This window comes from Cucumis melo, chromosome 11, assembly GCF_025177605.1.
Source record: "Cucumis melo cultivar AY chromosome 11, USDA_Cmelo_AY_1.0, whole genome shotgun sequence".
In the NCBI taxonomy this organism is placed as follows: Eukaryota; Viridiplantae; Streptophyta; class Magnoliopsida; order Cucurbitales; family Cucurbitaceae; genus Cucumis; species Cucumis melo.
The window spans coordinates 13850474-13922562 of record NC_066867.1 but is presented as its reverse complement, the minus strand read 5'-3'; the positions used below and the strand labels follow the sequence as shown (position 1 = coordinate 13922562).

The 72089-nt window shown below is 33.9% G+C and overlaps 3 protein-coding genes across 4 annotated transcripts; 2 read left to right on the top strand and 1 right to left on the bottom strand.

The window, feature by feature from the left end:
• The first annotated feature begins 12187 nt into the window (after window positions 1–12187).
• Window positions 12188–14892, top strand: LOC103502115 (pentatricopeptide repeat-containing protein At4g26680, mitochondrial). Of its 2 annotated transcripts, XM_051091632.1 has the most exons (2): window positions 12188–12386; window positions 12540–14892. In XM_051091632.1, the coding sequence occupies exon 2, from the start codon at window positions 12745–12747 to the stop codon at window positions 14125–14127; it is 1383 nt and encodes a 460-aa protein (XP_050947589.1). In that variant the 5' UTR covers window positions 12188–12386; window positions 12540–12744; the 3' UTR covers window positions 14128–14892. The 2 variants fall into 2 exon arrangements, with proteins under 2 accessions (XP_050947589.1, XP_008464167.2); XM_008465945.3 differs by having other exon boundaries at window positions 12188–14892.
• Window positions 14893–15446: 554 nt separating this feature from the next.
• On the bottom strand, window positions 15447–19697 carry LOC103502116 (transcriptional regulator STERILE APETALA). The gene is made up of 2 exons (XM_008465946.3): window positions 19479–19697; window positions 15447–16894 (listed from the first exon to the last, which is right to left on the bottom strand). The coding sequence occupies exons 1-2, from the start codon at window positions 19686–19688 to the stop codon at window positions 15764–15766; spliced, it is 1341 nt and encodes a 446-aa protein (XP_008464168.1). The 5' UTR covers window positions 19689–19697; the 3' UTR covers window positions 15447–15763.
• A 25823-nt stretch (window positions 19698–45520) lies between these two features.
• On the top strand, window positions 45521–50367 carry LOC103502118 (vacuolar protein-sorting-associated protein 11 homolog). The gene is made up of 5 exons (XM_008465948.3): window positions 45521–45962; window positions 46215–46388; window positions 46549–46869; window positions 46972–48741; window positions 49328–50367. Exons 1-5 carry the CDS (start codon window positions 45738–45740, stop codon window positions 49712–49714), a joined length of 2877 nt encoding a protein of 958 aa, XP_008464170.2. The 5' UTR covers window positions 45521–45737; the 3' UTR covers window positions 49715–50367.
• Window positions 50368–72089: the final 21722 nt, after the last annotated feature.

The window sequence follows — 72089 nt, the reverse complement described above, 5'->3', positions numbered from 1 at the left end:
AAAGCGGTAAAATATTTACACTATATAGAACAATACCAAAAACAAAAAATGCTCATAGGCCCACAATGAAAAATAACAAAAATGTCTCGTCAACCATGCACGTAATATATTTGGTACACGATTGTTTAGATTTAGCTATTGTTTGATACACGATCGTTTAAATTTGGTCATTTAGATTTGGTTCCAAATCTAAACGATTTATTTTTTTCAATTCTATCATTTAATTTGGTTACACGATCGTTTAGATTTGGGTATACGATCGTTTAGATTTGATACATTAGATTTGGGTAGTCAAATGTAAATGATTTTGTTTTTCAAAATTTAATACATTATCGTTTAGATTTGGCTAAACGATTTTTTTAAAAATTATTTTGCTACAAGATTGTTTAGATTTGTCTACATGATCGTTTAGATTTGGTTACCCCAATCTAAATGATTTTTTTAAGATTCTTTATACACGATCGCCATTTTTTATACACGATCATTTAGATTTGACAAATCTAAATAACATTTTTTTCAAGTGTACACGATCTTGGACAACCAAATAAAAGTTTTAAAAAATAGATCTTTTATATTTGATACACGATCTCGAACCAAATAACAGTTTGGAAAAAAAAGAGAAAAGAAGAAAGACGATGGAAAGAAATCACAGCGAAGAGGAGAAGAAAGATGAAAGGGCAAACCCTGGAATATTTAGAAAATGGCTAACTTTAGGGGCTTTGTTACATGGGCCGTAAAGATTTTATTAGTTTGTTATATTTATGAAAATTTTCCTACATATCTATCTATATATATATCCAAACTAAATGAATAATAAATAGAGAAATTTTCATGGATATAACAAAATACAAAACTATTTACGGCCCGTATAACAAGCCCATTAAGACTAATTATTTTTTCAAAATTTCATATTTGCCCTTATTATTTATAACGATTTTTCAAATCTGATACTTCTTCTTCTTCCTAATTAAGCCTATTAAGACTAATTATTTTTTCAAAATTTCATATTTGCTCTTATTATTTTATAACGATTTTTCAAATCTGATACTTCTTCTTCCTAATTTTTTCACGATTGTTTCCAAGTTATTCAACTCGTCTTTTATATATAAAGATCTTGATCATTTTTTATCTTGTTCGTAATTTTTGACAACGTTTTTTCTCATATTCATCATTTTCAAAAACATCGTTTCTCTTCTTGTCATCTTAGACAATCAAGATCATTTATATTACTTTGTCAATATCGTCTTAGTGATTTTAGTTTCGATGAGTATTCTAGTATTGTTTTTGTCTGAACTTCTTAGTTGATTATAAAATTTTGTTCAAAATTATATATTTTCACATCAAGATAGAATGTTTAGAATATTTAGATATTAGTGTAAGACAATTTGTATTTCATTATGAAGATTGTTAGTTTGAAGATTTTGATGATCGTTTAAATCGAACTAAGAATTTATATTTCAGTATGAATATTGTTTTTGTTTTTTGTTGTTTGTAAGAATTTTAAAGTTTTTTTCGTTTCAAATGTTTAGAACTTTTAAGAATTATTGTAAAAACTCTATATTTCATTATGAAGATTGATAGTTTGAAGTTTTTCACGATAATTTTCATTAAATTACTTGATCGTTTACCTCTATCAACATGATCGCTTATCTATATATACACGATTATTTTCCTATATGAACACGACCATTTATCTATATGAACATGATCAATTTCAATATTTAATATGATCAGTGTGTTTAAACGATCGTGTACCTAAGTCAACACGATTATTTAATTTATTCTATATAATCGTTTACTTTATTTTATACGATGTTTATTGTTTCCAAATGATCGTTTCGTATTTATTATCTTTTTTGCATGATCGTCTATTTATTTTTTGCATTGTGTTTATTTTTATCGTTTTGTACATTTTACTCTCTTATTCTAAAATAGATATCTATTTATTTCTTTCTATCACCATTGAATACTTAATTACATTCTTTTTTACATATTACAATTTCTATTCCTATTGTTGTTTTTTATGGAGGTCAATGGAATGGTTGCAATGTTTATGAGAATTACTCAATGCTTGGAATTTTGGTAGATAAGTCAACTTTAATTCTTTGGTTGATTTGACATGTGAACAAATTGAATTAGATGAATCAGTAGAATTATTTGTTTTACTTGATTTTGGTAAAAGTAATGTTCAAATTGTGGTGCCAATAAAGAAAGACAATGATGTTGCTTGGCATTTAGCTTTTGCTAAAGATCCAACTAGTAGACATCTATTAGTTGTCCATTTAAGTGTTAATTGTTTAGGAATGTGTACTTCTTCTACTAGTGTACAGAAGAATGTTTATATGTCACTCAATATTGGTTCTTATTTTGTTTCAAATGATAAAGTTATAAGAGATATCTCTTATTATTCTGATTTGAAGGAAAAAATTTATTTAAAAAGTAAAGAAGTGCTTTCAAAGTGTCTTTGCATAATAGCAATGAAGAACAACTTTCAATTTAGGACTACAGTATCAAATTTGAGGTATCTTGAATATAGATGTCTGCAAGAAGGCTACATATGGTATGTTAGGGCATCTCGTTATAAGAAGAGTGATTTAGGTTTGAGTACTACCCAAAGTTCTTACATGCAAGCTTGTTCAACAGTAATTGGCAATTGTTTAACATATGATTTTATGTTCATGTCTACTGACTATTCCATTCCAAAAGAGATTGTCCATAAGGCTGTACAAATCTTGGAGTTAATATAAGTTACCAAAAAACTTGAAGGGCGAAAGAACATATGGTAAAGATATTAGAAGGTGATGCAGTTGAATCGTATGCATTGATATCAAGCTTCTTTAATAAATTGGTTGAATTTAACACAGGCATGATCAGTTTTGTATACCAAATTTAAATTCATTTGCAGATAGATGTAGATAGACTAATATCACAGTCTATCTAGATAGACGAATATTAGCATTTATCACATTCTTTCTGTTCTTTTTTGTCTGTGCTGATAGAAATGTTTTTATAATTATTATAGGTGCATGCACTGCTTTAGAAATGGATGATAGTGGTCATTTCAAGTTTTGCTTTATGGCTTTTGGTGCATCAATTGAGGGGTGAAAATATTGTAGACTTATTATTTCTATTGATGGGACATTTTTAAAGTGTAAGTTAGGTGACATCCTACTAACAACCTCATCACAAGATGGTAACAATCAAATCTTCCCTCTTGCTTTTATAGACTATGAAAATGATGTATCATGGACATGGTTTTTTTAGAAGATACGAGGTAGTTTTTCAGAGCAAGCTAATTTAGTTATTGTTTCTGATAGATACCTTAGCATCCCTAAAGGAGTTTTAAGAGTGTTCCTAATGTTGAGTACTGTGTGTACACAAAACATCTTTTCAGTAACTTGAAACTCCATTTTAAGGATCTACTACTTGATAAATATTTCTTTTGTTGTGCTTATGCCTACACCATCGATGAATTTGAGTACCACATGAGATGTATGGAGTCTGTTTATCCAAAAATCAGAGATTATCTTAGTAGCGTTGGTTTTGAGAACTAGTCTCGTGCATATTCACGTAGACGAAGGTACATAATGATGACATCAAATTGTGCAAAAAGTGTAAATTCATTGTTTAAAGATCTTAGAGAACTACCTGTGGCTATGATGCTTAGTTCAATTAGGGATGTATTGCAAAAGTGGTTTTATGAACGAAGTAAAGCTACTTCTACAATGAAGAGTCGTTTGACTTCTTGGGCTAAAAACATGCTGCATTTAGAACATGAAAAGTCGAGAAAATTATTGGTATGTATGATTTTTTTTCTTTTCTTTTTATGCTTGTATCTTGAATAGTTACAGATAGACTGCTATCTTTTCCTTTTTCTTCTTGATTTTATCGTTCTTTGCCCAAAATATCAACATCTTGAATCGCAACATTTAGACCCTTATTTTATCTGAATGAAGAAAAGTTTGAGACAAAAAGTTTAAAAACCCTAAATCTAATGGTTTATGATAAGGGTTTTAAAGGAAGATAAAAGAACAGAAAAGAAAGAGTTTTTATGAATTAATTATTTTCAACACGCTTATTGACCATTATCACCCATAAATCCTAAACTCAAACATGCTCGCCATGTGACACTAATCATTTCATTAATTACACGATGAGTGTAAACAATCCATTAAGATTATGCAATAATCTACACGGATACTGAAATCTACGTGATATCTGATTTAAATATAAACTATCATGTTGATACACCTACACAATCATGCTAGTAAATGTAAATGATACTATAATATATGTTTTATATGATGGTAATAAATGTTAAACGATCATGCAGTTACGTAATCGTACAACACGCGTATTTATCCTTTTCACTCACAAACCTAAACTTTTCACATGGTCGTCACGTGGAATTAATCCCTTAATTTTGTAACTGAAATCACTTTTATTCATATATGTCAGTGTGTTTCGTCAAACAATAAGTGTAAAGGTTGTGATTATTGCCCACAATCGATTACTCTAAACGATCATATTGCTAAAAGTAAACGACCGTTAGTTAAGTAAACCCAATAATTTCAAAACGATCATAGTAACTAATCTACATGATTGTTGATTTAAGTCAAAAAAGATCTTTGAATACACGAAAATGATAAACATTAGATCTTAAATCGTAAACAATATTATTGTTACCATAAACGATCATTTCGTATGTACGTGGACGATCTACTAATTTGATGTAAACGATCGTTTATAACATCAATTTGAGAACGATACTAACTTTAAATGATCGTATACAACATTTAAGCGGTAATGTTATACAAGTTAAACAATGTAGTAGTTAATCCAAAACGATTGAATTTAAATGTTCAACAAGTATAAAATAGAGAAGTTCTAGAAAGTTCTTATACATTGATTGTAATGGATACAACTTGCATTGAGTTTTTCCCCTTCTTCTTCAACCTTAGAACCCATAAAACTTCTTCTTCCACAGGTTCTCTCCAATTCCTCTTACAAAAAAAAAGTCTGAAAGTTTGGATGAGAATAGTGAAGAATTGGCTTTGGCGGTGGAGAGAAAACATGCACCAAATGATTGTGTTGTTTTTTTTCCTCTATTTCCTTTTCTCATCACTTCTTCTTAATTCAATTATGTAATATTTTCTTTTCTTTCTCTTTCTCTTTTTCTTTTTCTTTCTTTTATAAAAAAATAATTCAAAGAGAATCTCGGGTTTACCTAAAAAATTGATTAAAATCATGCAATAATCTAGACGGTATTGTACTCAAAACGATATTTGATTTAAATATAAACTATCATGTTGTTAAACCTACACGATCGTGTAGTCATGTTAAACGATCTTTGGGTATGTCTATACCTTTTTGTTATTACATGTAAACTATAAACGATTAGGTACAACGAAACTCTTTGCATGGTCTCCACGTGGTCTTAATATCTTCATACAGTCGCAACAATAGACGTAAAAAATCGTTGGTGTTTAACCAACACTATCGATCTTCTACAACTTTAACCAATCGTGTTGCTGATAATACTAAACGATGGCGTTGGTTGAAATGATTGTATACCTTCTCCTCTAGTTCAATTCAGACCACAAAAACAAATATACAGTCATATTAACCACGAATGGCGGCCTTGGTTAAAATGATTGTATACCTTATCCTCTGGTTCTATTCAGACCACACAAAAAAATATACAGTCATGTTGACCAAGAACGGTGGCCTTGGTTGAAATGATTGTATACCTTCTTCCACACGTTCCAAGCTTCCAAATAGAGATGGAAATTGATACTTGGTGGGTTCAAGATGACATAGGTAAGAGCTTATCATAGTCTTTTATACACATTTTCGGAATCAATATCACAGTTTCCTTTGTAAAATCTACCGTCCATTCCTTTCCATCTCTATCTTGCATGATTTTTTTCTCTTCCTTTCGATCTTGTTGTTCTTGGTTGAAAAAGCAGCATCTTGAAGCACATTTTAAGAGAGGAAAATGTTCGAGAGGAAAACTTTGGAAACCCTAAATCTAATGATTTGAGAGCACGGGTTTTAAAAGAAAATAAAGCATCTGAAAATCGGTGAAAGGCTATTAAAGGAAGATTAAAGATCGGAAAATCTGTGAGTGGCTAATAAATGGCGTTGATTATGTACAAAATGCAAAAACTGCAAAGTCTTTGCATGGTCTCCATGTGGCCTTAATCTCTTCATACGATCACCACGATAGATGTAAACAATCCTTGGTTTTTAACCAATACTATCGATCTTCTACATCTTTAAACGATCATGTTGCTAACAATGTTAAACGCTAATAAATGCGAATTAATTGATTATTTTCAACACGCAAACTTTCTGTGTGGACTCCACTTGGCTTTAAACGATCCTGCTACTAATAATTCATATTGTCGCCACGATAGACGTAAATGATTGGTTGTGTTTAACCAATACCATCGATCTTCTACCACTTTAAACGATCGTGCTGCTAATAATGTTAAACGATCATGTTATACGTTTACACGATCTTGTAGGATATTATTTAAACAATGTTTTTATATATTCTACATGTAAACGACGTTCTAATACAGTTTACACGATCGCATAGGATATAATGTTAAACGATCATGTTATACAGTTACACGATTGTGTAGGATATTATGTAAACGATGTTGTTATACATTTTAAATATAAACGATGCTGCTATACAAGATACGCGATCGTGAAGGATATTATTTAAACGATTGTGTAGTATGGTGTAGTTATACATTTAAACAATAGTGTTATTGAATCTAAACGATCATGATAATAAATGTAATTGACTCCATTATACATTTTACAGGATGGTGTAGGATATAAAGAATGGAATGGAATGCAAATTACTCAAGTATAAAACAATGAAATCTTCAAAAGGTAAATTTACAGATTTGAAGCTTTACAAACACTATAAATCGTCTCTAAAATATTGAGAAATTTTTAGGACAAAGGATGGAGCAGAATCAATGTATTCTTGAGTTGACATTCTTCTTTCGTTCTTCTTGCTATTTTCTTCATGTTTTGAGATTGGTTTTCTCTATATCATTTATTAAACTTTTGGCTTCTTTTGGTCACCACCATTATTTTCCTTTTACTTTTCTTTAATTTTTCTTTTGTTTCCTTTTGTTTTCAATTCTTCTGTTGTATCTTCTTCACTTCTATCAATGACAATCTCTTCTTCAGTTTCCTTATTATCAACATCATCATATTCATTCAACTTTTGTTTCCCTTTTGTTATATCTTTTTTATTTTCTTCACCTTTAACTTTTTCATCCTGTTTTTCTATTTTCTTTTCTCCAACGATTACAATATTTTCCAATTGAACCTGGCTTTGTTTTGTTTTGTTTTCGCACCTCCTACTTTCTTCTTCATCATTTTCATCTGATGTTTGATTATCTTCTTGTTCATTTTCAGCTTCTTCTTCTTTTACTCCATCTTGAACTTCATTTTTCTGAATGTAATAAGAGAATATGCTATAGAAATGGTTGTGCAAGAAAATGTAGACGACTGTACAATATAAAGATCGTTTAAATATGTATACACAATAGTGTAAAATATATAAACGATCGTGTAACATAAATGGACGATCGTGTAACATAAATAAACGATCATGAAACGAGTTGTATACCAAAGAAATTAAAGTGAGTGTAACCTAAATGAACGATTGTGTGAAATATATAAACAATCGTGTAAAATATATAAATGATCGTGTAACATAAAAAAACAATCGTGAAACCAGTTGTATAATAAACAAATTAAAACTTGTGTCAACACTTGTGTTTTTTTATTTTTCTAAATTTACGATTTCGTTGTTCTCTTCTTCTTCATCATTTATCTGCAAGTACGTAAAGTAAGAATGTTAAGAAAATATCATATAGAAAACTATCTCTTACTATCACAAATAGATAAAGATAGACCCTTATCTTTGTCTATACCATATAATGTATATTTATTATTTGGAAAAGAATTAAACCTATAGTAATATTTGTGTTTGGGGTGTTTCTAAATTCGTAGTTTCTATTGTTTCCAAACTACTTTGTGTTTCCAAAACCACAATTTCCTGCACAGAAAAAGAAATAACACTGTTGTCTTTTAATTGGAATTCAAGCAATATTAAATAACACAAAGGAGTAGATAATGAATAAAGTAGAGCAATATGTTGTTGCATACTTCACCATTGTATTAACTTCTTCATCTTCATCTTCATCAAGAAGGCCAAGGTTACAAGTAGGTGGTTTATTTTTCTCCACGACTTTTGCATATGCACTTTCTTTCTCTCTCTGTTATTGTTGAAGTTTGGCTAAGGGTGGCTGAACATTCAAGCTTGTCATAACCAGTGTCAACATGCTTTTTATTTCTTTTAGTCCTTCTCTTAATAAAATTTTTTTTGCTTCTATTTTTCCTTGATTTTTTCTGATTTCTCTTATTTCATTTAAGACTTTGTTTGTTTTATGTTTTTTTCCATTTTTTTCTTTCTTTTTTTTTTTTTTTGTTGCTCTGTCTTTTCTTTTATGTCCTACTCCTCAATATCTTTGAAATATTTGAAATTGTTTAAGACTCTTCTTCTGTTGAGTCTAATGGTGTGATAGAGAACTCCAAATAAAATGATATTTGATTATTAGTGAAAAAATAGCAAATGTAGTGATAAACAGTGATAGATTTATATCATCATCTATTCCAGATAGACATGGATAGAAATCTTTCTATCTAGATTGACATATATAGAGCATGCTCTAAATTTACTTGCATTCTCATATTCAAAAATATTGATGTTTAGAGTCCTCCAGCCACTTGTTTCCAAACATTCCCATGTCACAATTGATGACCCTTCAATTCCAAGCTTTCTTCCAAACCCAACATCTAAGTTGGAAAGTCTTTGTATTGTCTTAAAAGCCCAACAGACTAAAGTTAGGGGAAATCCTTGAAGGTATACAGCATTCTTGTCGCTGTATGATGTTTTTTTTCAAGAATTGATATGTTAGGATGTATGATAACCTTTTCCATGGATAGTCTTTGAAGGTTTCTTCATGATCCAATATGTCTAAATGTTGAAGATTTATGTGGTTGTGTTGTTGCTTAGGAATTATAAATGCTTCTAAGATATAAAGGTTAACTAGTTTTTCTTTCAACGAGTCTAACCCGTTGTGTAATGCTTTGAAAGTTCTTTCTATATCTTCTTCTTGTTATAAAGTCGTCATGACGGAAAATGGCACTTTTCAGACTATGGGAATTTGTGGTCTTTTAATCTAGTAACGAAATAAAATTCTTTGAGTCCAAATTTTGATATCTGTTCATTGAAGTTGAAAGCAAGGACATTGGTATTTTTTTTATATGACATTGCTTTCTTATTAGGAAGTTTACAAATTGTGTTGGTATTTTGGTCATTTTAATGTTAAGGAACTGGCCAAAAGGGTTGTTTATCAAAACTCAAGAAAGAATTCTTTGGTCTATTTTTAATTTGATCTGATTCAATGTTTCTAAACTATAGTATACAGTAATTCTAAGATTTTTTTTTTCATCTTCCATAATAATGTCATTTTGATAGTGTTCACCTATTCAAATACTTAATAAATAGTATGTTATAAACAAGAGTTAGTTTTAACAAATTTACAAATGCAGAGCGCTATTCAAACAAAGATACACAAATATAGAATACTATATAGATAGATATTCACATTCTAGTTTGTTACATTAATTTCTTTTTCTTTCTTAATTTTTCTGTCTTCTGTCTTTCCTTTAGATTTCGTTGATTTGCTACTTGATGTTTGTTGCTTCTTGCTCACCATCTATTTATTAAAAAAAATAGTGTTATGTTATAGAGAATAGTAATTATGATTATCTAATGAAATATATACAAAAATATAGATTCAGACCTCTTTGTATGCGAGATAGATCGTGATAGATAGAGATAGACGATGGGCATAGATCAAACTAGATGGAGATAGATTTGGTCATGGAAAAAAAATATAGATTAATGATGGAAACAAATTTTCGAACTACCGAAGGTAAAGAACGATTGACGAAGAAGAATTTCTGTAGTTCTATTGAAGTAATTACGAGGAAATAAATGATTGAAGAAGAAAATGAACGACGAAAATGTAAGGAAGAGGACGAAGGATTGTAAAGAAGATGCAAAGTCTGAGCAAGTGTCTTCTTCTTTTTATAGCACGTTCATTTTGATTGGAGCTAGTTTCTCTAAACAATCGTTTATATTTACATATAGGATCGTTGAAGCTACTCTACATGATCGTCTACATCTAAACTTTTTTGTCATCGTTTACTATTTATTACCTTATCATTTATATATATGGTAATCTACAAGATCGTGTATGAGTTCTTTATTTGTTGATACGATCGCATATGATGATCGTTGTTTATCGTTGATACTTACATACATGATCAGATGCACATATGCGATGATTGTTATAGACAATCTACACGATCGTTTGTATCTAAAGTCTTTTCGCTACCGTTTAACGTTTATCATTTGATCGTTTATATGTTTGGTAATTTACAAGATCGTGTATCAATTGTATCTTATTCTACATAATGGCATATAATAATTGTTTAATAGAACATTAATCATGCGAGCGTGGACGATTAATCGTACATTTATTGGGGTATTTTTGGTATTTCACATTGTGAGCCTTTAGGCTTTTTTTTTGTTTTTGAAATTGTTCTGTATGTCATTTTATTATATTATTGAAAAGACCCCTAATAAATAACCAAACGAAAACTATTTTCATTTTTTTTCATATTTGTATATTTGTGTCTTTACTAATTTTTTTTCTATGTTTTTTACTTTTTTAATAGGGAAATTTTCATGAAGGTAACAAAACACCAAACTATTTAACAAAGTCCATAAAATTAGCCATTTTTTAAATATTCCAAATTTTCCCTTCCGTCTTTCTTCTCCTCTTTGCTGCGATTTCTTTCATCGTCTTCCTCCTCGTTGCGATTTCTTTCGTCGTCTTTCTTCTTTTCTTCCTCTTTTTTTCTGCTACAATTTCTTTCCATCGTCTTTCTTCTTTTCTTTTTTTTTTATTGCGATTTCTTTCTATCGTCTTTCTTCTTTTCCTCTTCTTTTTATACGTAATTTAATTTTTTCATCGTCTTTCTTATTTTCCTCTTCTTTTCTTTCTTTTGTGATTTCTTTCCATCGTCTTTCTTCTTTTCTTCTTCTTCTTTTGTATGTCGTTCTTTTTCTTTTTTTTTTACGTCGTTTAAATTTGGGTAATCAAATCTAAACTATCATGTACAAAAAATAGCCGAATTTAAAAGATCGTGTATAAAGAATCTTGAAAAAAATTATTTAGATTGGAGTAGCCAAATGTAAACGTAAAAAAACAAATCATCATGTAGATAAATCTAAATGATCGCATACCAAAATAATTTTAAAAATCGTTTATCCAAATCTAAACGATCGTGTACTAAATAATCTTGAAAAAATAAATGATCGTATAGACAAATCTAAGTGATTGTGTAAAAAAAGTAAATGATCGCATATAAAAAAAATTAATTGTTTAGCCAAATCTAAACAATTGTGTACCAAGACAAAAACGATTTGCCTACCGAAATCTAAACGATAGTGTAACCAATTTTAGATTAGAGTAGTCAAATGTAAAGGATTGTATTAAAAAGACAAATCATCTTGTAGATAAATCTAAACAATCGCGTACCAAAATAATTAAAAAAATCATTTATCAAAATCTAAACGATCATATAAAAAAATAATCTAAACAATCGTGTAAAAAAACTAAATGATCACGTACAAAAAAAAATTTAAAAATCGTTTAACCAAATCTAAACAATTATGTAACAAAACAAAAACGATTTACCTAGTCCAGATCTAACCATCAAATTTAAACGATCATATAATCAATTTGAAGATAACCAAATTAAACGAGTTTGTAACCAAATTAAACAATAGAATTAAAAAAATAATTGACAAATTAAATGAACAAATCTAACTATATAGTCTAACAAATAATAGTTAAATCTAAATGACACTACCAAATATATTCAATGTTTTTTTACCTAGAGCTTTTTTTTCATTTTTAAAATTGTTAGTGTAAATATTTTGGGGTTCTATTCGGAAAAAGTCCACCTTTTAAATAATATTTTCACAACGATGGATAGTGTTGTTATCGGCGTTCGTAAATTTGAGACTCTTTATATACCCCCTTCGTTAAAAGAAAAATCAAAATGGAAGGCGCAGCTTCTATTGTTCAATTCAAGCTTCGCAGATGCCAGGATTTAAGGTTTCAATCGTTATTTTCCTTGCCCACTCTCTGAGAAACCTCCGCTACGATTTCTTGGGCGAACTAATTTGCAATCCTTCAACAATCAAATCGGTTAGATGATCTTTGAATCCCTGTTTTTCGATTTCGTTCGATTTGCATCTGAATTGGGCTGCAAATCAATTGAATAATAGGTTTCTTGAATTTATTTATCAATCACGTAACTCTGATTTGTACGAAAATTATGAGGTTTTTGCCATTTCGTAGATTTTCCACTCTGCTAGGCTCTGTACCCAGAACTTATGCTTCTATAAACCCTAAATTGGATGTGAGGTTAGGAAAAAGGAATCGGAATTCAATTCCAATACCTCATCGGTCAATTCCCGAACCCAGAGGGCAAGACCTTGATTTTGTTAACGTGGTACACAGCCATCTGATTCATTCGGATTGGAGTAAGCTTGATTGTTTGTCAATGGGTATGACAGCATTCAGAGTCAAACACATTCTACTGAAAACCCAGAAGGATTATGTACTTTCGCTCGAGTTCTTCAATTGGGTTGCGACTCAGAATCCTTCTTCTCATACCCTTGAGACCCATTGCATTATACTTCATATACTTACTAAAAGTAGAAAATTTAAATCTGCAGAATCAATTTTGAGGAGTATCATAGAATCGTGCTCTATTGATTTTCCTTCTAAATTGTTTGAATCCTTATTGTACTCCTACAGACTGTGTGATTCTTCGCCGCATGTTTTTGATCTGCTTTTCAAGACTTTTGCTCATTTAAAAAAGTTTAGAAATGCCTCTGATACATTTTGTAAGATGAAGGATTATGGATTTTTACCAACTGTGGAGTCCTGTAATGCATTTCTCAGCTCCTTGCTTAATTTCAGTAGGGGAGATATTGTGTTGTCGTTTTATCGGGAAATGCGGCGTCGTCGAATTTACCCAAATTCATATACACTCAACTTGGTTATTTGTGCTTTCTGTAAATTGGGAAGATTAGATAAGGCTAATATGGTGTTTGAGGAAATGGGAACCATGGGGTTTTCTCCAAATGTTGCATCTTATAATACACTCATTGCCGGCTACTGCAATAAAGGTCTTCTGAGTTCAGCCATGAAGCTTAGAAGTGCAATGGAAAAAAACGGAGTTCCTCCAGATGTTGTTACATTTAATACACTTATCAATGGGTTCTGCAATGTTGGGAAGCTGCAAGAAGCAAGTAAACTATTTGGTGAGATGAAAGGGATGAGTTTATCTCCTACCACAATCACCTACAACATTTTGATAAATGGCTACAGCAAAGCGGGCAATTGTGAGATGGGCAATAGACTTTTTGAGGAGATGTCAAGATTTCAAGTTAAAACTGATATTCTTACTTACAATGCCCTGATCTTGGGACTTTGCAAAGAGGGAAAGACAAAGAAAGCAGCATATCTGGTTAGAGAGCTTGATGAGAAGGGTCTTGTTCCGAATGCTTCAACCTTTTCTGCTCTAATTTACGGCCAATGCGTACGGAAACAGTCAGAGCGAGCATTTCAAATATATAAAAGCATGATAAAAAGTAGTTTTATTCCTTGCAATCAGACCTTTAGGATGTTGCTGTCCACTTTCTGTGAGAACGAGGATTATGATGGAGCAGTCCAATTATTGGGGGAAATGTTGAGTAGACGTAAGGCACCTGATGTGAATAACTTATATGAGCTTTGTGCTGGACTTGGTCAGGGTGGAAAGGTTAAAACAGCTATAATGTTATGCAGTGAGTTGGAAGCTCAACGTCTATTGCCAGAAGGTTTTGACAAACTCAAAGCATTCGGTTTGTTGCACGATAACAAAGATGCATTTGGATAGTTAACCATTTTATGTTGTATCATTTTGATAAGAGTTATCCTCGTGGGATTTACAAGAAATCCTTTCTGGTTCCACATTCCAAAAGGATAAAAAACTGCCCTAAGGTCCAACTGCAGCAACTCACCTGAGCTTCTTGTGCTTGTGCAGCATACAAGACAGCTACATTTTGGACTTGGAGATAACGGTGAAACTCAAAGATGAACTAAAAGCCAACTCAAAATCTCCAATTGATAAAGCCTTGATGGTGCCTCATACGACTTGAAACATACTGTCATATTGACTTTGTTTTGCAGATGATTTGCAGTTTTCTGTCAACAGCTCTGTCAGATGATTCAATCCAAGTTGATTACCAATGTGAAGGAACTATGTAACTTATGTTATGCTCCAAACAGGTATCCTTGCCTTGCCCGTCATCGCTTCCTTGAAATTTTCATGGGCTCTCACTCTGTCAATAATGTCCGATAGTGGAGGATTTAGTTGTCACTAATGTTGGTTCTGGGATGCATGGTCTTTTTCGACACTGTGGACAATGACTACTGGGCATCTCAAAAACGTCTCTACTCCAACATCAATGGAATTCAAACTGTTCAAATCGAAATCAACTTTCAAGTTAGATTGGTCTAGTTATCGATCTTTAAAAACCAATGTAGTTAGTTGGTTCATCAGTTCACTGAAAAATCATTCCTTCGTACTGCTGGAAGTGGATCATTTTTAATAATGATGAAAAACGGCAGCTAAATTGTTGCTGGTTGGAGTTGATATTTACCATTTGGTTCCGTTTATTATTATTTTTTTTCCCTTATAATATAATTATAATACTAAGTTTCAATTTCTTTACTCTCGAAAGACTTCATCATCAACTATTTAATGACATGATAAGAAAATTTGGCATCACTAGTTTAAGATTTCATGTCCCCTATACGTATTTAAGTTAGAAGAGATTGTACACACTTTTGTGAAGACAGAAAAAGATTTGGGAACGTTTATTCGTTATTATCATCTATTATATTAGTTGGTTGGTAGGTCCCACATTATAAGTATAATAATTAAAAATCTCCTCCGTAACAGGAAAACCAAAAATCAAAAAAAATCATTGTCTGATTGTAATTAATAATATTGCCAAAAAATTGACCAAATAACACCTGCAGAGAAAGTATTGAATTTATGAAAATATAAATTGGCCGTTTATGAGAACCAAACCAATGGAGGATTCTCCCGGCGAAAGAAAGTACCTAAGAAGTCAAGAAAAGACATTTAATAATGATGAGGATGATGATTAAGAATAATGAATTAATTAAGGCATGAGATTCCAATAATCATTCCTAAACTCCTTCAATTAATAATTTCATTCCCCCTGGAATTTAAATGAAAATACGTTCTTCAAAACAATGAATCAGATTACTATTTCCTTCTCCCCCGACAGAAAATGGCAAAGAAAAAAAAACATAATTTAAATCTCCTATTAAACCTAATCCCCCTTCTACACTCCAACCCTTTCCTGTCAAGTACCCAATAAAATGGAATAACTATCAATGGAACCCTCATCCACTCCCACAAAAACCAACCTTTTCCAAACTGTACAACACATCCCCCCCCCCCCCCCCCAACCAATCTTCTTTCTTCTACATTGTTTTAGTTATGCACCAAAATCCCACAAATGTAATGTTGTGTCAAACGCGGAGGCAGCCACATATCGATCATTGGCAACAATGGCATTGGCAGCCCCAATCCTCTCTCTAAACCTGCACAGATATTGGCCATGTTCTATGTCCCAAACTCTAATCGTTCCACCAGAACTCATCACAGCAAAACCCATGTTGATGCATCCCACAACCCCTCTGTGAGCTGCCCCTCTTACTGTGAACGTGCACACTTCTTCCATTGTGTCCACTCGTCGTACAATGGCCATCCCATGTCCGTCCACCACTATGTAAGTCTCATTGCTTACATCCATTGATGTTACTATCCGTACCACCCCATTTTCCTCCTCGTTTAATACCACCTCTTGATTTCTTAAGTCCAAAACCATGAGTTGAAGGCTAGTGCATGCTACTGCCGATTCTTGATTCGACACTCGTACCCTACCAACCTGCTCTGTTAGCTCCGCCAACATGTGCCACCCTGTTACAGATTCTGGGTCAGTCAACGACCCCCCTACGAACACGAGTTCTTCACTGTTTCCGTCCCATATGTGGATTGCACGACCAGGTACACCTGCATACAGTCCAACCCACCATCTATCACACCCGGCAAAGTCAACCAACACGCCGTCATTCATCACATTACCCTCGTGGACTCGACGAGTGGGGGAAATAGCAGCAGGGTTGGGGGCAATGATCCCAACGTGGATATCACCATCAATGCTTGCAAAAACGAGACGAGCATCCGCAATGATAACAATACCAGAGACAGCACGCGAGAACTGGCCAAGACGATCACGGTGGTGAGGGCGGAACGTCGTGATATGCAACCGCGTAGCAAGGTCGAATAGGCGGACAGTACCATCAGCAAATCCGCATGCCAAGTGGCGTAAGGAGATGGCAAGGCAACGACACATCAAACCATCAGGTTCATCTACGTCTGATTGGTCGTATCGGAGGACAGTATGGAGAGATCTACCTGTGCGAAAATTGCGAGCAATGTTGTGCCAGTATACGTATTCATCTCGCCACGTGTCGAGTAGACGATAGGTCCGACCCCATATACGAGTAGTCAAACGATGCCACAGTAGCTCAGAGCGAGACACCGCTCGCCACGTGGAACATACCTTCACAAGCAAATTAAAAAGAAAGAGGTTAATATGGTAAGTCAAAGAGGCAGGGAAGCAGTCAATCATGACAAGAAATGTCAAAGTAGAAAGAGAAGAAAAGAAGAAAGAAATATAGTATGATTACAGGAAGAGGGGAACGTATCTCAAAGCATGTGAAGGCAAAAGGGGAGAGACCCCACATGAATCACGAGCAGGACACAATGGCAGAACTTGATTGGATACACAATTATATATCAAATCCAAAACTAAAAAAAAAAAAAAAAAAAAAAAAACAAATAATAGTAATAATAATAAAAGAGAGTGAACTGAATTTAAACGTTAAAATAAGAAGACTGAAATGGAAGAGACTAAACAGGAGATACAAACAGAGAGGGAATGGCATTCCATCCCCCAAAACACAATCTATTATTATTTGTTCTTAGTTAAGAAACACTGTATTTCAGTTTTTATCACACACAATTAATAAACACAATAAGTGGCCCAGGGAACACTGTAGACATATCTCTTCTTTTATCATTGTTGAATTGAATCCATATGAAAAAGACCAAAAAAAAAACAAAAGCGGAGTACACAAAAGTACATAAAAATTTCACATATGTACATTTTGTGACAGAGGGTCAAAGATATGCACTTTTTCACCAAATGAACAATGGCAAAATGCTACCCACTTTTCTTTTCTTTTTCAAAAATTAAAATTTTAGAATAACTGTGGGAAGAAGATATCTGTCGTTTTGTCAGTCAGTAGTAGGAAGAAAAGAACAACCTAAAAAAATGTACCCCAAAAAAAAAAACACTTTTTCACTTGTGTGTTTTGTGGTCCATGATCATATAATAAAAATCTATTTCATTGTCTTATAATTTCTCATCCCCCTTTATAAGAGTTTTGAATTGGACTACTCTTAGTCTAGGCTTTGTAAGAACATCATCAAAAAGGACCGATATGAAATAAATTTTATTTATAAATTATAAATTAAATTTAAAAAAAAAAAAAAAAAAAAAAAAAAAAAAAAAAAAACATGGGAGATTCAAAAGCGTGCTTCCCCAAATATTTTCCATTTTCATTTCCAAGAAAGGTGTAGACATTGCCCCTTCTCGTTCAAACCACAGAATCTTTCTTCTTTTTCTCACTTTTTTTTTTTTTTTTTTTTTTGAAAATAAATAAATCTCATTCTAGCTTTGACCCGCTTGTCTATTCTATCAACTCCCTCTGGATTTTTAATTTTATAAGCTCCTAGGTTGGTTTGCTTCTCTTTCTATCAGAATAACCACTTTTATCAAATACTTTAAGTTTCTTTATATATTATATGCTTACTTTAGTACTACCCAACATCACGCATGAGATGTTGTTATACATAAAATGTCATTTATAACAAAACATAACTTCGCAACATTTTCCCCATATATATATATATATATATATATATATATTATGCTTTGCATGGTTTTGTTTGCTTCCTTTTGTTCCTTTTTTTTTTTTTTTTTTTTTGGTAGGGCAAAAAGGGGTGTTAGGCATGTATATAAAGAAAATGAATAATAAAGGGAAGTGAGTATACTTAAATTACTTAGGCATGGTTTTGTTTACTTAAATTACATGGTACATATATTCATTTACATGTGTGTATAGGTACTGTATGTGTTTTAAAGTGGTATCAAAAGTCATTATTTGCATTTTAGTGTTAGAACCCAAGAAAGGGGTTTTGAATAGATTTGGTGATAGTGAGACAGATAGAAAAATTTAAAAAGAAAAAAAGAAAGAAAGAGGGAAAAAAATTAAAGTGTATCTGTTATGTGTGTGTGTGTTTTTTTTTTTCAGTCAAAAAAGTAGAGAGGATTTTATAGAGCAGAAAGGAGATCCATGCCAATAAAGGTTATAAAAGGCAAATTCTACGCCAAAAGAGCCCTTTTCCATGAGATATGCAGAAGGGCCCCAAAAATAGACAATTCTAAAGCACTATAATAAATAAGGCAAACCAAATTTTCCCTCAAAAAAAAAAAAAAAAGAAACCCCCACTTTGAAAATGACCTACAATAACATGTCAAAATAAGGAAAACAAACAATAATTATAATATATCTATTTGATACCAATCCCTTTCATTACTAGATATACACTTCCACCATTTTCTAACTAAACCCTCTTCAACCTTTTCTTAAAATTCAAACAATTTGTATTTTTGTTCAAGTTCTAACAAGAAGATTATAACCTCCAAAACCTATTTGTCGAAAAAAAATATGTCTTCACTAGTTAATCTATGTGTATGTTAGACAAATTCAAAAAGACATCTTTCTTCAGTGAATATACAAAGACAGATAAAAATCTCAAACATCGTGATTGGAAAATGATTTGAGCGAGTTAGCAGAATTGGAAAAGGTCACAAATGACAAAAAAAAAAGTGAAAATTTTGCAATGTGTGAGCCATTTAGAAGACTTGGTAACATATAATTATACAAAACCAAGAGATGGATATCATTATTACTTTTGTTGTAGTAATCCATATTTTCCCACTAGAATGAACACTGATTTCGGATGAACAAAATGGAGAAAAGAAAAGGGGGGGAGGCACGTGAGAGAGATGGTGTCACCTGGAAAACATTAGAAAGAGCAGCAGCAGCATGGATACGACCAAGAGAGCGAGAAGCATCAATGGCGACTTGAGTGGCGAGTGCTTCAATAAATGGCTCAGGCCAAATCTCATTGGCCCCACGGCGGCGGGATGAAGATGGACCATCAAAATCACCACCACCTCTCCGCCGTCGTCCGCCACCGGAGGAAGAAGGGGCGGAGGAAGACATAACAAAAACAACAAAATGAGAAATGGCACACCCAAAATTTTGTTTTTTTTTTTTTCAAGGGAAATAAAAACAAAATTTAATTCTCAAAAAAGGAAAAAAGGGAGAAAAGATGGGAAGATAGAAGAAAGAAGATGGACAAAAAGGTGTGGATAAAGACACAAAATGAGGGTCCCAAAAGGTTGTCTGGGATTCTTGGATATATATGAACACAAAAAACATACCACCACTCTTGTAAGAAAGACTCAATTTTTATGGTATTTTTAATAAAAGAAAAAACTTTTGATTTTTAATTCTTTTAATATAAAAGAAAAAAATGGGGTTTTTATTCTTTTTATTTTGGGACTGCAAAGACGGCGGGGCTGTGAAGGGGAAAGGAGAGAACTGTTGTGTTATGTAAATTACCTTAGTTTTTTCAGGGGCTTTTCTATGCGGATTTTTCTCTGGAAAATTGCTTTCAAAAATATTGTTTGTCAGTTTTATTATTATCATCATTTCTAATAAATTACTTTTGTGGATGTGATTAGATTACCAAGGAGAAAAAAAAAAAAAAAGGCAGAGTCTATCTACATACAAGAGATGTGAAGGGTCTTTCCTCGATTAGGGTTTTAAAAAAAGAAAAGAAAGGAAGAAAGGAAGAAAAAACTGAAAAGATAGAAATTAATTGGAGGAAAGAGTAATTAATTAATGAATTAATTAAAGACGTCATAGAAGACTCAGATCCTGAATTGCCGTTTCTTTTTCGTTGGTAATCTAATGACTGTCAAACCTTCTTCTTTTTTCTTTTTTCTTTTTTTTTTTTTTCTTTTCTTTTCTTTTCTTTTTCTTTTTTCCATTGTTGGTAGCTACGATGGGAAAGTGTCACATGTTTTCTCCTTTTCTTATTTTAAATAAGACAATCCTTTTCTTTTTGCTTTCTATTTTCTCCATAACATTTCAATAACTGACATCTTCTTTCTCAACCTTTTGAGTTTTATCTTTTAATTCCTCCACCAATTTCTTTTCTATATTATCTTTTTAAGTTTAGTTTTGTTAGTTTTAGACATTTGTGGTGGATATTATTTGTTAAAGTATGTCAAGTACTACACATTTTTATTTTTTATTCTTTTCAGTAAAGTCTAATTACTTTTTTTAATTTTTTAAATCATCAAGACAAGACCTAAAACTAAGGGAGTTTTAAAGCAAGAATATGGGTCCATAAGGGAGTTTTAAAGCAAGAATATGGGTCCACGAGTTTCAAAAGAGAAAGTCAAGTTCTTTGAATTCTTCAATTGAGCTCCAAAAATGATCAAGCATTATTTGTCATTGGCACTTTATAACCTTGAGAGCCACATGTATTATGGCACTGTCAATATTTCAAGTGAAAGTTAGTAGATGAGGCCTTGTGAATAGCCACGTATATATCAACAACTTTAAGTGGTTAGCAATTTTATACCTACTTTGTTAAGTTAAATATTTTGTGCAAATGTACTTAGCTCCACACTACAAACATTAACTTTAGCAATGATTCCAATCGAGAAAAAAAGTTGGAGGAACTCTAGAGCATGTTTGGGTTCTCATGCCATACTCAAATGTTGGTTAAATTATAAATTTGATCATGTTTTAGAAATTAGAATTTCATCTTTTTTATTTGATAAAATCTTATGTAAGAGTTTTATCAAGTTATAATGACAATGGACACATGTTTTACCAAATCATTAGACTAAGTTTCGTTTGATAATTATTTTGTTTTTCTTTTTGTGTGTTTTTTCAAAATTAAGCTTATATACTTTCACTTCAAGTTTTCTTTCCTTGTTGTCCATATTTTACCTATGGTTTAAAAGCACTAAGCCAAACTTTGAAAACTAAAAAAAAAAAATCAAAAAGGTTGTTTTTCTTTTTAAAATTAAGCTAAAAATTCAACCATTATATTCGAAGAAAAATTGCACATGTAGATGAAATATGCTTATAAATTTTCAAAAACAAAAAATAAATAATGAAATGGTTATCAAACGGAACATAAGTTTTTCAAACAATATGAAGAAATTTTAACTTCAAATTATAGACTAAATTTTAACTTTCTTCAAACCATGATAATCTAATTTATAATTTAAACCATTTTCTCATAAAGTAAATCCATATATAATGTTTAAAATCTTGGGACCGTTTGGGGAAGTGTTGAGTTATGAAGGGTTATAATGTCATGATAAAACTAAGTTACGAAGGGTTAATTTTATCATAACATATGTTTGGGGAAAATGTTTAAAAAGGTAGTTTAATGATAAGAGGTGTTTGGGGTAAGTGTTATTTTGAAAGGTTTATGATAGTGTTGTGAATAATATGTGTTTAGAAGAAGGGTTATGTAGCTAATGTTATGAAATTTATTTTTTTATACATTTTTTAAAAATTCGTATTCTAAATCTAATACACAATTTTCGTATAGTTAATTTACCAAATTGTCCTATTTTCGTAAAACAATTCTAAATAATTTCTTTAAATGTGACATCCATTTTCCACATTTTTTACTTATTTTTAAAGTTGTATTCTAAATCCAATATACAAATTTCATATATTTAATTTTTCAAAATGTCCTATTTCTGTAGAACCTTTCTAGTAATTTCTTTAAATACAATGTACATTTTCAACATTTTCTACGTAATTGTTAGAGGCGAATAAATTATTATTTTTTTAAATTCATATTCTAACTCCAATAAACAAATTTTGTATATTTAATTTACGAAACCATCATAGTTTTCGTAACAATTTGCCAAATCTTTTTTAAGTAATCGTTATGTGAGAATTTCGTATTCTAAAAAAATTCATATTCTAAATACAGTACACGAATTTCATATATTTAATTTAACAAATCATCCTAATTTTTGTAAAATAATTTGTCTTAATTTCTTTAAATACGACCTGAAATTTTTAACCTTTTTAAGTAATCGTTTGGGTGAATTACTGTTTTTTCTTTTAAAATAAAAATTATAATGAATTAATGAAGATATAAAAATAAGGAAGAAGAAAGAGAAAAGACTACATGTAAAAAAGTATGAACATAATTTGGTAAAAAAATTTAGATTCAAAATTTAATCGAAATAAATCTTAAATCAAATCTCACCATTAAATTGAATTTTTTTTTAAAGAAAGGTCTTATACATTTAAAGTTTAAATAATTTTTAAAATATGTGTTATACATTTTGCTTTAGGTTATTTAATAATTCAAAAGTTATTTAATTTAATATTAAATTTTCTGATTTGATTTTGTTTTAATTTTTTATAAATTTAATAAAATTCCTTTTTTTTTTTTTAGAAATTTATTTAACTTAAATTTGTCGAAAATAGTTTAAATATAGATGGATTATTTTTAAAATTAAATATTTGAAAATGTGAAAAATAAATAACAAACCTGAAATAATAATTTTTCTTTTTTTAAAAAAGTTAATTACGAGAACTAAATGCGTAAACTAATCACAATTAATATTTATTTAAAATTAATTTCAAAAATAAAATAAATTAAAAAATAATATTCTTTTTAAGAGCATTAAATTAATTAAAAACAAATAACGTTTGATAAATAAAAAAGTAAAATTTGAAAAACAAATGAAATAGTAAAACTAGGAGGAGTTGAAAAGGTAAGAGTGCGAAGAAATGAAGAGGGCTTAAGAAGAATGAGAAAGAGGGAAGAGGGGTTATGATAACTCTAAAACAAAGGTTATGATAACCCTTTCCTAAACAAAGATTGGATTACCATAATTCAATCTAAAGCAAGGATCTTATATGATAAATTGTGATTTATGTATAGAAACATAAAAGATAAAAGAAAGTGTGTAATTTTAAAATGTCAATTAAATTTAAAAGTATTTACTACTTAAGCAATTACTGAAGTTTACGTTGAACTGTTTATATATACATATATAAAGGAAAGGTTTAAATAAAAAGTAACGTCTTCTATAAATATTTTATTTTAGTCAATCAAATGGGGCCCAAACATATCCAATTTATAAAGGAGAGTGTAAACCCAAATAAAATTTAGGTTAAATTTAGATATTTCAGCTATATTAAATTTCGATTAGAAAACCAAAACTGAAACATAGTATTCGAATATCAATAACAGTTCAGGACTTCTGGATTCATCCAACAAACTAAGAATATATGCATTAACATTATACAATTACTTTTAGCAATATATCATCAAAAAAAAAAAAAAAAAAATTGTTTCAAATACTAAAATTGTTATAAAAATAGTAAATATTTAAAATATACCAACAACGAATACTAAAATATTATCCATGTCTATATTTTTTTTTAAATATAGACATCGTTAGATATTAATAATGATGGATTCTAAAATTTTATTATGTTTTGATTCATTTTGTTATATTTAAAAAATATATCAAAAATTTTTTTTATTCAATACTTTTTTATTTGATCAAATGACTATTACAATCTAGGGTTTGTTTTCACGATAGTAATATTACTAAAAACATTTACAAATATAACAAAAACAAAATTCTATTATGAAAAATAAAGTTTTGCTATATTTGTAAATATTTTAGTAAATTTTTCATTTAAAATATTTTCTCTTGCAATTAACATTTGATTATCTGAGAGCTATTTGAAGCACTCAATTAAATACAATAGGTAGTAGGCTATAGTAATTTGTGTTTAGAGTGCATATTATTTTGATTTAGATCGTAATAGTTTATGTTTAGGTACATATTATTTTATTTTGGATATGAAATAATTTATTTTGGATAGAAAATAATAATTAATGTTGTAACACATTGTAAAACATCAAGACTTGAAATAGCTCTAATATTGTTAATCGTGACGCATGGAATAGTTGGAAATACTAACTATTAGTAATTAGAGTGTTCAACGTATGGTTGGCTATAACAATAATTCACTCCGTTCATTTGAGGTATGGTGCCCAAGCACCCACTAATTTTTAAAATGATGATCTTTGTTCCATAAATGACAATGGAAAATAGAATGTTTAGTTTATGGTTGGGAATGAAGTAGTTTATCTTATAGTGCGTGGAATGGAGTAGTGGAGCCCTGACTTCAAGGTTGACATTTCAAGCTTGAAGGAGTTAATTCTTTTTTTCAATTTAAATAAACCGGTAGCTTCTAACTTCTATTAATATTTATCCGTGACTATCTAAATCTATCATTGATATAATATAAAATTATGTTATATTTTATAAATATTTTAACTCATTTTGCTATATTTGAAAAGATCTCAATATTATATGTAAATATATTTTAAAATTTATAGTAAATGTGTCGGTAGCTAAAAAAAAAAAGTTAAAAAATCAACCACAAATTAGCATTAAATACTAAATTTAAAATTTATTAAAATATATGAACTAAAATTAAACCAACTTTAAAACTTAAATGAGCCCAAAATGATGTTTTTGGAGCAAATTATCCCTTTAATTTATATTGTGTAATGTACCCAATATCAAGGGTATTGTATTGTATTTATAGGATGTATTTGCTTTTTTTTAAAGAAAAATGGTTAAAAATGACAAATTTCATAATATAGCAAAATTTACAAAATATCTATAAATATAATAAAATATTTACAAAATATAGAAAATTTTCATATTCTATAAGTGGTATATATTGATAGATATTGATATGCTTCCATCATTGACATTGATAAACACTAATAAAAATTTAATTCAAAATTTTACTATATTTCATAAATATTTTAATTTAATTTATTTTCGTTTAAGAATCTCCTTCAATTTCGATTCATAAAAAGAATGAAAATGATTCCTTCATTTATAATTGATTTATTGTACAAATTAAATATATGATAATTAGTTTATTAATTTTATCAATTTATTATTACATGATTATGAGGTTCTTAGGGTGGAAACCTGAGAGTTATGATCAAATAATTATCATATATCAAAGTACGGTTTGGAACTTGTTATCGTACAAAATAATTCTATATATATTTTTTTAATTGAAATAACAGTAACTATATATGTTACAAATAAGCATCCATTTCCGAACAATAATACAATATAATATTTTATATATATATATATATGAAGTTTCTTTGAAAATATAACAAATCGGTAAAATATTTACACTCTACTAAATAATTTCGAAAACGGAAAAAGCCCACAAAACCAAAATGGGAAATACAAAAAATATCTCAGTCAACACTCGATTAATCGGCGACATGCGTCTGTGAGTAATCTTCTTCTAAACGATCATGTACTACAGTTTAAACAAATGATCTATGGTCGTTTAGGTCATGATACACGATCATGTAGTTCTTTTTAACAATGAGAAAAAGACTTCAATTTTAAACGACCATATAGTTCTTTTTAACGATAAGAAAAAGGCTTCAATTTTACATGATCATGTCGATCATGTTAAACGATTGTGTTGATTATGGTAAGGAATCGTATATATCATATCCACACGATTATGTAATTCCTTTTAAACGATAAAAAAGGTCTTTAAATCTAAATGATCGTGTTGACCATGATAAACGATCGAATTCACTATGCTAAGTGTTGAGCAATAAATTTTGGTCAATTAAATTCTGCCACGTCATCACAATAAATATTGTGATAATCATAATTTGATTGGGTTTGGATAATTAAGCTTTCTTGTACCTGATCTAATTAAGCCCTAAATATAAATTAGGGCAAGAAATAATGGACCAAGCCCGTCAAACAATTGGGCCCGGACACGAACCCAACAAGCAAATGGGCCCAAGCCCAGAGTGTCAGGTGGGCTCAAGCCTAAGCCCAATAAGCAAATGGGCCAAGCCTAAGTCCAACAGACAGATAGGCCCAAGCCTAACAAACAAACAGGCCTAAGCCCACTTAAAGCCCATAAAATTTCTCTATAAATAGAGACATCTACCATTCATTTGGAGGACCTTTGATTGAAGAGAAGAATCGAAGCTCTGAAGAATTGAAGACAAAAACTTCTGAAGACTCTCAAGACGTGCAAGTTATCATCAACCTCAAAAATCAACCTTCTGAAAGATCGAAGACTTGAGAGATCAAACTTTCCTTGAATTCCAGAAGATTGAAACTTGAATTGACTTGTAGTTACAACTTCTTGAAGATCAAAGACCACGAAGTTTTAAATTTTACTTTTTGTATCTGAGAGAAAGAATCAAAGGAGTAAATATTAGAGATTGTATCCGCAATACATAAATCAATACAAAGTTCGATTCCACGAATTAAATTTCTCCTGAAATCTCGTGTGAACAGTAAGCAATCGTTTATATCATATCCACACGATCATATAGTTCTTTATAAATAATGAATAAAGGGCTTCAAATCTAAACGATCGTATTGACTATGGTAAGCGATCGTTTAGATCGTATCCACACAATCCTGTATATTTTTTTAAACAATGGGAAAATGCCTTCAAATCTAAATGATCGTATAGACCATGCTGAACGATCGTGTTGTCTATGGTAAGTGATATTATTTAGATCATATCAACATGATCATGCAGTAAAAACACTCCAAGATTTTTCATTATCTCCAGAATTTTAGAATTACTCGTCAATGATGTGTGTTACCAAGATTCACCAAAGACCTCCATTTATAAGTAAAATGACAATTGGGTGGTGGATTAGATGTACACTAATGGTGTGTTATCTTGAGACACATGCACAACACAAATGGAATGGTCATAGTTTGACACTTGGTAGTAGACACTAAGGATGAGTATCTATTTAACACATAGATTTATAATATTCCCTCTTAGATATCCATTATGTATATGGAATATGTCTCGTTAAAATCTTACTAGGAAAAAATAACCAATGGAAAAAAATCCTAGTGAAGGAAAAAAAATACATATTTTATATCATTTTTACAAAAATACAATTTTTAAGTCGTCGCATTCCACTATTATGCACTAATAATGTTTCACAGGTTATAGTAGGTAATGATTTTCACAGGTTTCACAGGCAAGCAACCAGACATTTAGTTTAGGAGCCAGAGAAAGCAGTACCATGCGTTAGAGGCCTAAAATCTTTGTTTTAATTTTTATTTACGAAGAAGTTGTAATCTGTATTGTTTGCATGTTAAGTTAATAAAAAGAGTTGATCTATTACCTTGTCTTATGAAGTTCGCGGCCTACTAGTTAAGCTTTAAGATGTAAAGAAAGATTTAAGCATTAAGTTGAAGCGTTTGAGCGTTTCGCTTAGAGGCGCTAGGGCTACTCAAGTCGTGTTCGCATCTCGCTGAATGAAGGTAAGGGCGCATTGTGGGGCAGTGCGTGACAATTCACTACCTTAAGCAATTTCAAACATTCAAAATCCACAACGCTTGGTTCACAAAAATTCTATTTGGAAATTCATCTTTTCCTCTTTCAACATAAATCATAAGGTATAAATTCACAACGTGTCACAAATGTACCCGTCATCTCGATTAAGATGTCATTCATACATTCTTCTCACATTATTATGGTTGTGCGGAGTAATCTCAACACATCAGCAAGTATAACCACTTACCATACATGCATAGAGTGTTTTCCTATACTTGATCAAAAAGCAAGTATATGATAATCTTACACCAGATTGCGAAGCAAATATAAAATTCATCATACCAGATCACAAAGCAAGTATGAGTCATTCATTGCATAGGGTACCAAAACATTTCACAGAGCATAAGTCATAATTCATTTTCAAAACACACATTTATAAATCAAATGACAATATTAAATAAACATCAATAGTCAAGAGTTCAAATATAAGTCAAAAAACATTTTGGTTTTCAAAACATTTTAAAACCACTCACAGTTAGGATAAGGTTTCCTTCTAGCCTAAAGCACTTGGCCAAACTTCTCGTCAAACCTTGAACGCAAAACTAATATGAGGAAACCTCCTTAACACCTTGTAGTTCCTCTAGCTCTTACTTAGCTCAAAGTTCAGATTAAGCTATAAAACTTGTCTGAAACTCTCCTATTTATACACTTCTCTAGTAACACTTCTAGACCAGCATGATTACTTATGTCCAGCGGTGAGCTTCAACGAATTGCGTACTACCACATCGTCCCCACCGTCCAAATTATGATCATCAATGGATGGCTGGGTCAGAATGTCGTTACTGAGGATTGCTCTATAGATGTGGATGACGTTAAATACTTTCTTGTTAAGGAATCTCTAGCCAACCAACTAACTAGTACGCATAGGAACTTTCTCAATGCTTGTTCGAAATACATCAACGCGTCAAATCATGAGAAACACTTTTAGTCTTGATAACTCGTACTGCATATAGTCTTATCGCATAACTTAAGAGGCGATCAGGGTCTCACATCTCGTATCATTGGAGCTTATAATTATAGGTTCATTAGTTCTCTTTGTTAGCTTATAACAAGATTGAAGAAGGATTTACTTGTTGAATATTTGAAGTGTTCAAATTATTGTTTAAGGGAATTTATTGTATAGGATAAAATTTAATATAATGTGTATAGATATATTATAATATATATTTGTTTAAATTAGATTGAGATTTAAACTATTTACTATGAAAGAATAATATTTGAGATTCAAATATTAAATAATATAAATTGGTTCATAATAAATATATATAATAAATTTAATGCAAATGAGATTCATATTAAAATAGTTTGTTATAAGAGAAGTATATTTGAGTATAATTCAAATATTGAATTAATTAAATATTTGATAGGGACATTTTTAAATATAGTAAAATAAACTAAAATATTCACAACATATAACAAAAAATTGGATTATATCAATGATAGAACACTGATAGACTTTTGTTACTATCGATCAATATAATTGATAGAAGCATATTACTGTCTATCAATGCCTATCATCGATAGAATCTGAAATTTTGCAATATGTTATAAATATTTTGTCAAATTTACCATTTTTTACAATTCTCCTATTAACTAGATTAACTCTTTTATTTATTTAATCATTTAATTTATCTAAATTAAATTAGATTTAATTTAAGTTAATTTTTATAAATATAAAAAACTGGTAAAATATGTACGACTCGTATAACAAAATGAAAAGCCATGAAACTGGTTATTTTTTAAAAAAATATTCCAGGTTTGCCTTTCCTTTTCATCGTCTTTCTTCTCTTGCTCTTCTGCGATTTTTTCTTCTTTCCATCATCTTTCTTCTCTTTTTCTGCAATTTTTCTTTTATTTTTTTTTCAAAACTGTTATTTGATTCAAGATCGTATAACAAATATAAAATATCTATTTTTTTTTATTTTTTTCAAACTATTATTTGGTTATTCAAGATCGTATACAAATATAAATACTGTTAAATAAAAACGTCGTTTAGATTTTGTAGCTAAATCTATACAATCTTGTACAAAAAATATTCAAATCTAAACGATCATGTACAAATAATCTTGAAAGAAAATCGTTTAGTTAAATCTAAACGATCGTATAATCAAATCTAAACGACCGTGTAACCCAATCTAAACAATCGTATATAAAAGAATCTTGAAAAAAATCATTCGAATTCTGCTATCCAAATCTAAACGATCAAATATAAACTACCATATAGCCAATTTTAAACTATCGTGTACCAAGAAATCTTGAAAAAATTGTTTAAATTTGGCTACCCAAATCAAAACAATAGTGTATCAAATAATAATCAAATCTAAATGATTGTACCAAATATATTACACATTGTTGACAAGTAACTTTTTGTATTTTTTATTGCGGGTCTGTCGGCCTTTTTTTGATTTTGAAATTGTTGTACAGAGTGTAAATATTTTCCACTCTATTGTATTTTTTTAAAATACCACTTTAGTATAGTTTAAGTTTTAATTATATATTTGGTCAAACCCCTCGCATTCTAGAAGAACGGTTGATGGGGCGAGGGAAAATAAACCAAAAAGAAATTCTAGCTCTCTGCCTCTTTCATGTAAAACACTCGAGAGTTCTGTGTGTTTTTTCCTTCCCCCTCACCAAACAATCAAACCTCCAACAAGCTTTGTTGTTCCCAATAGAATAGTAGGTAACATCAATGGTTGTATCTTGCTCGTGATTCATTCGTTCGAGAGAGGGTTTAGTTGAGGATTCTACAAAGGTTGTATTTTTAATTCTCACTATTTAATTACATGCATAATTATTTTTCTTTTAAGTTATGTAATCTTTCTATAACAAAATTGAGGAAAAGCAATAAACTACTTATGGAATTGAGATTCATTCCCTTAAACAACCACCTTTGATAACAACTCCGATGATCAACTTCGATAACCACCTTCTCGCAACTAACTTCTACGACCAGCTTTCGTTTTTATTATTTTTGAACATGCAAATAAATCCTAATGACAACCCTACTTTTTTTGTCCGTTGAACTCATACGCTCTATAATTCTTAAGGTGTGTGTTGTTGGATTATTGATTGTATAGTTATATGATTGAATGAATTCACATGTCAAATGAGTGATGAAAAAAATTGAAAAAATATATATGTAGTATAATGATGGAAGAAACAGATGAGGAAAAAGAAAAGCTCAAACAAAAATACATAAAATATATATTTGTTTTTCTAGATCATTTTCCTAGCAAGAAAGAGTGAAAATGAAGTTTTCTTCTCTGATGATCTTTCAAATTTGGAGTACCTGAAAATGAAATTGCCAAAAAAATGTGTGACATGGTTGTTAAGATGAGAAGAATTCAATTAACAAAATTAATGAAAATTGAAAAATTCAGAGAAGAAGAAAAAGAAGAGAGATATGATGATAAAATTTGTGGGAAAGAATTTGAAATCAAAAGTTTTGATTTCTCTCGGTTTCCATTTTTATTTAACTATATTCATCCAAGAAATATAGTTAGTTATTTGCTGTTCATTATTAAAAAAAAAAAAAAAAAAAAAAAAAAAAAAAAACAAAACAAAAATTGAAAGAAAGAACGACTTTAAAGAAAATTAAAGAAAAATTGCAAACCACACTTTATTCCAACAAAGAAATAAAATAGTTTAGAAAAAAAAATAACCATAAAATAAATTAGTGGGGTTTAAAAACCTACCTTAGATACCGATGATATACAAACTCAACTTTGCACTTTAAAACAGACATATAACTTAGACAAAACAAACAACTCCAAACACAAATATGATATCATTAGTCATCTAAGCTCGCTTTTTATATCAACTTAAAAATTCTTGTTGACCGTGACTTTATAAGCGAGTAAAATAGAAAAAACATAAATATTGAAATTTGAATATAGGTCTAAAGGGAACTAAAACACACTTTTATCACTAGGCTAGTTGTTAATATTTGTATTATTTTAATTCTTGTTATATATTATATATAGAGCATAAAATAGAGGGAGCACCCCACTAACCCTATACTAAATCCTAAGTGATTATGTTCCATCACAAGCCTAAGACTAATGGATACATTAACAAACCACATTCTCTCTTTCTGTATTAGAGTACCCAACACAACTAATTTATGAGTCGTCTCCTATTATATGGTTTTTTGTAGGAATGATTCTGGGATGTGCAGTGATTTAAAGGGAAAAACGATAACTCTACATGGTGTTAAAGTAATTAAAATGTCACATTTCATTGATTTTAGAATATTGAGTCAAATTTCATTTGGACACCAAGAAAAGAAAAGGAGTAATCCGGCAAGAAAAAACCCTTCAATATAGGGCATTATACCCATGAGAAATGAAATTAAGGCTCAAATGTGAATGTGAATGTGAATCATCCACCCTCTAATATAACTCAAAAATGGGATTGTTCCATATATTTTTCATAAATAGCATTTACTAATGGAAACTAATTTTAGTCCAAACATTAGTAAGAGATCTATTTCACCAACCATTTGAAGCTCAAACAGAAAAGTCAAAGCTAAGCCTCCGCAACCAACCACAACTTCTACCGATAGTTCCACAAATTTCAAACTAGCAGCCACCACCCTTGCCTTTGGAATCGCACAATAGAAAGAGCTCCCAGCCCCTACTTGTCGATACTACCGAACCACCAAAGTTTAGTTTAAGCATCAAATTGGATGGAGGACTCCAATTACACAGCCCGCCGACCGCTTCTCCACCACTCGTCCCACCTCTCAACAAACGTATCCACACACTACTACAAATACTCTTGACATAGGCAAACCCATTCAGCATGCAACTCTACCTTCCCCCACCTGTAACCCCAGTTTTGAAGAGTTTGGATCCATCCAACAACTCTACCAACTGGAAAGTCTAGGAAGTTTTAAACTCTTGAATTTATTACAATCTAAGCATTAGCCAGTAAATCATAAAATTGATGTTCTTTTAGTTGCATGATCCACAAGCTTCTTAGATACTGGAGCTAACTTCACTTTTCCAAACCCTAGACCAAATACCCTCAAAAAAGTTACAAGATTAAGATGTAATTTAATAAAACTAAACCTAAATGACAAGAGTTGACCAATCTTACAAGGTACATGAACAAAAATGATTTTTTAATATATATAAGGAGTGGGAGGAAGGGGTTAGAGATTGAGATGTCAAAATCAGTCCTTTTAAAATGCAGCCTAAGCTAAGGCTAATAGGACTAAATTCAGTCCCCATGGCTGCCTGGGTGTAGTACCCTCTTTACCTCTCTACTGCTCAACTCTGTTAGGAATTAGCCCACACCTGACTGCTTACACCCTTAACATTAATTCATTCATTTTCCTTTTTCTTTCTTTCTTTCCTTCTTTCTTTCTTTCTAATCTGACTTACCTTAATCACTGTTTGCAATACAACACTCTAAAGGCAAGTTACATTGACATCCCTCCTCGCTCTAAAACTTATTTAAAATAAAAAATAAAGAACATTTTATGTATGATTTGAACAGAATTGGTTTAATAATTAATTAGAATTGCAAATCGGAATTGGAGAGAAGAGAACTGAAGTTAAAATTACACCTGCCCAGCCAACCAACCAAATGCCCATGCTTCATTAATTTCTCATATATTTAGTTTTTGACATTTTTTGGGTGTTTAGTTTAAATTGTTTATTTTTATGATAAAAACTCCTTCCCCTACTCTATTAGTCTATATCTATATTAGATAGAGGTTATATATGCCCATGCCCAACCCCCTGTATGCATTTACTCCCAATTTCACTTTCCAATATCCTTCTGTTCTCACCTTACTGCATTTATTTCCACCTTTCTTCTTTTATTTTGTTTTTTCTCTCCACTGCCACCATTTAAACCAATGTTCTCCATGTGATTCAAGATAGCATTTTGGTTTATCATTCTTAAGTTCAATTTCAATAGCTTTTTGAACCACAGACTTTATGAGCTCTATTTCAAAACTAAAGGTACACTTGGGATAGCTTAATATTTATAAATATTTTCTTTTGCATTTACAAACACTTGGGAAAGTCCAGACAAAGTAACTCAAGGTTTTGTTTTAAATATTTCTGAAGTCTCCTAAATTTTTCAATGAGATTTTCAACACACCTCTTGGGATGATGTCTTTTTTAGTTCATCGGTCTTAGGTATGATCTCAATTTTTCTTACAATCACCGAGACATCTTTCAAGACATCTTTCAAGTAGCTCATGATAGTGGGAGAAGTAGCATATATATATATATATATATATATATATATATATATATATATATATATATATATATATATATATATATCTAATTTTGAAGACTCTAAAAACTTTATCTCTGAATTGACTAAAGAAAAAAATTACTTTTTACAAAACTCATTTAGGTTTAGATTACATTTTGAGCCAGGGTAAAAAAGTTTAGCTTTTTCCAAAACGAAATATTTTTTAAATTAAACACTTAAAATATATTTCAAACATACTCATTCTCATTTTTTTTTAATTGTGAAAGTCTAATCAACTTGTGCTTAACTATACAACATTATTTTTTTCATTTTTATGCCGAGACGCATTAAGGGTATGTTTGGGGTGGGGTTTTAGGGGGAAAAGAATTAAGAAATTGTGTCAAACCGTGTTTGGCCCAATGAATACGATAAATAATCATAATCCATAAATAACCCTATCTTATTTTATTTTTACTTTCTTACAATCCTACATTACCCTACCCAAATAACCCAATCTAAATTCTATTATTATTTTTTAAATTACTACAATCATAATCGTTCCACAAACACATATTATTATAACACTACTATCGTAATTCCTCCTCCAAACACATACTATTATAATATTATTTTTTATATTATTTTCCCTAAATACATATTATCATAATGCTAGGATTATCATAATTCTTTTCTTCAATAACTCTTTCTTTCCCTTAAACGCATTCTAAAAGTGAAAGCCAATACGTTGAATGGGCCCATTTTAATATTGAAAACAAAAATGAACATTTTTCATAAATGCAAAAATATGTTCGGGAGTGATTCTAAAATGTTTTAAAATCTCTATAAAACATGTTTCTTATTATTCAAAATTAACCTTGATGATATGAAAAAATTTATTTAAAGGTGTAAAATTTCATATTAAATCAACTTTGAGAGATTAAAAGTGTTTTAGATTGATTCAAAATTGATTTCGTATATATAAAGTAAAACAAGAAAAATTGAACGTTCTAATTCTCTTTCCCCTTGCACACAGTTCTAGAGCTTTGTCCCCATTGATGTTGCTCTTTAAAATTAAAAGAAAATTATATTCTTTCTTCTTCCTTCCTCTTTTTCTTCTCCTTTTTGGCAAGTGATTGCAAACCAACGATATGATGAAGGGCAAAGCTTTCAATATCGGGCACGAGATGAAGATTTCAAGACCGTTCTTTTATTGGTCGTTCATTCGATCAACAACATGCGTTTCGGAAGAGATGGAGATGGGGAGAAGAAGAGAGGAATATAAAGACGGTTCTTGAGCACACAAACCAAGAGATAAATGAACATATGTATTTTCTGATATATGTTATTTTGTTTATATTATATAAATAACATGATGATTTTTCTATTTAGACCTCTTCTTTTTATGATATATACATTTATAAATATATAAATGTCATATGTTAACATAATTAAGTCCATATGTGATTTATATACGATTGTAGATATTTTGTATATTTTCGAATGCTTTGAATTTTTTATATAGGTTGTGATATAAAAAAGAAATGTATGGTAAATAATGTGATTAATTTATATTGTATTGTTAAATAAATACAATTATATTGAAACTTTCTAATGGTATCACAATTTATTTGAGTACATTTATATTTTATATATTGAGTAAAAAATTTTAGGAGCATCAAATACAATGTTTTATGGTATAATTGAATGGCATTGAATGTTTATGATGTCATTAAAATTAAAAGCTTTAGTTCACTACCACAAATTAAAAAAGAAAAAAACTTCCTAGGCCGTAAATTAACAACTTTAGCTCGAGTTTATGTATATATATTAGATTGCGGTTAGATGTACTCATGTACTACTCTACACCCTTCTCAACACTTCTTTTACGGTGATGAAGGATAAAAAATAGAAAAAGAAATATAAAACTATTTAAAAATTAGAATACTAGTAAACATAGATATATGATATACTTTTATCGATCTCTATTAATAATAGATTTGTTTTAGTTTTTATCTCTATCAATAGTAGACTTTTATCAAGTTCTATCGTTGATAGATACTAATATATTTATAGTTGCATCTATTTTTTAATATACCTTCGATTATAGTAAAAAAAAAAAAAAAAAAAAAGATTCAACCTAACTGAATAATTTCTACAATTAAGTCTTATAAATACCATTGAACTAATTCTTCGTTGGCTCAATGATGAGAATAGTTCATCTTCTTCGTAAATCTCTATAATAACATGAAACCACCGATCATGACAAAAAATAATATAATTGAAAACTTCAAGAGAAACTTTTATAATTTTTTTGTTAAATTATAAATTTGGTTTCTATAATTTTAAACCAAATTTATAATTTAAAACAATATTTTCTTTCTCCAAAATTTACATATCCGGAGACCAATCAAGGATTATAGTGTTTGCATATAGAAATTAAATACTAAAGATTCAAAGATTCGAAGTGCAAAATAGTTTTTTAGGAGTTATATGAGTCACAAACTATCTTAGATTATAATAATCATGTTTTACTATAATAAATAATTTATAAAAGTCATCAATTAGTTAGAGTAAACACTATTTTAAAATACTGTTTCAAAACCCTATTTCGTACCGTGTTTACTATTTGTTAGGGTTTTTACTATTTTACATTCATTATTATTTTATTCTTTGCTATCAAATTTATTATTTCCTCCTTAAACTACAATAGTTTACACCTTATACACATACTATTATAATCCAAACTAAAATAATATACACTCCAAACACAAACTATTGTACTCCGACAATAATAACTAAGGATTGTAATAACCAATTCCTTTCCTCAAATACCTGATAAACTCTAAAAAACAGGGCACATCTTAGACTCTAAAGTTTGAAAAAGGAATCAAGATGGTTCCTTAACTCACTTACCGGTTAGGCAACCTATGGAAGAGATGAAGTGATGGTTTGGATTGGTTAGATTCTCTCCTTTTTCAAATTTCCTTGTAATTAGGTGAAATGGATGCAAGAGAAAATTTTGAGGAATAAAACATGGTCATGCAAAATATTGTGGTTTTAGATAAAAAGAGCAAAAGGCAATGGCAAGGTACATTCCAATATTTCATCACCCTTCTGAAGTTGGTGCTTGTTTTGGGAGCATATGTAGAAGGCAAGGAAAGGAAAAAAAAGGAGGGAGGATATAAAATCCCAATCATAACATAATAACATAAATTTTAATATATGTTGCCACCTCATTTAAAATTTTCACTTTTGGATAGTTTCAATTAAAAAGTTAATTATCACGTAGTCATTTTTTGGTTAAGCCAAGCAGTCAACTAATAGAGCTTATAGACCAGTTTAGAATTAGTTCTCAAATTTCTATGAGCAAAGTGACTCTTTTAAAATTTTCTCAAACCCCAAACATGTATCTTTTATTTCAAAAAAAAAAAAAAGAATTAGGGAGAGAGAACTAAGAAAATGATTGTTGGAGTATTACGAACATAGAATAGAAAATATCAACCCTTAAACTATTTAATTGTATTAATTTAAATCTTGAATTTTTGTAATCATGTTTATTTTATACTCTTCATTTTGTTTATTTCGAAAACCATGTAAAAAACTTAACTTATAATTGTATCACTTAATCCTCTATCCTAAACTTTCATAAATGAATCAATTTAGGTTATTAGAAAAAAATTACTTTGAAAACTGTCCATTATTTACCCGAATCATCAATTTTGTAAATTTGAAATCTGAAAAAGCTACCGTGTAGTAATAACGAGCGGTTGATATACATTGATTAACTTAGAAATTGAGTTGACCTATAATGTTTCGAAATTGAGGGCGGATGCATATTGATATAATTATTAGTTAAAAAGGATTATAGCATACGCCATCAAATCCGGGTAAAGGTTAGATAGGTAATGTATATATTGAATGGAAATTAATATTTGTTCCAAACATAATATGGTAGTGTAAACTGTAAATAGAGGAAAGGAAAAAGAAAGTCGAATTAAGGTGGGGGTGATAAGAACGCGCGGACAGAGAGCACGTGAGAAAGAGATGGAAGAAGGTGGGGCCGGAAAAAGACAGCCGTCCTTTTTGACTAAAAGGCAGGACATGCTCATGTCTAATCAACCATTCTGTATGGATAGAAGAATATAACTGCAACATCTTTTCCTTCCTTCCTTCCTTCCTTCCTTCCTTATTATTATTTCCTTTTTTTCTTCTCATTTTTCCTTTCTATATATTTTCAATATAACATTCCCTTAATTTGAAATTAAATAAGCTAAAAATAAAATTACAATAACAATAATAAAATTACTTGTTAAACAAAAATCCACCCTAATAAAAACTAAATTTAAGATTTATGCAAACTACCTATTCAATATATTGTTTAACAATTGCAAATTACATAGTTTCAATTTCTTTGTCATATAAAACCCTATATAAAAATTATAACAATAAAACAATCTCTTTTTTTTTTTTTTTTTTTTTTTTTATTTTATTAAATAAGTAAATAAATGAAAAATATGTGTTTTAATTTGTTGTTGTCGTTGAAAGTACAAAGTTGAAGTGTTGGTGTGGTCAGACAATATTTCCTCTCTCAACGGTCCCCTACCACTGTAGCCTTCCTGCCCCTCTCTATCTCTCTGTCTTTCCTCCCAAGTCCTACCTTCTCTTTTAAATTCCCATTTTTAGCATTTTTCTTTTCGTTTATAAATTCTAAATCCCACTATTCCATTATTCTTATTGTTGTTGTTATTATTTACAATTTTGAACTCTAAATTACAAATCAGATGCGCCCTGTGGTTACAACATAAAAGTAAAAAAAAATGTATGTATCTTTACGATTTTGATCAAATCAAAAATACTAAATTTATGGCAAAATTATAAAAACAATCAATTGCAAAACCCACATCCACAATCTAAAAATCTTATCAAACCAATTCAAATTTTTAAAATTCTCAATTAAAAATTGAAATGACTCTAATACTAATTGAAGGGATAAGAGCCCTAGAGCAGAATAGTTAAACAAAACCATAAACTCTATTTAATTGAAAACTTAAAAATACAAGTGCATTGACAAAAGAATACAAAAACTAAATTATCGTAAGGTTAAATATGCTTCTAAAAAAGAATAAAGAGAAAGAAATAAGGAATACTAAAATTAGCCAAGGGGAATTTCTAGAGAGTACTTTCTTTTCTTTTTTAGAGGATTACAGAGTACCAAAGAATCACTCCCAGAGGAAAAAAAACTATTTTTTCTTGGTTGTTCTCTAACCTCCTGCTTCTTTAGGATAAAGAAGAGGGAGTTAGAAAGCTTTTTGGGTTACATAGGAGAATCACTCATGTTTTCTTTTTTAATTTAATTTAAAACAAACTAAATTGAATTAAATTAATATTAAAATAATTAATTAAATCATAAGGAAACTTTACTGCAAACTATTGAAATATTTACGGTCCGTGTAACAAAACTTATAAAGTTAATCATTTTTTAAATATTTCAAATTTGCTCTTCCATCTTTTTCTCCTTCTTGCTATTTTTTAATCATCTTGCTCTGTACTAATCGTTTTCTATCCTATTCTTTTTTAGTTGCGATTTCTTTTTCTTTTTTGTTTTTAAATTTGAGTAACCAAATCTATTTTTTTCTATCGTCTTTCTTGTTTTTCTCTCTTTTTAAGGTGCGTGCATATATATTTCTTCATCTTTCTTCTTTTTTCTTTTTTTTTTTCATTCACTGTTGCATTGTGTCGTCTTTCTTCTTTTCTTTTTTTACGTTTAGATTAGATAACAAAATCTGATGGTGTATAAGAATCTTGAAAAAATTGGTTATGCATTTAAATTAGAGTAACAAAAACTAAAACATTATGTATAAAGAATATTAAAAAAATTGTTTATAGCAATTTTTGAAAAAAATTTGTTTAGATTTGGCTACCCCAAATCTAAACAATCGTATACCAAATCTAAACGATTGTATACTAAATTTTGAAAAAAAAAAATCGTTTAGATTTGGACCCCCAAATCTAAACGATCGTGTAGCCAAATCTAAACGATCGTATACCAAAATTTGAAAAAAAAAAATCGTTTAGATTTGGAACCCCAAATCTAAACGATCGTGTAACCAAATCTAAACGATCGTGTAACAAAATCTAAACGATTGTGCAGTCAAATCTAAACGATCGTGTACCAAATCGCGTTACCAAATATATTATGCGCATTGCTGACATGACATTTTTGGTATTTTACATGTTGGGCCTATGAGCTTTTTCCATTTTCGGAATTATTTTATATAGTATAAATACTTTGCCGCTTTTTTATATTTTTTAGAAGACCCATAAATCATATTTAATTAATATTTTATTTAAATCATATTTAAATGAATATCTCTCATATAACCTATAGTTTCAATTTAATAAATTTAATTTAATAAATTTTAATTTAATTAAATTAAACCAAATTATTAAGGGGTGTTTACAAAAATAACAAAAAGTTATATGATAATGATCCCATGTCCCTACATTTTCTAAACTGCAAAAGTAGCAAAAGTAGCAATAAGAAATTTTATAAACAATCACAAATTGCAACATCATTTATCAAAATAATTGCATTTGAGATTAACTAAAAATTGACATGTGTCCCAAATTAAAATTAAAAACTCTAATGATGCCACCAGGGATGTAATTGGGTTGGGTTGGGTCGGTTTTCCTTAAAAATAGACCTGACCCAAAATGAACAATCCATATTCTAATAGAAACCGACCCAACCCAACTTGCATTTGGGTCGGGTTGAGCCATTCCCCCCCCCCTTTCTTTTTTTTTTCCCCTCCTTCCTTCTTCTTTATTGGGGTAGAAACAATGGTTTTAAATTATTGCAAACCTTCAATCATTGTCGGTGTTCCTTCTAGATTTTACTTAACCATGCGGTAATGGAGTGATTAAGTTTATATGCACTTTAAAATTTGAGTTCAAAGCATCATGGAGATGCAAATTATCTAGGACGAAGTTGGAAGAATGCCTTTGAATTTCTTTCCCTCTGAATTGAATAGGAATGTGGATGGATGAAAAAGGCATACTTGAAAGAAACAGATGGAAGAATTTTCAAAATATGCTCATGGTTCCGCCCATTTAGAAATTAAGGACAACATCGAAACATAATCAATTACAGAAGAACTATAAGTAATTATCATATCAATACTCCAAAATCCAAAAAATTAAGGAATGAACAACCCAAAAACAAAAAGATTAAATTAATATTTTTCAAAAATCAGCATCATAATAACCAAAAAATTATGGGATGAACAACCCAAAAAGGCAAAAACCACATGCAACAAAAATCCAGCCAATACTCTATACATGTTCTCCACGCCCCTATTAACAACAAAATGATAACATAATTAGAACCTCCCATTAAGGAAAAAAACCCCAAAAGAAAAATCACTTGCAAAGATACAAATGAAGAACCACGATTGATAATTCTAAAATGTTATAAGCTTGAAATTTCAAGGAGACCCACGTTGACGATTCCACGAAGTCACAAACAGCGAAATCCCAATTGGGAAAGAGATTTGCAAAGTGTGTTTATTCGACAAAATTTCAGTTGGCCACTCTCTAAAAAAAACTATTACCTGGGTTTGAACGACGATTGAAGAAGAAGATGAAGAACGACTTGTAAACTAATGGGTTTGAATGACTTGTAAAGGTAAACGATGACCTCTAGGAGATGAAGAAGATTTTGGGACATAAAGATGAAGAAGATTTTGGGAGATGAAGATAAACAACTTGTAAAGGTAAAGTTGTAAATGACAATTTTTTCTATAATTCTAACCTAATTGGTTGAATCGCCAATCGAATCAAACCGGACCGATCATGTTTGGTTCGATTCGGTACCATCATTCTTATAGACCAATCCAAATCGAACCAAGTCGGTCCAGTTCGGTCCGCCAATTCGATTCGATTTTTTGCACCCTTATATGTCATATGTCTTTATTATGACAATTGGATCAAATTAGTTATTTTAGTTCAATTAAATATTATTTACTTGGGTTAAAATTCAATTGAGCCAAAAAGATAAGCTTAATTTAGCTCAAAGATTAAATATAACCCAAACCCATGTGGTTGAGCCCATGGGTCTGGTCCATGGACCAACTAGGCCCATGTTCATAAAGGTCTACTAGAGAACTTTATAAATAAAGGAGTTCTCTTCATCTGTAAGGGTCGAAATTTTTTTTCTTTAGGAGGTTTAAAGAGAATTCTCCCAAGAACCAAAAGATTCCCTAACTCTTGAAGCCAGCTTCAAGAACATCACGTGCTCCACTTCCTCTAATCAAGTGTAAACATAATCAAGCGTAAACATCCAACCAAGAGAGAATCAGAGGATCAAATTCTATAGATCGAACTACATCGCATCAACTCAACAGAAGTACAACATCAACACAAGTTCGACTCCACGAACCAAGTTTCTCTGGAAATCTCGTATGAACAAATTGAAACGCCTAGTGAGACCTCTCTACCTCTCATCTCTCTCTCTCATCATCTAAATCTATAAGCAAACTAATGGCACTAAGGCTTCATTCAAAGCTATTGTGGCAAACCACTCTTACACTGAACTTGTCACCTAAAGTCACTCAAAGAGAAGTATACAAGAACATGAACAAAGTTCTATCCTCAAGAAAAAAAGTTGAGAACAACTAATAGAATCTCTTAAAGATGCGAGATCATCATCAGAGAGAATCATTTGTTCAACAACTTGAAGTAGTGTTAATCTATCAGAGAAAGAATCACACCTTGAAGTAGTGTTTGTCATGATAATAGATGTCACAGTTGAGGCAGCCATGACAGAGATGGAGATGAAGAAAGCTTGAAGGAAGAGGCAACCATGGCAGAGCTTTGTGTACACAGATCATCCTTGATTTTTATTTTGGTTTGAGCTACACAAGAATATTTAAAGGTGAGGTTTGATTTGTTAAGAAGGTTGCTCATTTTATAATAACTTTTGTGAAGAAAGCTTGAGGAAATTCTGATGCTGAGATAATGATTTTTGAAATGAAAGACATAGTATAAAATTTTTGCGTAAATCTAAGAAGCCCAAAGTGTACAAGTCGAGTTTGAAGCACTATTTGGTATGGTTTGAAGGCTTATTCAATTTTCAATAACTTTTATGAAGAACCCATGAGCAAAAAATTACTGGTATTAGGTTTAATTTCAAGAGCAAATCAAAGGTTAGTAGAAATTGTGAATTTAGATTACCTGCGTTTCGAGCGATTTCTTTAAACATCCATTGGGAATCCCATTTTTCTTCCTTCAAGTACGTTGTAGGGTGTTCCAAAACGAAGAGTTTTATATAAAGAAAATTGCATCAGATGACAAAAAAAATTAGAAAAAATAGCTCATAACACCTATTTTTTACATATTGCAAATATGACAAATATGACAAATATGCCAAGTAAATAGATATATCATAGGGCTATCAAAGGGCTATCAGAGGACTATCAGAAGGCTATCAACTTTTAAATTTTTTAAATTTGCTACTTTTAGAATTTAGAAAATATAGTGACATGGATCCTATTATCATCAAATTTTTTGTTAATTTTGCAGACGCCCCTTTATATAAAGTACATTAATGTTGGTTAAGTATTAAGGAAGTTATCAGTGTTTCAAGTAATGATGTTGAATCTAGAAAATGCTGGAAAAAATGTGAAATGTGATTTATTTCTTAAATCAAGAATTCATTAATGATATTGTTTGTACGTAATGTTAAGCTTTTCGTAGAAAGATAAAACTATTTAATGTTTTGATGATCAGATTTGGTTTGTTTGACAAATAAATTGTTTAAATAGTCAACATGTGTCGTAGTCCATAGTGGACTTAGGTACTGAGTGTTAGGGTAGAGTATGTAAGAGTTTGGTACTATTGAGTTGTATTTAAACAATTTTATTACACTACGTATGTAAGTTTTTTTGTTGTGTTAGTTTCAAGTAATTTATTTTTCAAGCATGCCAGCTAATTGTTTAAATAGTCAACATGTGTTGTAAGAGAGTAGGGCTCCACACATCTTCCTTTGAATAGAAAGGATGCTAGGGAGGGGATGTGACAAGTTGGTATTAGAATAGTAAGTTCTTTGGGAATGAAAGAGTAAAATCCTAAGTAAGAGTCAAGTATCATGTATGTCTCTTGTTAAATGGGCATATAACGTAGGCAAGAATAAAATAAGACAGGATCTTACCCAAAATCTAATACATATAAATAAACGATTAAAGGTTGAAACTAATATCACTTACACTAAGGTCAATACAGGAAATAAAGCATTTTTGTTGCTCAACAGGTAGTAGAATGGATATGTCGAATGAGTATGTGATACGAGGATTAGACGCTCTAAGTGCCACAATGTTTATGGGCATAGCAAATTTAGTGAAACAGATGCATGGATTAGTTCGATGGAAAGATGCCTATGCCCTATAAGGTGTCCGAAAGACCTGAAGATTGAGTTAGCTAAATCTATGCTTCAAAGAGACACAAGAAGTTGGTAGGAATAATGGAGAAATACCTAAAAAACAACACTAGACTTGGGACTACCTTGTGAGGTCCTCTATCTATCTTTCCTCTACTTTGACTAATATAAGATGAAAATGCAACTTCCAAACATAAACATAAAGTGGTAATGACATGTAATTAAGGAAAATTAACTTCAAATCATTTTTCTTTTGTTACATTTTTTTTATTCTCCCTTTTCTTTTGCTTTTGCGCTGATCCCAACAATCTTACCCTCATTTGGATTTTAAGTACAGATTTTGGACAAGATCTGTTCAAAACTCAACTTGTATTATGAGGGATTTCCCTTGTGCTAACATTAGAGTTCATTTATTTTATTTTATCTCTCTTTCTTCTTTTTTCTTTTCTTACCTTTCGTGTTTTCTCTTCTTCTTTTTCCAATTTTATTTGCTTCTGTTAAAGGAAAATGGGAAGATCAATGGGTTAACCCTAATACACATTTTCTTTTTTTGCCAATATGAGCTTAGCTCAACTGACACCTATATGTACTTGTGGACAAGAGGTCTCAGGTTCAAATCTCCATCCCGTTGTCGAGGTGACAACGAACTTCTAGACACCATAAACCCATCCTAAGCCCTAAAAACAAACGTCGGGTAGGAAATGTAGGGGAAGAAAAACTTTTGAAAAGGAGAGTCGGCCTTAACCCTAGTTTGAGGTGCTACAATCTCAAAGTGGCCCATAATGAAATGGGCCCATTTAGATTCCAGACCGGCCCATTCATTAACAGTCGGCCTAAAATGGAATCTACTGGGCTGGCTTGATTCGGCTCACAGAGAAAGAAAATTGCGCGAGGGAAAGGTGAGAGAAAAGCATTTTTCCAATTGGGGAGTCGCAAGGGGATGACAAGAACGGGGCAAATTCTAGGGGAGAAAATGAAATGAAATTCGATTCGGGATTCTTGTTTTATTATTGATCTCCAACTAAACCGTTGATGATTTTGTTCCATTGAATGTCTCACAGAACTTCATCGATCACCCCAATTCCAAGTGAAACAAGCTAGGGAAGATGTATCAATGGAGGAAATTCGAGTTCTTCGAAGAGAAACTAGCCGGAAGATGCACAATTCCTGAAGAGATAAGGGAAAAGAAGATCGAGTGTTGCTCCAGCGGCAGAGGGAAGGTGGTGATCGGTTGCGATGACGGTAGCGTTAATTTACTTGATCGTGGGCTTAAGTTCAGCTATGGATTTCAAGCTCATTCCTCCTCTGTATCCTTTTTGCAACAGCTCAAGGTATGTTATTTCCTTGGGGAAATTTGAATTTTGCGTTGCTTCATCATGCCAATTTGATGGATTAACCATACTAACCACTTTCCCTTTCAACTGTTATTTAAACTTTACCATTTTCTCTTTGATCAGCACCTCTAGTCTGTTGTTTTGTGAATTCTACTTATAGATTTGAATTCATAAAGTGTCCAGCAATAGAACTGAAGATGATATATCATTGACATAGATTACGTTTATTTTGCTTTGGTTGATATTCAGCAACGCAACTTTCTAGTTACTGTTGGAGAAGATGTGCAAGTAGCTCCGCAGCATACTGCTATGTGTCTGAAGGTTTTTGATCTCGATAAAATTGAGCCGGAGGGGTCAAGTGCGACTAGTCCCGAGTGCATTGGAATTCTGAGGATATTTACTAATCAATTTCCCGAGGCAAAGGTAGTTTTGTCTTCTCATTTTATTGAGATATTTTCCTATTTCATTCCCAGTTGCTTTGAAAGACCTGACACCTTAACCATGAATGCTAATACTTTACTGCATTGGAAGCACGCTTCCTGATTATGATGGAAGTGTAACATCTATGACCTTACTACTGCAGATCACATCATTTCTGGTTCTAGAGGAGGCACCCCCAATACTACTTATCGCTATTGGCCTGGATAATGGTTTCATATATTGCATCAAAGGAGACATTGCGCGCGAACGTATCAATCGTTTCAAGCTTCAAGTAGATATCTCAGACAAGAACCAATCATCTATTACGGGGTTAGGGTTCAGAGTTGATGGTCAAGCTCTTCAGTTATTTGCAGTAACTCCTGATTCAGTGAGTTTATTCAGCCTGCACAGTCAACCACCAAAGGGGCAAACTCTGGATCATATTGGATGTGGTGTGAATGGTGTTACGATGAGTGATCGCTTGGTATGCAGTAGCAGTTCTAATCTCTTGTATATCATTTGTCATGTCATTATGTTGACTAATGTTTGATCATAACGATAATAGTTACCTTGTTTATGTAATTAGGAGCTAATAATTGGTCGTCCTGAGGCAGTTTATTTTTATGAAGTTGATGGACGTGGTCCTTGCTGGGCTTTTGAAGGGGAAAAAAAACTCGTAGGATGGTTTCGTGGATACCTTCTCTGTGTGATTGCAGATCAGAGAAATAGCAAGAACACTTTCAACGTTTATGACCTGAAGAATCGTCTGATTGCTCATAGTCTTGTTGTTAAAGATGTTTCTCATATGCTCTGTGAGTGGGGCAGTATTATACTAATAATGGACGACCAATCTGCTCTATGTATTGGGGAAAAGGACATGGAAAGCAAATTAGATATGCTATTTAAAAAAAATTTGTACACTATAGCTATAAATCTCGTTCAAAGTCAACAAGCTGATGCTGCTGCAACTGCAGAAGTGCTTAGAAAGTATGGGGACCATCTATACAGCAAGCAAGACTATGATGAGGCTATGGCCCAATATATCCATACTATTGGACATCTTGAGCCTTCTTATGTTATACAGAAATTTCTTGATGCTCAGCGAATCTATAACCTCACTAATTACTTGGAAAATTTGCATGAGAAAGGGCTTGCTTCTAAAGATCACACCACACTTCTACTAAACTGCTATACCAAATTGAAAGATGTCAATAAGCTAAATGTATTTATTAAGAATGAGGATGGTGCTGGAGAGCATAAATTTGACGTCGAGACTGCAATAAGGGTTTGTCGTGCTGCCAATTACCATGAACATGCCATGTATGTTGCTAGAAGGGAGCGAAAGCACGAATGGTACCTTAAGATCTTACTTGAAGACCTTGGAAGATATGATGAAGCCTTGCAATATATTGCAAGCCTTGAGCCTAGTCAAGCTGGGGTGACAATTAAGGAGTATGGAAAGATTCTGATAGCACACAAGCCACGTGAGACAATTGATATTCTCATGAAGCTCTGCACGGAGGATGGTGAGTCATTGAAGGAAAGGGCCTCAAATGGCATATATTTATCTATGTTACCATCTCCTGTTGACTTTCTGAACATTTTCATTCATCACCCGCAGTCACTTATGGAATTCCTTGAAAAGTATACAAACAAGGTTAAGGACTCTCCTGCTCAAGTTGAAATTAACAATACACTGTTGGAGTTATACTTGTCAAACGATTTGAACTTTCCTTCAATGTCCCAAGTTAGCAATGGGCGAAACATTAGTCTTGTAGAAAGATCAGGAGCAACATTGATGTCAGCTGAGTCCAATAATAAAGTGAGCACTGGGAATACAGATCATATGAAGGATAAAGACTGGCTTGAAAGGAAAGAGAAGGGATTACGTCTGCTAAAGAGTGGATGGCCTTCAGAACTGGAAAATCCTCTCTATGATGTTGATCTTGTAATTATTCTGTGTGAAATGAATGCATTTAGGGAAGGACTTATGTATTTATATGAAAAGATGAAACTTTATAAAGAGGTTATAGCTTGCTATATGCAAACTCACGACCATGAGGGTTTGATTGCATGCTGTAAAAGATTGGGCGATTCAGGAAAGGGAGGCGACCCTTCCCTATGGGCAGATCTATTGAAGTACTTTGGCGAACTTGGAGAAGATTGTTCCAAAGAAGTAAAGGAAGTTTTGACCTATATTGAAAGGGATGATATTTTGCCACCTATTATAGTTATTCAAACACTGTCAAGAAATCCATGCCTCACGCTTTCTGTCATCAAGGACTATATTGCAAGAAAGCTTGAACAGGAATCCAAGATGATTGAAGAGGATAGACGTGCAATTGAAAAGTACCAGGTTAGTAGTTACTGGCTTACTACTATTTCTTGGAAAAGAAAAATATCCATGCAATTCATCTTAAAGCATTTCTTGAATTGTGGGTGAAGGTTGGCTGTTGAGTACTCAAAATGGTTGAATGAATGAAAAAAATGTGGAAATGGCTTTATTATAGTAAAATAAAATCAGAAATGAGGCTATTGGAATTAACAATTTTCATCTCTCTGACTGAAAATGATTAAAATTTATTTGATGTAACCGGATGATATTAATTATTGAATCATTTCAAACGAAAAAGTGTAATTGAAAGAGGATGATGATACAAGAAAGTTATAGCTTACACAATAGATGATTGCTGATCCTACTCGATCAGGGAACAAACTTTGAAATTGTGTGAATACATTTGACGAGTACCTGAAGCTTTCTCATTTCTTCTTCACAACACAGCTAGAGTATGAACTTGGGGACGTAGCAGCAGATATAGTTTCTTTTTTCCATCTATTTTCTTCTACCAATTAAAGCGTTTGATCAAATAGAATCCTACCTTCTGAAATGTTTGGCTTTGTTGTTTAAAAGAAAGTTTATCAACGACAATTGCTTTATACAGGAAGACACATTGGCAATGAGAAAAGAAATTGAAGATCTCAGGACAAATGCAAGAATTTTTCAGCTTAGCAAGTGCACTGCATGCACGTTCACTCTTGATCTCCCCGCTGTACACTTCATGTGTATGCATTCATTCCATCAGCGTTGTTTGGGGGATAATGAAAAAGAATGTCCAGAGTGTGCTCCAGAATACAGAAAAGTCGTAGAGATGAAGAGAAGCTTAGAGCAGAATAAGGATCAAGATCAATTCTTCCAGCAAGTGAAGAGTTCAAAAGATGGTTTTTCTGTGATTGCCCAGTACTTTGGTAAGGGAATCATTAGCAAAACCAGTAATGGAACTGTGAATGCTACAAACCCAGAGAATGCTTCTTCGACAAATGGCTTTTAGTTATGATGGTTAGAGAAGGTGCTTGTTTGTGGAACTCCAGTTCATTTCCCTCATGCTCTTGAGTTCCTATCTATATGAGGAGGGAGCTTATACAAAAACCCTATTGGACTCGCTCTCAATAGTGGGATGGAAGGAACTTCGTTACGTCAGTTTCTGCTTCATCGACATTGGTTGTGTGCTCCAATCCCCCCATGTTCGAATGTTGTAATAAAAAGACATTTTATGTGGTCTTCTTTTGCAAATGGGTTTGAGCGAATAGATTGTATTCGTTTGTCGAGATCATTTTTTGTGTTCATCCCACTCCCGCTCTGAAGCTGTTCAGTTAGCTTTTCTTCTTTGACATGTTGCTGTTAACTTTGTTGTGAGACTCGGCTCTGCAGACGCAAGAACGCTCTTCGATGGTCTACTCTTATTACTGGTTCTGTTTCGCTGGAGAGATTGATATATGTGTTCAGATGCTGGTGTTGAAGATATGGCATGGTTGGATGAGGATAATCTACTTAGGTATGTCTTCTTAAAATTTTCACTACCGAATTCATATAGTTTGACTATTTAACTTAATTGACATAGGTTGAATTGTATGATTGTCCAGACCCATTTCAGGTTATAACATGAAATTTCTTTTTGGAATGCATTACGCAATTGTGTTATAATAGTTGTCAATGATTTCTTCGCTATGGTATTTTTTCATTAATTGACATTCCATTATTGTTTTTATGATTATACTTCATAAGTATGGGTGTGTCCATGATTTGGGTTCGACACTTTTATACCTTGATTGGGTTGGAAATTGTTTAGGTCATTTACTCAAATTTTTTATTTTAAGAAAAATTAATATATAAAAGGGGTATTATAAAAAATATAACAAAGTGATAAAATATTTATATTGTACATGCTCTAACATTTGCTACTTGGTCGATTTCTAACATAAACGAACAAACGCATGAGCTAAAAATCAAATTGCAAAGACATGAGTTTCAATCCATTAAAGAAAATATATATAGATATGCATAAGTTCAAGAAATACATCATTCAATATCAAATCATAAGCTACAATGTCTCACAACTATACAAAGGGTTTTGCTCCTAAACTAGAACACTAATTTCAAGAATACCCAAGCCCAAAGAAAATTAAATCCTAAGCTGAAAAGAAAGGAAGAAAGTAAACCAGGATGGTGGGTAATTTTCCATCTCAGCGTCATAGGCGTCCTCTTCTCATTAACCAAGACCATAGAAGCTTCAATACATTGTAAATGCTCAACATGATCGACGTTCTCTTCTATCCTCTGCATGACCAAGCGATGACCAAGCGACCTTGAAAAGTATATACAAATTCTTTTGCTAATGGGTCTACCGAGATTCACTCTATCTTCATTACCCCCTATCTCAACTCCGAATCTGCAGTATAACTCTGTAATCAAGCAAGGACAACTGAACAACTGAAGCCGCAGACAATAGTTTACATGTTTCCACGTTAGATTTGGACATGGATGACCCTTCCAACGCTGATGAAACGTTCGAAGATGATACATCAGAGTAACTTAGCTCTCTCTTTGGTCACATCGACCAGAATGGTACACAACATGAAAAAAGCATAAATAAAGGCATGCCAAAGCTGATTAGAGATTAATAAACCTTGTCTTTTTAGACCAACTAGTTCATCATTGACCTGTTCCTGGTGGATCTCTAGGTCTATAGAAAGCCTTAATGACTTCCATATCATGAAATGTTTGCAATGTGTAAGAAATATACTCGTCGTTTATGCAAGTAAAATGATAGACACAGTTTATGTGGGAGGAGGAAAAAGAGACTGAAACCCTTCAAACAATTGACCCATCACTGAATGGATCCATGTTCGAATAAAATTTTCTCACTATAAAGACTAAGCCAAATTGGGCATCTCTAGCTGACTCATCTCATCTGCGATATCGTTTTAAGATGGTGATTTGGGGAAAGAAATCCTCGCCCACCTGGACACCACGCTTAGAAGTAAGGATTTTTATTGGCTATTTCATGAAATGTTCTTAAACTCCTTCAAAATGGTTCCTAAAGCTACTCGCTTTCCCTTTATCTTTCATATGCGTCATTGAAATAAAATGACTTTCTAACACAAGTATAGACCTTAAATTGGAAAGAAATACGCAAAACATCGTCTAAAAAACTCAACAATTACTCATAATCTACCCCAAACTATTCATGATGGGACGCTTCAACATGCTCGAAGGAATAACACTACAACTCAACTTCCTCCAATCTTCTTGCTAAGTTGATGATTTGAGCATGTTAATTGCTCAAATGATGCATCTTAGCACTAGTATGCTCACTAAAATAAAGATTATCTTGCTAGAAAAATTGGGCTTTCTGCTGCATATACAACTAGTGATGTCACGCACCCCACCCCAAAGGTTACTTCATGCAACCAGATGGGGTCATGCCGCTTAGACATCCATTGCGTATCTCACCGCGAGATAACACGCTGAACGCCTAGTGTGCAAAACAGCTCTTTCCCTTGTCTCTTTTCGCAAAACTCTATCATTGAGCCTTAGAAACCTTCACAACTCTCTATAGCGGTAAAAAACTCTTCAACTTTGCTTTGTTGCCTAGCTTTTATTACTTAATTCAACAATTTGTAGGCGATAAGCACAAGAATAAACACAGCAGAAAATAATTTACAACTTTTGAACTTTACTCCGTTGCCCAGTACCTTTACATAACACAACTTAACTTTAACTTCTAGGCGACATACTCAAAGAGATAACAACAAAACAGCCGAATGATTGAACTTCTTCTCTTTATTATCTTAACACTTATAGAGTTCATAAATTACAAATTACAACCCTTAAACTTTACTTTGCATAAAATAAAACAAAGTCAGATCTTCTTACGTCGTCCTTCTTCTTCCTACTAAGGTGTTTCTTTGTCCTTTGCCTCGGTCATCCAACCACCTTTCTTAACGGGTCGCATTTAGAGCTATCCTTTTCCCGACTCAGCTCTTTGACTCTCTGGCTCTCGGGGTTAGATCTCACCAACCTTGGTAATGCACTCGCTTGTTTCCTGAACGTAAACTGCTTGGAATGTAAACTGAAGACTTTGGAATTTAAATCCCTAAGATTGAAATGCTTATGAATAATACAAAACAGAGAAACTGTTGATGGAGCACTTTTGACCCCTTAAATAAAAATTGAGAGTGGGGCATTGTCGCTGGCGTTTTTTGGGACGAACACTAGGAGTTCTTTAACTTGGAAAATTTTCTTTGCTTGAAATGCATTTTCAGTTGTTTTTAACGCTCGACAAACATTCATCATTTTTTGGAAGTGTTGTCCATCTTTTCGACCATTCTGGGTTGCACCTTAGTCCTCTCCCAACGAAATCGTTTCACGATCTATACTTTAGGTAAATGTTTAAGGGACCATGTTAGGAATGTAGACTGAAGACTTTAGAATTTAAATCCCTAAGATTGAAATGCATATGACGAAGAAAAAATAGAGAAACCATCGACGGAGAACTTTTAACCCTTCAATTAAAAACTGAGAGTGGGGCATTGTCGTTGGCGTTTTTTGGGATGAACACTAAGAGTTCTTTAACTTGGCAAATTTTCTTTTCTTGAAATGCATTTCTAGTTGTTTTTAATGCTCGACAAACATTCGTCACTTTTGAAAGCATTATCCATCTTTTTGATCGTTTTGGGTTACACCTTAGTCCTCCCTCCAACGAGCTCGTTTCACGACCTATACTTTGGGTAAATGTCTAAGGGTCCATGCCAGAAACATAGACTGAAGTCTTTGGAGTTTAAATTCCTAAGCTAGAAATGTTTATGACCAAGACAAATTAGAGAAACCGTTGACAGACCACTTTTGACCCCTCAATAAAAAACTGACTTTGGCATTGTCGTTGGCATTTTTTGGGATGAACACCAGGAGTTTTTTAATTTGGCCCATTTTTTTTACTTTAAATGCATTTCTAGTTGTTTTTTACGCTCGACAAACGTTTGTCACTTTTTGGAAGCATTGTTTATCTTTTCGACCTTTTGGGTTGCACCTTAGTCCTCCCCTCAATGAGCTCGTTTCACGACCTATACTTTGGGTAAAGTTCTAAGGGACCATGTCAAGAACATAGATTAAAGTCTTTAGAGTTTAAATTCCTAAGCTAGTAATGCTTATGACGAAGATAAAACAAAGAAACCGTTGATGAACTACTTTTGACGCCTCAATAAAAACTTAATCTGAGGCATTAGCATTGGCCTTTTCTGGGACGAACACCAAGAGTTCTTCAACTAGTCCCCTTTTCTTTACGAGAAATGCATTTCCAGTTATTTTTGACGCTGGATAGATGTTCGCCACTTTTTGGAAGCATTGTCCATCTTTTCGATTGTTTTGGATTGCACCTTAGTCCTTCCCCCCAACGAGCTCGTTTCACGACCTATAGTTTGGGTAAATGTCTAAGGCACCATGCCTGGAACGTAGACTGAAGTCTTCAAGATTTAAATCCCTAAGCTACAAATTCTTATGATAAAGACAAAACAAAGAAACCGTTGATGGACCACTTTTAATCCCTCAATAAAAAACTAAGCTTGGGGCATTGTTGTTGGCCTTTTTTTGGGATGAAGACCAGAAGTTTTTTTTTTTACTTTTCCCATTTTCTTTCCTGTAAATGCATTTCTAGTTATTTTTGACGCTGGACAGACGTTCGTCACTTTTTGGAAGCATCATCCATCGTTTCGACTATTTTGGGTCGCACCTTATTTCTTCCTCCAACGAGCTTGTTTCATGACCTATACTTTGCGTAAATGTCTAAGGGACCATGCTAGGAACCGTAGACTGAAGTCTTTGAATTTTAAACCCTAAGCTAAAATGCTTATGATCAAGACAAAATAGAGGAATTGTTGACATGCCATTTTTGACCCCTCAATAAAAAAACTGAGTCTGAGGTATTGTCGTGGAGATTTTTTTTGGGATGAACACCAGGAGTGAAGGAAAGGAACTCTCAAAGTGGAAGTGTATAAATGGGCAAATGGAATTCAATTTGTAAAACAAAAAAATTCAGAGAAAAAAAAACTAAAGCCTAAGCATGCTTCTAAGGAGGAAAAGAGGTAAAGAAACTCACCTTTGCAGAACCTCCAAGAACTTTTTGAATTCTCCATACATCACGAAGTCTTCCTCGCTATTCTCAAAGTGGGAATCAATAGAGAGTTGTGGGCTTCTGTAATTTAGTGAGGGAAAAGTTTTGAGGGAGAATTCTTTTTCTTTTTAGAACAGAGAGATCGTCCAAAAAAATAAAGCAGAGAGAGTAGAGAGATACCACAATGAATCTTCTAAATATCTCAACTATTAAGAGAGATGGAGGGAAGTTATCAAATAACTTCCTCCATCTACGCGCGTAGAATAACTCCATTGAGAGTTATTTTACTAATTAAAAATATATTAGTTAAAATAAAACAAAATTAATATAAATTAAATCTATATTATATTATCATATATAATATAACCAATGGTTTAGATCTCTCATATTATCTATATGGTAGCTTGTTGAAGTGTACCTCTGGGATCTGAAAATGGTAGGGTCACACTTACTGGATGAATTAAGTTAGTTAATGAATACTTGACCGAACAATGGTAGCTAAGAACTATAGGAATAAGAGTTATTCCGGTATTAGTAATTAGCTAAGATTGTCTTAATTCAGAAGATGAGTAGTTGATCACCCCTCGGTGACTGTTGCTCTAAACTTCTAAAGTATCGTTGCAAAAACTAAATCATTTGTTTTATTATGGTTCTTTGATTTTTTTTGTTGAATTGATTGGATTATTTTGTGTAATGGGTTAAGACAAAAATAACTAATACGATCAATTATTTGCTATTTCAGCATGTCTTCATCAATTATTGCATTGCATAAAAAAGATCAATTAACCGCTGGACATGTTATTGCATAATTGAAACTGAATATGGTTTTAGTTATCGCTGATCTACGTTTTGTCTTAATGGAGGAATATCCTCCTTTCTCCACTCAAAATGCATCCAAAAGTGTTAGGGATGCATATGACCGCTGGACAAAGACCAATGACAAGGCCCGCCTCTACATCTTGGCTAGTATGTCTGGCATACTGAGCAAGAAACATGAGATCATGGTCACTGCATGTCAAATCATGGACTCTCTTAGAGAGATGTTTGGGTAATCGTCCATTCAGATCAAACAAGAGGCTATTAAATACGTTTATAATGCACGTATGAAAAAGGGCCAATCTGTTAGAGAGCATGTTCTCGACATAATAGTCAACTTCAACGTAGCAGAAATGAACGAAGAGATCTTTGATGAGAAGAGTCAAGTGTCTTATATCTTGAAATTTCTTCCGAAGAGCTTTCTTTAATTTTGCAGCAATGCGAAAATGAACAAGATAGAGTACAACATGACTACCCTCCTAAAAAAATTGCAAGCTTTTCAGTCTCTTAAGGAACAGAAAGAAGGAGAGGAAAATGTTGCCCATTCCAGGAGGTTTGCACCTTCATCTTCTGGATCTAAGAAAATTAAGAAGAAGAAAGGAGGGAAGGGGAAAGGTCCTACTGCTGCTGCTGAAGGCAAAAGGAAGACTAAGGTAGCTATCAAAGGGAAATGTTTCCCCTGCAATGTGGATGAACATTGGAAAAGAAACTGCCCCAAGTACCTTACTAAGAAGAAAGAAAAGGAAGGTAAATATGATTTACTTGTCTTAGAAACATGTTTAGTGGAAAATGACCACAATGCCTGGATACTTGATTCAGGGGCCACTAACCATATTTGTTCTTCTTTACAGAAAACTAGTTCCTTCAAGTAGCTTCAAAAGGGAGAGATGACACTCAAGGTTGGAACGGGAGATGTCATTTCAGCTCGTGCAGTGAGAAATGCTAAGTTGTTTTTCAAAAATAGATTCATGTTTTTAGAAAACTTGTACATAGTTCCTAAAATTAAAAGGAACTTAGTTTCCGTTTCTTGTCTTATTGAACATACGTACTTAATTAATTTTTCTATGAATGAAGCGTTCATTTCTAAGAATGGTTACATATTTGTTTGGCTAAGCTTGAAAACAACTTGTATGTATTAAGACCTAATGAAGCAAAAGCAGTTTTAAATTATGAGATGTTTAGAATTGCTAATACTCAAAATAAAAGGCAAAGAATTTCTCCAAATAACAATACCTATCTATGGCATTTAAGATTAGGTCACATAAATCTCGATCGGATCAGAAGATTAGTAAAGAATGGACTTCTAAACGAGTTAAAAGATCATTCATTACCTCCATGTGAATCTTGTCTTGAAGGAAAAATGACAAAAAGACCTTTTACTGGAAAAGGCTATAGAGCCAAAGAGCCTTTAGAACTTATACATTCAGACCTCTGTGATCCGATGAATGTAAAAACTAGATGAGGTTTTGAATACTTCATCTCTTTTATAGATGATTATTCAAGGTACGGTTATTTATACTTAGTGGAGCATAAGTCTGAAGCTCTTGAAAAGTTCAAGGAGTATAAGGCTGAAGTTGAAAATCTATTAAGTAAAAAGATTAAAATACTTCGATTTGATCGAGGTGGAGAGTACATGGATTTGAGATTTCAAGACTATATGATAGAACATGAAACCCGATTCCAACTCTCAGCACTTGGTACACCTTAACAAAATGGTGTATTAGAAAGGAGAAATAGAACCTTGTCAGACATGGTTCGTTCAAAGATGAGTTATGCTCAATTGTCTAGCTCGTTTTAGGGGTATGCAGTAGAGACTACAGTTCATATCTTGAACAATGTTCCCTCGAATAGTATTTCTGAAACACCTTTCGAGTTATGGAGAGGACGTACACCTAGTTTAAGTCACTTCAGAATCTGGGCTTGTCCAGCACAAGTGTTAGTGATAAATCCCAAGAAGTTGGAACCTCGTTCAAGGTTATGCCAATTTGTTGGTTACCCTAAAGAGACGAGAGGTGGTTTATTCTTCGATCCACAAGAAAACAGAGTGCTTGTATCGACAAATGCTACTTTCTTAGAAGAAGACCATACCACATAAGAGATCATAAACCACGAAGCAAATTAGTATTAAATGAAGCTACTGATGAATCAACAAGGGTTGTTGATGAAGTTGGTCCCTTATCAAGAGTTAATGAAACCACCACATCAGGTCAGTCTCATCCTTCTCAATCATTAAGAATGCCTCGATGCAGTAGGAGGGTTGTATCACAACCTAACCGTTACTTGGGTTTAACTGAAACTCAGATTGTCATATCAGATGATGGTGTTGAGGATCCATTGTCCTATAAATAGGCAATGAATGATGTAGACAAGGACCAATGGGTCAAATCCATGGACCTTGAGATCGAGTCTATGTACTTCAATTCAGTGTGGGAGCTTGTAGATCTACCTGAAGGGGTAAAACCTATAGGGTGCAAATGGATCTATAATAGAAAGAGAGATTCAGCTAGGAAGATATAGACCTTTAAAGCTAGACTTGTAGCAAAAGGGTATACCCAAAGGGAAGGGGTTGACTATGAGGAAACTTTTTCCCCTGTTGCTATGTTAAAGTCTATAAGGATTCTCTTGTCCATAGCCACATTTTATGATTATGAAATATGGCAAATGGATGTCAAAACTACTTTTCTAAATGATAATCCTGAAGAGAGTATCTTTATGTCTCAGCCCGAGGGGTTCATAACCCAAGATTAGGAGCAAAAAGATTGCAAGCTGAATCGATCCATTTATGGATTGAAACATTAGGTTTGATACTGCGATCAAATCTTACAGTTTTGATCAAAACGTTGATGAGCCTTGTGTATACAAGAAAATCAACAAAGGTAAAGTAGCTTTTTAGTACTTTGTGTGGATGATATCCTCCTTATTGGGAATGATGTGGGATACCTAATTGACGTTAAAACTTGGCTAGCAGCGCAATTCCAAATGAAAGATGTTATTGGGATCCAAATCATAAGGGATCGTAAGAACAGAACGCTAGCACTGTCTCAAGCAACCTATATCAATAAAATATTGGTTCGATATTCGATGCAGAACTCTAAGAAGGGTTTATTACCTTTCAAGCATAGGGTTCACTTGTCTCAGGAATAGTGTCTTAAGACACCTCAAGAAGTTGAGGATATGAGACGTATTCCTTATGCTTCAACTGTGGGCAGTTTAATGTATGCTATGCTCTACACTAGGCCAGACATTTGTTATGCAGTAGGAATAGTCAGTAGGTATTAGTCCAACCCAGGGTTAGACCACTGAATGATGGTTAAAATTATTCTCAAGTATCTTAGGAGAACAAGAGACTACATGCTTGTGTATGGAGCTAAGGATTTGATCCTTACTGTAACAACCCAACTTTTCGGACTAAGCTGAGGTCACTACTCAGTGCTAAGACTCGACCACAAAACACGCAACCTCATAAAGGACCGGTTACGATTCATTAAAAACGTTTTAAAATATTACAAAAAAAAGACAGTTTCGGGCCCTATTTTAAATCACATTCACGAGAGTTCCAAAATACAGTACTCAAATCATCAAACACAAAATCATAAACCAAATATTCTAACCGTGACTCGATCTGACAATGAAAATAACGAGTAACATAAATACATCAGTGGAAGCATAAAGAAAATCAGACGCGTCTATATGGCCTCCACGCATCCTTCTTGCCCCTCGTCGGTCTGCTCCTCGCTGTACCCTTACCTGAAAAGATAAAGAGGAAAAAGGGTGAGTATACGATATACCCAGTAAGGGACCCACTACTAGGCCCGTTAGGGAATAACAGTTAACTTCCTATTCAGGGGTACCCTACATAAACAGTCTAGTGGTTCCGTAGAACGCACACATCAGTCTCGTGATCCCGAAGGATGCACGTGTCAGTCTAGTGATCCCGAAGGATACACGTATCAGTCTGGTGATCTCGAAGGATACACCTATCAGTCTAGTGCTTCCGAAGGATGCACATATCAGTCTGGTGATCCCGAAGGATGCACATATCAGTCTGGTGATCCCGAAGGATGCACATATCAGTCTAGTGATCCCGAAGGATGCACATATCAGTCTAGTGATCCCGAAGGATACACATATCAGTAAGGTACACAACCCCATAGATGAAGCTAACCGTTACCCCTCAGTCTATACTAACCGTCTACAACAGTCACACTCCGACAACGTTCACACTAACAATTCCGTCATAGGCTTCGCCAGTCAGATAGTATAGGTTTAAACAACTATATCCTAAGTTGCTATATGCGTATCCAATTCACACATCATTGTGATATTCTTTAGATCTATTCAACTAGCCAAATCAGAATCGGACTCTTAGTTCTTCCACGATAAAATTCCATAACCAGTATCCGAATAATAGACTACCACATACCTAACATTAAGACTTTAAGGTCCACCGACATAAAATTCCAGCGCACAACATAGCCCACCAACACAACTACAATACACAGAACATCCGGGCATCGGTTTCTATCCGTAAACAACTCATTACACACGATGGCACACAAGCTACAACTAGCGGTCACGCTACCTTTAATCAGACAAGAGCATATAAGCGATATGTAATAGTCAAACATGCGTGAATTCATTCAGTACAGTTACTAACGTATAATCCCCTGTGGATTACTACGTTTCCAGCCTCGATCCGAGGTCCAGTAGTAAGAAATCCCTTACCTGAAACTTGGTTATGCCTCTTGATCGAGTCCACGCTCAACGAATCCACCTAAACGAAATCACAAAGGTTTAAACGATGACACTAGTAAAAGTCATTTTTAAATGGTCCCAAGCAACATCCGTTGACTTACCCGAGTAAAGGAGAGCTATCTCCAATCAAGCCTGCCGCGGAACCCGAGAACTTGAGCGTCAACTCCCTAATACCTTCAAGGAACGAAAGGTAGAACCATGTCTCACTCTAAAATCTAAACTTGAATCGGTTATAGCAACAATAGGAAACGCACCAAAATAATCCTTACCAAAGACTCACCGTGACCCAAAGTAAAGGAAGAAGGCTTAGGTGGTTCGGTGAACAGGGAACTCGGCTTGGCTTGGAGGTGATCGGCTCAGCTTGGCTCGCGGCTTGGGTTGGATCAGCTTGCGGCTCGGCTTAGATCGCTGCTCGGCTCGGCTTGCAGCTCGGCTCGGTCATCGACTCAGCTCGGCTCAGCTTGGCTCAGCTTAGCTCGCGGCTTGCGGCTCGGCTCAACTCGCGGCTCGTGGCTCGGCTAGGCTTAGCACGCGGCTCACGGCTTGCAGCTCGATTTGGTCTTCGGCTCGGCTTGGCTTAACTCGGCTCGGCCTCGCGTAAGGGCTTGCAAAAACTGGAGGTGCGCGAACGTTGGGGCTGGCCGACGGCTGCTCGGCCATGTAATGCGTCGAAGGGCGGCTGGGCGTCGATAGACAGGCCGGACGAAGGGCGCACGACGGCGACTGGTTGTGTGAGATCGAAAAGAGATCGAAAATGGGGTGGCCACGACGGTTAAACGTTGACGTTGTGAAACCAATGATGACAGAGACGGAGACGGGTGATCACCACAGAGACGGAGACAGAGGTGGAGACGGACTAGTGCGCGAACGGAGGAGAATGGATGAAGAGACGAGCGGCGGCGACTTAGTGAGGGTACTGGAGATGACGAAGAAGAAGAAGCAGGAGGAGGGGTGTGTGTACCGACGCGCGTTAGGGTTATAAAAAATAAACATTATTATATGTATATATATATATATTAAATAATAATAATAATAATAATAATAATAATAATAATAATAATAATATAATTAATAATAATAATAATAATAATAATAATAATATAATTAATAATAATAACATAATTATTAATAATAATAATATAATTTAAATTATAGTATTATTATATTAATTTACACCATAATAATAAGAAAAATATTTCATACACTTCGATTTCTTTTTTCTTCCCTCTTCAAAATCAACAAAAAGAATTAACACCAAAAATTTTAAATTCCCCAAAATTAACATAAAATGACAAAAATTTTACCTCGAAAATTTGGGGCGTTACATTCTTCCTTCCTAAAGGAACTTTCGTCCTCGAAAGTTTTATTCCTCGAACAATTCGGGATAACGAGACCTCATGTCGTCTTCTCGCTCCCATGTAGCCTCTTCAACCCTGTGATTCTGCCATAAGACTTTAACCAAAGGGATTTCTCTATTCCTCAACATTTTCACATCCCTAGCCAGCACCTCAACGGGTTGTTCTATATAGCTCAAGTTTTCATCAATCTCTAGTGGCTCGTAATCCACTACATGGGATGGATCCGGTACGTACTTCCTTAACATAGAAACATGGAACACATCATGAACTGCCGAGAGTGATGGTGGCAACGCCGAGCGATACGCTACAGGGCCAATCCGCTCCAGAATCTCAAACGGCCCAACAAAACGAGGACTTAGCTTCCCTCTCCTTTCAAATCGTAAGACACCTTTCATGGGTGCTACTTTCAAGAACACTTTGTCCCCCACATCAAACTCAAGATCCTTACGTCTCACATCCGCATAACTCTTCTGCCTACTCTGTGCGTTATGCATATGTGATCTAATTTTCTGTATCGCTTCGTTAGTAGACTGAACTAACTCAGAACCCATCAATCTCTGCTCACCTACCTCACCCCAGCATACAGGAGATCTACAACATTTGCCGTACAAGGCCTCAATTGGTGCCATGCCAATAGTAGCCTAAAAACTGTTATTATAAGCAAATTCCATCAAATGCAAGTGGGAGTCCCAGCTACCTGGAAATTCTAATGCACACGCTCGCAACATATCCTCTAAAACTTGGTTCAGACGCTCAGTCTGACCGTCAGTCTGTGGATGGAAAGCTGTACTAAAGTCTAACCTCGTGCCCATAGCAGTCTGCAAACCCTTCCAGAATTTGGAAGTGAAACGGGCATCTCTGTCAGGAATAATGGACACTGGCACTCCATGAAGCCTCACTATCTCAGACATGAACAGCTCTGCCCACTTACTAGTGGTATAGGTGGATTTACCCGGAACGAAGTGCGCTGATTTGGTAAGCCTGTCCACCACAACCCAAATCACTGTAAAACCCCTCAGAGTTCTTGGCAGTCCTGTAATGAAATCCATGGACACATTTTCCCACTTCCATTCCGGTACGCTCAAGGGTTGTAATAAACCCGCTGGTTTCTGCCTTGGTGCCTTAACCTGCTGACACACCAAGCATTTACTAACAAATTCTGCCACCTCTCTCTTCATATTACGCCACCAATAAACCCGCTTCAGGTCCTGATACATCTTCGTACTATCTGGGTGCATGGAAAATGGGGAACTGTAAGCCTTAGATAATAATTCTGTTTTAACCGCACTATCTGATGGCACACAGAGACGCCTCTCAAACAAAAGTCCACCATCAGAGGATATGGAGAACTCAACGCTTGCCTTGCCTCTGCTAGGCCACGCTTCTCAACCAAATAAGGATCGTTACTCTAAGCATCAATGATCCTTTGCCTCAAAGTTGGTTGTACCGTCAACTGGGCTAACTGTATAGTGATTGCCCCTACTGACACTGCAATCTCAGCCCTCTCAAGATCTCGATGTAATGGGGCCTGTCGGGTAATAAGTGCTGCTGAATGTGATACCTTTCTACTAAGAGCATCAGCTACCACATTTGCCTTGCCTGGATGATACAATATCTCACAATCATAATCCTTCACTAACTCAAGCCATCTTCGTTGTCTCGTATTCAATTCCTTCTGAGTAAAGAAGTATTTCAAGCTCTTATGATCCGTGAAGATCTGTATCTTTTCACCATATAAGTAATGCCTCTATATCTTCAATGCAAAAACCACTGCTGCCAACTCTAAATCGTGTGTAGGGTAATTCTGCTCATGACTCTTCAATTGACGAGAAGCATAAGCGACTAACTTACCTTGTTGCATCAATACACAACCCAAACCCTTCTTAGAAGCATCACTGTAAATCACAAAACTGCCTGAACCATCAGGTACAGTAAGAATCGGTGCAGTAACTAGCTTCTGTTTAAGGTTCTGGAAACTGTTCTCACATGCCTTGCTCCAAACAAAAGGAGCTCCCTTCCTGGTCAACTGAGTAAGAGGAGTAGCTATACGGGAAAAGTTCTCAACAAACCGTCGATAATAACCTGCTAAACCCAGAAAGCTACGAACCTCACTGACTGTGGAAGGTCTGGCCCAACTGGTGACTGCCTCTATCTTAGCTGGATCCACAGAAACTCCAGCCTTAGAAACCACATGGCCTAGAAAGGACACCCGCTTCAACCAAAACTCACATTTCGAGAACTTTGCATACAATTTATTATCCCGAAGGGTTTGCAGAACCATACGTAAATGCTCCTCATGCTCGGCCTCTGTCTTGGAATATATCAAGATATCATCAATAAACACGATCACAAAAGTGTCTAGGAACTCTCTAAACACTATGTTCATCAAGTCCATAAACACTGCCGGAGCATTCGTCAAACCAAAAGACATCACAATAAACTCATAGTGTCTGTATCTGGAACGAAAGGTTGTCTTCGGTACATCACCATCCTTAATCCTCAGCTGATGATATCCCGACTGAAGATCAATCTTAGAGAACACTGTAGCTCCCTGTAACTGGTCAAACAGGTCGTCGATCTTGGGCAAGGGATATCTGTTCTTAACGGTTACCTTATTCAACTCCCTGTAGTCAATGCATAGGCGCATCGATCCATCCTTCTTCTTAACAAATAGAACTGGCGCACCCAAAGGTGACACACTCGGTCGAATGAAGCCTTTATCAAGCAACTCTTGTAACTGCACTTTTAACTCTTTCAATTCTGCTGGGGCCATCTTGTATGAGGCTCTGGATATAGGAATCGTGCCCGGCTCCAGCTCTATGGCAAACTCAATCTCTCTGTGAGGAGGTAACCCTGGAAGTTCTTCAGGAAAGACATCCGGATAGTCCCTTACCACTGGTTCCGTTGACAGGGATACATCAACCTCTCTAGTATCCACCACACTCGCTAAGATACTCCAAGTACCCTGACTGAGCAGTTTGCTGGCCCTCATGGCTGAGATTACCTTAGGTAACGACCTTGACCCTTCTCCCTTAAATTTAAAACTGGTCAACGAGGGAGGGTTAAACGCTACCTCATTCCGGGAACAATCTATGCTAGCATGGTTCGCAGTTAGCCAATCCATACCCAAAATTACATCGAAGTCGAGCATGTCCAGGACTAACAACGTTACTTCAATCACATGACCTGTTATCTCAATCTGACATCCTTTCACCTTTTCTTTCGACAATATACACTCCCCAGAAGGAGTAGATACTGATAGCACATGGTGTAGGGGCTCTACCTCTAAGCGGGCATGCAACACAAATGCAGAAGAGATTAAGGAATGTGACGAACCCGAATCAAACAAAACTAGGGCATAATGCCCCAACACTGGAAGCGTACCTGTCACCACCGTGCCTGCTCTCTCAGCCTCGGTCTTGTTGGTAGCAAAGACTTTACCCTGATGTAGAGCACCTGCTTCCTGATTCTGTGCATTCTCGGTAAGTCTCATCGGGCATCTATCAGCTGTATGCCCCTCTTGCCTACACTTGAAGCAAATCCTGGTCCCAAATAAACAACGGCCCAGATGGTGCTTCCTGCAAGTGGTACACAACGGCTTCCCTCTGGCAGCTTCCCCTGCCTCAAAAGGTTTCTGCTGGAAGCGGCGAAACTCACCACCTGATCTGAAGTTCCGCTGTGGCACTGAAGTAGGCTGCTGCTCAGCCTTATTTTTTTGTCCTGAGGTCGAACCTCTATCTGCAACCTTGGACGAGTTAGCCCTCTCCTATAAACTGAGATCCACTGTCAGATGCAGTGCATCGGCATGAGTGGCGGGTCGGAAGGCTCGAACCAAATCCTGGATGTCAAGCCTGAGGCCTCTAACAAACTTATCAACTCTGGCCGCCTCAGTCACTATCATCTCGGGAGCGAAGCGGGATAACATGTCAAACTCCGCATCATACTGCTCTACTGTCATGTCGTCCTACTCTAAGTTTAGGAACTTCTGCCGCTTGGCATCTCTCAAACTAGCAGAGAAGAATTTTGCATAGAAACTCTCCTTGAACTGTTGCCAAGTGATCTGACCCACGTCACCCCCTAGCATTCTCTCTATCGTCTCCCACCAGGCAGTACCTCTGTCTGTCAACATGAAAACGGCACACTGAACTTTCTGATCCTTAGGGCACTTCATATACCGAAATATGGTCTCCAAAGAAGATAACCACAGCTGAGCCCTGGTGGGGTCTTCCAAAGACCCATCGAATGTCGTGGGGTTATACTTTCTGAAATCCTTAAAGTGTTTGGCCTCTGCCGGCAACTGATCCGACACGACCTGGGACACAACTGGAACTGGAGTAGGAGCTGGCGGGGCAGGCTGCTGCTGCTTCCGCATCTGCATAATCAAATCCCTGAACCTCTGCTCCATAGCAGCGAGGTCCGCATGAGTAACTGGCACAGTCGGGTAGGTGGTTTGGGTTACAGGCTGCACCTCAGGTTGAACACGTCCTGCTCCTCTTCCTCGACCTCCTCGGCCACCCCTACATGCACCTCTCCTTGGCGGCATTTCCCTAACAACCACCAATGATCCCTTTAGTCACATGTGATAATTAACTTCGCAGTTTAACTTAGGTAAGGTAATGCATATAGAGTTATACATATAATTTCATGAGAGCGTACCTGACGAGTGGCAAGGATCGTTTTAGCCATAAGGACACAAAAACACAGACTCACATCATAAGTCAGTCTACAGAACCTACAACTTAGGCTCTGATACCAACTGTAACGACCCAACTTTTCGGACTAAGCTGAGGTCACTACTCAGTGCTAAGACTCGACCACAAAACACGCAACCTCATAAAGGACCGGTTACGATTCTTTAAAAACGTTTTAAAATATTACAAAAAAAGGACAGTTTTGGGCCCTATTTTAAATCACATTCACGAGAGTTCCAAAATACAGTGCTCAAATCATCAAACACAAAATCATAAACCAAATATTCTAACTGTGACTCGATCTGAGAATGAAAATAACGAGTAACATAAATACACCAGCGGAAGCATAAAGAAAACCAGATGCGTCCATATGGCCTTCACGCATCCTTCTTGCCCCTCGTCGGTCTGCCCCTCGCTGTACTCTTACCTGAAAAAGATAAAGAGGAAAAAGGGTGAGTATACGATATACCCAGTAAAGGACCCACTACTAGGCCCGTTAAGGAATAACAATTAACTTCCTATTCAGGGGTACCCTACATAAACAGTCTAGTGGTTTCGTAGAACACACACATCAGTCTCGTGATCTCAAAGGATGAACGTGTCAGTCTAGTGATCCCGAAGGATACACATATCAATCTGGTGATCCCGAAGGATACACCTATCAGTCTAGTGCTTCCGAAGGATGCACATATCAGTCTGGTGATCTCGAAGGATGCACATATCAGTCTAGTGACCCCGAAGGATGGACATATCAGTCTAGTGATCCCGAAGGATACACATATCAGTAAGGTAGACAACCCCATAGATGAAGCTAACCGTTACCCCTCAGTCCATACTAACCGTCTACAACAGTCACACTCCGACAACGTTCACACTAACAATTCCGTCATAGGCTTCGCCAATCAGATAGTATAGGTTTAAACAACTATATCCTCAGTTGCTATATGCGTATCCAATTCACACATCATTGTGATATTCGTTAGATCTATTCAACTAGCCAAATCAGAATCGGACTCTTAGTTCTTCCACGATAAAATTCCATAACCAGTATCCGAACAATAGACTACCACATACCTAACATTAAGACTTTAAGGTCCACCGACATAAAATTCCAGCTCACAACATAGCCCACCAACACAACTATAATACACAGAACATCTGGGCATCGGTGTCTATCCGTAAACAACTCATTACACACGATGTCACACAAGCTACAACTAGCGGTCACGCTACCTTTAATCAGACAAGAGCACATAAGCGATATGTAATAGTCAAACATGCGTCAATTCATTCAGTACAGTTACTAACGTATAATCCCCTAGGGATTACTATGTTTCTAGCCTCGATCCAAGGTCCAGTAGTAAGAAATCCCTTACCTGAAATATGGTTATGCCCCTTGATCGAGTTCACACTCAACGAATCCACCTAAACGAAATCACAAAGGTTTAAACGGTGACACTAGTAAAAGTCATTTTTAAATGGTCCCAAGCAACATCCGTTGACTTACCCGAGTAAAGGAGAGCTATCTCCAATCAAGCCTGCCGCGGAACCCGAGAACTTGAGCGTCAACTCCCTAATACCTTCAAGGAACGAAAGGTAGAACCATGTCTCACTCCAAAATCTAAACTTGAATTGGTTATAGCAACAATAGGAAACTCACCAAAATAATCCTTACCGAAGACTCACTGTGAACCGAAGTAGAGGGAAGAAGGCTTAGGTGGTTCAGTGAACAGGGAGCTCGGCTTGGCTTGGAGGTGATCGGCTCAGCTCGGCTCAGTTCTCGGCTCGGCTCGGCTCGGCTTAGCTCGCGGCTCGCGGCTCAGCTCAACTCGCGGCTCAGCTCGGCTTAGCTCGCGGCTCGGCTCAACTCGCGGCTCGGCTCGGTCTTCGACTCGGCTCGGCCTAATTCGGCTCGGCTTCGCGTAGGGGCTTACGAAAACTAGAGGTACGCGAACGTTGGGGCTGGTCGACGGTTGCTCGGCCACGTGATGCGACGGAGGGCAGCTGGGCGTCGGCAGACACGATCGGACGAAGGACGCACGGTGACGACTAGTTGCGTGAGACCGAAAGGAGATCGGAAATGGGGCGACCACGGCGGTTGAACGCTGGCGTTGTGAAACCGACGACGACGGAGATGGAGACGGGTGACCACCACAGAGACGGAGACGGAGACAGAGATAGAGGCGTAGACGGACTAGTGCGCGAACGGAGGAGAATGGATGAAGAGACGGGCGGCAGCGGCTTAGTGAGGGTACTAGAGATGACGAAGAAGAAGAAGTGGGAGGGGGGTGTGTGTGCCGACACGCGTTAGGGTTAAAAAAAATAAACATTATTATATATATATATTAAATAATAATAATAATAATAATAATAATAATAATATAATTAATAATAACAATAATATAATTTAAATTATAGTATTATTATATTAATTTACACCATAATAATGAGAAAAATATTTCACACTTCGATTTCTTTTTTCTTCCCTCTTCAAAACCAACAAAAAGAATTAACACCAAAAATTTTAAATTCCCCAAAATTAACATAAAATGACAAAAATTTTACCTCGAAAATTTGGGGCGTTACACTTACAGAATACATTGACTCTGATTTCCAAACCGATAAGGATTCTAGGAGATCCACGTCGGGATGAGTGTTCACCCTGAATGGAGAAGCTGTAGTATGACGTATCATCAAGCAATTGCAGAATCTACTATAAAGGATGAATACGTCGGTGCTTGTGAAGCAGCAAAAGAAGCAGTTTGGCTCAAGAAATTGCTACATGAATTGAAAGTCGTTCCAAACATGAACTTGTCCATCATTCTATTTTGTGATAACAGTAGGGCAGTAGCGAGTTCTGTGAATTTTCGTACCTTCCATTCTCTTTGATTTTTTTTTTCTCTCTAAAAAATTGTCTCTTTCAATTTGGTTCCCATAAACCATATGAATCTAGAGGATATGAAGGTTTTCAAGTGGTGGTGCCCCAAATTGGTGTTTTGTAGATACATAGACGTCAATGATCGTAAGTTTCCTCTTATTTGTTCTTCTCTGTGATTTTTATTGAAAGCATGCTTAACCATATAAATTAATTTTATAATTAGTTTTTCAATATATTGGTATTTTTTAGGTTCTAGTTAAATTGGGTTAAGGTCTCTGTATTTCTTCCGCTGTAAAGGGTTTTTATCCCTTCATGAACAACCTTTTCATTTTGAACTTTGGTTCTATTTATAGTGATCTCCTATATCCAAGGGTCACTTCCTCTCCTTACACGTGCCACCTTACTTAACTCATTGTGTCATGTAGCGAACCCAAACTCGACACGTAGGCTAATCGTCAGCTGCAATTGGACATTCCCTTGAGACACACACCTTATTATTGGAATTTATGTCCTAAAACTCATAGTTTGTAATCATTTTCTATTTAATAAAGTTGTTGTTGAAAAATTAGATACTATAATCTTAAATCCAATAAACTAACGTTCAGTGGCTATTTTTTGAGTAAACTCGACCTTTATGTAAAGAAATAAACTTGGATCAAACTTGAGTATATAGCCTAAATAGCTTATAATATATCAATAGAGGTTGGGCACCTTATTCAGAGGAACTATGGATGTGGCCCACTTTGTAGTTAGTACAAACGAGGTGATCCTAAATCATTCATGTTAAAACATGAAAGTTGGGGCATCCTATGTAAAGTGTTTATATAAGATTGAACCAAGAAATAGTCACTTTTACGTTATAACGCCGTTTACTGTTTAAAACTGACTATCTCGATTATTGATGACCTAGGTAACTTAATCTTAATCTTGAGCTAACTATGAACTCTTGTTCACACGAGATTAACCTTAGATCTGCATAGGTGAGAGCAGCTCATTAGCATTGTCTCAATAAGCCTCCCATTTTAAAGGTAAGATCGGGTGGATACCTAAAGATAAAGGGTGTAAGATGAAATTCACTCTTACCCATTTTAGAGTTAGTAGATAGATTGTTCCCTTAAAGATCGAATCCAAGTCTTAAACAAGGGGCCCCACCCTCTCATTAGCTCGAGAGAGATCCGGTTTGTAGGTTGGACCTTAAACCATTTATTCAATAGTGGATCAGTGGGACTTAAGGAGCAAATTGTAGTCTTAGGGGTAAAATGGTATTTTGATCCAGCTGAGCTTACGAACAACTTGTGAAGAATTAACTTATTGATCATGGTTATATTAAATGGACACTAATATATCTATAGTGAGGGGAGTGCAACTACGAGACTTTAGTGGAATGACTCGTTAGTTAACGAATGTTGATTAGCTCGGTCTAAAAGAGTTTAGGCAGTTAATCTCAAATCGTTAGAGCTCATTATCTATAGGTCCATTAGGTTCCCGTGCTAACTTATATGGAATAAACTTAGAATAATATGATGAAATAAGTCGAACTGTTCGAATTCTACAAGGAGAGAGAAACTGATAAGTATATGTGATATAGTCGTCAGATTTCAGTTTAGAGGTAGAGCTTTATGTTTAAATGGGATTTAAATATTAAAAATATGAATTCAGATTCATACTCGGAAGCTAAAAAATGATGAAAATAATCAAAGTTGTAAAAAGTCAAAATGTTGACTTTTTTACTTCGAAAAGTCAAACTTTAATCGACAATATATTCAAACGTGATTTGAATCTTGAGAAAATAAATGCAGATTCATGCTCAAGAGATCAAAATTAGTTTAGACAGACAAAATTGTAAAAAGTCAAAATGTTGACTTTTTGGTTTGAAAAGTCAAAGTTAAAAAGTCAAAGTTTGACTTTGATCAAATGACAATTTTAACCTTTGATCAAAGTTAGTGGAAGAATCCAACATTTTGTTGGATAATGGATAATTCCGCTAACACTACAGTGGGTTTTTGGGGCCTTATGGAAAAGGCTTGTACTTTTTCTGAAACAAAATTGAGCTGCTAAATTTTCCTTTTGGTTTTCTAAAATCAAAATTAAAACCCAACCCTTTTCCATATATTTTTCATCTTTTTTCTCTCTCCCGATTTCCTTCATCCAATGGGTTCCACAATCCGATTTTGAGTCTGGAGGATAGTAGGTCAACCCTAGTGGCGGTTCAAACATCAATAAGAGCTTCGAACGTAAGTTTTTCTTAAAAAATTCTAATTTTAAACGTATTTTTGTTGAGGGGTTCTTGTTAATTAATTGCAATTAGGGTAGAATTTCGGTCTTTCTTTCGTCATTCTCATTAATCTCTATCATTTGATATCAGAGCATATTTTTTTTTACTCAATTGCATATGGTGGGTATCAATTTATTAGACAAATTGTGTGTTGAATTAAAATGGTTTTTTTTATGATTTTGGCCTCAAATTAAGTGATTTATGTATCAATTATTGTAACTGGCCTTTGTTTTGTGGCCTTAATTATTATTTAAGGGTTTGTATTTTTTATTAGAGTCGTTAAAGTCCTAATTAGTTTGTAATTGCCACAACCGGGAGAGAGAAATTTAATTTTTTTTTGGAGGAAAATGGCTCACAGACCCTAATCAAATGATCAAACCCGAATTGCCGACCTAGACCCGACCCATAAACTGATTCTTGACCCGGTTCCTCGCACGTGCCCAGCATCCGCCATGTGTTCTCCTTCCCCACACGACACACATCC

Excerpts from the sequence above, each read along its gene's own strand:
- LOC103502116 (XM_008465946.3), bottom strand. The coding sequence starts at position 19,688 with ATGTCTTCCTCCGCCCCTTCTTCCTCCGGTGGCGGACGACGGCGGAGA. Across the intron at positions 16,895-19,478 it reads CTCTTTCTAATGTTTTCCAG|GTATGTTCCACGTGGCGAGC; the intron begins GTGACACCATCT and ends TTGCTTGTGAAG.
- LOC103502115 (XM_008465945.3), top strand. The coding sequence starts at position 12,517 with ATGAGGTTTTTGCCATTTCGTAGATTTTCCACTCTGCTAGGCTCTGTA.
- LOC103502118 (XM_008465948.3), top strand. The coding sequence starts at position 45,738 with ATGTATCAATGGAGGAAATTCGAGTTCTTCGAAGAGAAACTAGCCGGA. Across the intron at positions 45,963-46,214 it reads CCTTTTTGCAACAGCTCAAG|CAACGCAACTTTCTAGTTAC; the intron begins GTATGTTATTTC and ends GTTGATATTCAG. Across the intron at positions 46,389-46,548 it reads ATCAATTTCCCGAGGCAAAG|ATCACATCATTTCTGGTTCT; the intron begins GTAGTTTTGTCT and ends TTACTACTGCAG.